Here is a 72089-nt window from a genome sequence, read left to right on the forward strand (position 1 = left end):
ACTTGTTTTCAGAAGGCCTTTCTTCCCCAAGAACACTACTTCTGTATTGAAGTTGTGATCCTGTATGAGCCATATAAGGGGTGATATGGAGATCAAGCAGAAACTATGTACTTGCTGGTTGTCTCCACTAATGTGATCAGAGGAGAACAGATTGCCTCCTGGCCCAGCTATACTAAAGAAGTGGGGAGCAGTGGCTCTGTGACATACAAGTGTTGGCTGGTAGAAGGTTCGACAAATTGCTCCTGCTCAGAATGGTATGAAACATGCATGTTGCAGAACAATGAGGGAATTAGAATACTGTAATCATATATAAGAAATGTTAAGAACTTGTTCTGTGGGTATCCTAGCCATATGGTACTTCAGTGAAAATGCAAAATAACTCCACTGATTTTAAACAAAACAGGAGTACTTATGGCACCTTAGAGACTAACAAATTTATCTGAGCATAAGCTTTTGTGGGCTACAGCCCACTTCATCGGATGCATGCAGTGGAAAATACAGTAGGACGATTTTATATACACAGAGAACATGAAACAATGGGTGTTACCATACACACTATAACGAGAGTGATCAGTTAAGGTGAGCTATTACTAGCAGGAAAGAAAAAAAAAACCTTTTGTAGTGATGATCAAGATGGGCCATTTCCAGTAGTTGACAAGAACATGTGAGGAACAGTAGGGGGGAAAAATAAACATGGGGAAATAGTTTTACTTTGTGTAATGACACATCGACGCCCAGTCTTTATTCAAGCCTAATTTAGTGGTCTCCAGTTTGCAAATTAATTCCAATTCAGCGGTCTCTCGTTAGAGTCTGCTTTTGAAGTTTTTTTGTTGTAATATTGCAACTTTGGGGTCTGTAATCTAGTGACCAGAGAGATTGAAGTGTTCTCTGACTGGTTTTTGAATGTTATAATTCTTGACGATTGATTTGTGTCCATTTATTCTTTTACGTAGAGACTGTCCACTGACTTTAGGCCATCATAAATGTGAATGAGAAGTATGGCAAGAGCAAATGACTTTATTCTTTCATCATTAGTGAAAAGTAATCCTGTTCCCCCATCCTATTCATTATTGGCAGATCTGAAACAAATAATATAGTGACTTGTTTCTCCCCCTGGAGAGATTTCTTGCCATCAACTTTTTCTGAATAATTCAGTTGTTTGAAATAAGCTCTGTAAATGCAGAATGACTTGAAACAGAGAACCAAAAGCACTGTTTAGAGCCAGCCAGTCGTCACCACTGAGAATTTAGCAAAGTACATCACTGAGATGATTCAGGAATGACCTTTTAGAGCTGCTTCTAGTCTCTTCCTCTGCCCATAACACCAATCAGCGCATTGCACACTATGGGGTGGTGAAGGGCTCTGAAGAGGAAAAAAAGCTGTCAGCAAGGTAGCTACTAAAGATAAAAGGAAAAAATAATTATTCTATCTTCCAAGTCCAGCATATCCTACTATACTCTGGAGCAGGGGCGGGCAAACTTTTTGGCCTGAGGGCCACATCGGGTTTCCAAAATTGTATGGAGGGCCGGTTAGGGGAGGCTGTATCTCCCCAAACAGCCAGGCATGGCCCGGCCCCTGCCTCCTATCTGACTCCCCCATTTCTTACCCCCTGACAGCCCCCACCTCCTATCCGACCCCCCCCCGACTTCTTGCCCTCTGATGGCTCCCCTGGGACTCCTGCCCCATTCAACCCCCCTGTCCTCTGATGGTCCCCGGGACTCCTGCCCCATCCTCCACCCCCTGTTTCCTGACCACCCCCAGACCCCCCACCCCTAACTGCCCCCTGCCGCCCTATCCAACCCCCCCTCTCATGCCTGACTGCCCCCCCCCCAGGACCTCTGCCCCATCCAACCCCCCTGCCCTGACCCCTATCCATGCCCCCGACCACTACCCCGAACTCCCATGACCTCTATCCAACCCCTGCCCCCTTACCGCGCTGCCTGGAGCACCGGTGGCTCGTGGTGCTGCAGCCGCGCCACCCAGAGCACTGGGTCAGACCGGGGATCCGCAACTGCGCGGCCCCGCCACCCCCAGCATTGCGCCGGTGGCGTGGCGTGCTGAGGCTGTGGCGGAGGGGGAACAGCAAGAGAGGGGCTGGGGACTAGCCAGGCCAATGAGGGCTGCAGGAAGGGCAGCCAGCACGTCCTTTGGCCTGCGCTGCTTCCCGCAGCCCTCATTGGCCTGGAGCAGCGAACCGCGGCCAGTGGGAGCCGCAATTGGCTGAACCTGCGGATGCGGCAGGTAAACAAACTGGGCTTTCCCTGAACAAGCGGCGGACTGGCTATCCGTATATCCAGTCATATCCGTATGACTCATATCTATCGTAATGAGATTTAGGAGATCTGGACTCCATTCCCAGCTCTGCCAGTGGCTTGTTGGTGACCTTGGGTAAGTCACTTTGCCTCTGTACTTCAGTTTCCCCATCTTTAAAATGGGCATAATGAAGCTGATATCCTTTGCAAAGTGCATTGAAATCTACTGCTGGAAATTGATATATAAGAGGTAGGTATTTTAACTCTCTTTCTTTTGAGTGAGCAAATGCAAAATTAACTCAGTTCCATAACTATAAATCTCTTTCTATGGTGCTAAATCATCCAGTAATCTCATCCTAAAACAGTCACCATTTTTTTTGCATAATTTGAGGAGTCAGAATTTTTGTTTACGTGAAGTGTCATGGTCCAAAGATATACAACATTTTTTATAAGATAAGCTTGTAAAATTCAGTTGATTCCTTCACCCAAGTCCCCTAAGCAGATGAAGCAGGTTTTGATCTCTGTCTCCTCCCCCAGGGCATTCCATTGGTCTATTTAGGATCGGTTTATTACTCAGACACCAAGACAACAGACATGCTATAAGAAGATGGAACTGAGTGCTTCTGGTGCTTTTGTACCTAATGGTATGAATTTTTTTATAAGAAACCAGGGCAATGTTACATGAAGACACCACAGATCCTCCATGGGAATTAAACCCACAGATCTCCAGCTCTGAAAGGCATGCACCAGCCTGAATAGAAGCCATTGTTGCATTTCCAAAGCACAGTACAGATATTTAAATATGGGGGACTTCCTTTAGTAAGGTACTTTGTTACAAAATTTGTATTGGAGAAAATAATTATTTTAATTTGGATTCAAAGTGAGGAAAGACTCTCTTTGATGTGCTTTCTCTGCATCACATTCTCCTGTGTGTTTCCCATGCTGCTAAAATGTTATGCCGGGGTCTATGGAAATTTCTCTAGGACAAATGTATATATGACTTGCGACTGGAATAAGAAATGAGCCTGGATGATGCTGAATAATAGCCGAGAATGTTAAAATCCTGTACCAACATCCACAAGCTGGTGACGAATAATAAATCAGACGTTTTCATTGTCAGTTTAACAAGTTAAGTAAAATGAGCCCATAGCATGCAATTATCAATATTCTTGATAAAATAGCCTAGCCATCAGAGCCCCATTTTCCAGAAGGGGTTTTATTATCTCTTTAAATGGCTTTGTATATTACATTAAGGTCCAGGCTGTTCCTGGCCCTTGCACACAGTGAGAGAGCAAAGGAGCCTTCCCCACATTGCATACCCAGATACAGCCCCAGCCTCAGCACTTAGAGGCGTATTTATTGCCCTCTCCATCTGTCCATATCACTATAAGGAGTTGTCTCCCCAAACCACTGGCCTGCTGCTTTCACACCTTCCCTGAGCATCATATGGCACCCTGAGGAACAATCTCTCCTTGTACATGCTGAGAGGCCTGTGTCCAGTAGTAATCTGTCCCCAGTTTGCATGCCTGAGCTCCTGTTGACATACCATCCTAGGTCCATGATGAATTTCACTTATCCTTCTCTGCTTAAGGTATCTCCATTTTACTGGGAATGACTATAAGCCAGCTTCTTTTCATACAGGAACTCTTACAGATATTGTGTTACCTTCCTGATGCCATTGTTGGGTCCTGATCGGAGGCAAATGAAGATCTGTAATCTCTCTTTGGGGGGGTGAGGTGTGTGTACGCATGTTCAAGTCTGAAGTCCCTTATGATTTTCCCCAGTGGTCTGTCATGGACACCACCAAGGAGTAGGTAGAAACAATTCCCTTCATTGAACAGCAGCAACTTGAAACCTTAGGTTTTTGAGCCTGTAGCAGCAGCAGGGAGCTGAGCTAGAGCAGAGGTGAGCAAACTACGGCCCATGGGCCACATCTGGCCTGCGGGACCCTCCTGCTTGGCCCCTGAGCTCCTGGCCTGGGAGACTGTTCACCGTCCCCTGCAGCCTCAGTGCGCCCTGCTGCTGGCACAATGCTCTGGGCTCCTGGGCAGCGCAGTTGCAGATCCCCAGCCTGACCCGGTGCTCTGGACGGCACGGCTGTAGGGCCACCAGCCACCGGTGCTCCAGGCAGCACGGTAAGGGGGTGGGGGGGGGGTGGATAGAGGGCAGGGGAGTTCGGGGGGGTGGATAGAGGGCAGGGGAGTTCGGGGTAGTGGTCAGGGGTCAGGAGTGTGGATAGGGGTTGGGGTGGTCAGAGGGCGGGGAACAGGGGGGTTGGATGGGGCAGGGGTCCTGGGGGGGCAGTCAGGAATGAGTGGGGGGGTTGGATGGGATGGCAGGGGGCAGTCAGAGGTGGGTGGTCTGGGGGTGGTCCGGGGACAGAGAGCAGAGATGGTGGATGGGGCAGGAGTCCCGGGGGAGCTGTCAGAGGGCAAGAAGCAGGGGGGTCGGATAGGAGGTGGGGGCCGGGCCATGCCTGGCTGTTTGGGGAGATACAGTCTCCCCTAACTAGCCCTCCATACTATTTTGGAAACCCGATGTGGCCCTCGGGCCAAAAAGTTTGCCCACCCCTAAGCTAGAGCCTGAAATTTAGGGGAAGAATTGTGGTCTTGGTTTTGTCCCTGCTCCACTTCTAATCTTGACACAATGCTGTTTATTTCTAAACCCAGGACAGACCCTTGTATTGTTATATTTGCTTTTTAAAATGCAGTGTGTATTTAATGAGTTGACTTATGTGAAAGTTAATGTGATAATTTGCAAGTGGCAGCTTTGGACCAGGTATGAGTGGGAGTTTCTATCATCTGGTATGGTTCAGGGAGGTGGAGGCAAGTCTTTCTAAGATGAGAAGTCACTACCTCAGCAAATCAGGTGATAATTCAAGAAGATTGATTTGCTGCAAGTGAGGAGGAACATGCACGCTCTCACAATTTGAGGCAAAAAAGTGAGCAGCAGCAGTTCTGTACCTAGATGAAGAATGATACAATGGATAGGGCTCTGGTCTAGTACAATTAATGAGACCTGGGTTCGGGCCTCTGATCTGCCACCAACTTCTGTGTGACCTTGGGCAAGTGACTTTTAGCTAGATCCACAAAGGGGATTTAGTCTCAGCATTGTAACATCTAACACTTAGGTGCCCAGCTGCCTAGTGCAATCCAGAGTCCTGAGTTAAGTACCCAGGCTCCCTAAATGCTGCATGGGGAGAGTTAGGTGCATGAGAATGGGATTCAGAAAACCCAGCCCAGTGAGCATGGAGCTACCTGTGCCAGCCAGTAGAAAATGCTGAGGAGAGGGGTGTGGACTAAGCCCTACTCCTTAAAGGTGCCTAGTTCTGGGAAAAGACTCCAGCCACTCAGCAGTCACAGCTGTGAACCCTCGCTTGCAGTTAGGGCTGAGGCACCTTTCTCACAAAAAATGAAGGAGGTGCCCATTTATACCAAATTGCTCAGGGGTTAGAGCACTCACCTGAAGTGTGGGTTCAAGCCCCAGCTCTGAATCAAGGTGACTGGGGATTTAAGCCTAGGTCTCCCACGTCCTAGGCTCTAGGTAGTGGGCATAAGGGAGCACCAGCACAGCACAGGAACAAATGACACTTTATACAGGAACAAATGACTCCACAAAGGGAAAGCTAGTGGAGAGTTAGGCCCACAAACACTATTGGCCACATCTGCAGAAGAATGAAACAGTGCATCACTCTTTTGACTTTATTGGCTTTCATTCCAATTATATTTTCCTGCTGGGAACAAAATAAGAATTGCATGAGAACTTAACATGCATTTGGGTATCCACAAAGCATTTTCATCCTCAACTGTAAGACACAAAGCTGGTCAAACATGGAGAAAATTACGAACACTGTGTCCACCTCTCTCTGCAGAGCATTACTATGAGTGCTGTGGTAATCACATCCCTTCAGATGCGGGCTCTGCATATCACAAGCTCAAAGGCAAATGCTGTAAATGCTATAATCACTTGGCTATACAGACTCCAGCCCTTGGTGGGTTCCCCTTAAACACTCAAGTGCTTCTAGTAAGTAAAAGAGGAGTTGGTGCTAGGTCTGGCAGAAAGTAACAGGTGAAAATACAGTGACTTGGACAATTAAGAAAAATTATGCATCTTATTTTAACTCTGACCCTGGGAGCAGTCCAATGGAATGGTAATCATGCCCCATAGGGTCTCTCAGGCCTACTGTATGGATTACCCCTTGTCCATTCCTCTATTGGAGAGCTCGTCTATAGATTGTACTGGCCACAGTTCAGCCGCATAGTTAGTAGTTTTGTTGGAGGCTCCTCTATGCTGCCTAAATTGCATTTTAATTAGTTTCCAAGTGGGACTGCCCCTCTAATCTGCTTCTAAATCCTGGCTGGGAATCACTCCCCAAACCTCAGGCTGTTCAGCTTCTTGAAATCTCATCCTATGGGCCACTGGGATGTGGTGTAATTAATTTTTGGAGTTCCCAGCAGAGTTCTGAAAGACCCTGTACTCATCATCATAGCCCCTGTAAGATCTTTTTTGAAAAAAAATCTTTCCATCCCTCACTAACTAACTGATAGTAACTTCTTCAGAGACAAACTGCTTTGTGAGATATTGAAGGGAGAACTGAAGAAACATATGCTTTTTTTTTCTCTTTATCTTTTGAGCCAGCTAAATCAGTGGCTGTGAATCAGCAAAGCTACACTGAAGTCCATGGAGTTCCACTGATTTACACTAACTGTGTTTTCTGGCCCAATATTCTAAGATGTTAATGTTTCCAGAAAGTAAAGATCTATAAGAGGGATATATATTCATCTGTATCTGCTTTCCTCTTATTTTCCCACAACAGTACAGATAAGTTTTTTCTCTGCTTCCGTTTTTCTAACTAGTAGCTTTTAACAGAATGTTTGAATGAATGCTCTAGGTCAATTTGTATGAACCTGGAACTCTCCAGTGGTTGCATCCTGCTCAGACACTCCTTTAAAAGATCAGTGATAAAAATACACATACTATTTTACTAAATTCCTTGCAATTTTGGAGTAGATTGTTACCATTCTTTACAATGCCTTGGAAGTGTAATATAAAATAAAGTTGTGGCTTTGTTGCATGAGGAAGATAAGAGTCTTGCACTACGCAGAAAATACAGTCACCTGCTTGTATTAAAGGTGGTACAGACTCCTGAGTTCACTTGTTCAGTCTTATTGCAACAGTTCTCCACGAAGTCTATGGCATAGCACATTTTTATTTGGTTAGAAAAATACTATTTTACTGTTCAGATCTTGACTGAGAAAAATCATTTTTCAAACTAGTTTCTAAGATTATTTTTCTCTTCAGGAATCTTCATGTCCCCCTACCTAGATACGGTACTTACATGACCCTAATATTGTCTACAACCTCACAATCACAAATGGACTTTTATTCTCATAACACCCCTATGAAGTTCTACTGCTAATTTAAACAGAGTCTTCACTGTACCTCAGTTTCCTAAGCAACTTACCCACAGTCACACAAAAAGCCTGTGGCTGATCTGGGAATTATACCCACGTCTCCTAAATCCCAGCCTAGTACTCTGTCCACTAGATAATCCTTTCTAGGTCATCGGCATATTTAGAGTGTAGCACTTGGAAAAGCAGATACTTAAAGGGCAGCAGGAGAAATTGCCTGATAGGCTAGACAAAAGGATAGTTTAGTGATTGCAAGATGTTTGTGTTGACAAATGTACCAAAATTAGGCTTCTTTGTGAGAAACCTGTGGCTCTAATAAACCGCAGCCTATTTGCTCTGCTAAACAGCTGGTGGTGGCATTTCAGCTGCCAGACAGAAATCCTGCCTATGCTTCCAACATGGCGGAGGGGAGGGAAAGATTGGAAACATCTTTGGCAATGCTCTCTCCAGCTTGACCTCCAATTTGGGGGTAGCAGGGTATAAAGAACTATGGCTTCTCCTCTTAGCATCTTTTCGGAAAGAATGGTTGTGACCCTAAGAATCCCTCAATGCTAACTGGCAAGGAGGTTACAAGAATATCCAGATCCTGATTCTGATTCATCAAAGAATATCATGTGAGGTCTTAAATGAAAGCTGGGGTCACACTGGTTATTAATATCATTGTAAAATGTGCATACAGATACTATGTAAGGCATTATGTGACTATACTGAAAATATGGTCCTAAAGTCTGTATCAAGGCAGAGTTGATAAGCCAGTTTTCTGTCAGACAAAGGATGTTTATTCATCTGTTTGGCATATAAACTAACCATTGTAAGTTAATACAATGGAGAGTCATTGACCTAGGATGTCAATGGGGAGATGTGAAATCAACAGGGAGGCAGCACACCAGAGAATAAGCTACAGGGTCATCCTGTCTGATGCTGAGGTACAGACAATGAACTTTGGGGAATATAAGGAGAAGTCCGGGAAGACATCCCTTTATCCTGCACCCAGGAGGTATTCAGGCAGTGCGATTACATTCACAAAAACAGGATCACAACCTGCCCTGGTTGGAAACTCTGCAAAGGACATTTGGGTGAGACTAACTTCTTCAGACAGATGGTTATCCTGTTGAGTTAAATTTAGTTTCTACAAATAGGGTTATGATTTTGTTTTATATGTAACCCTTTTGTTTCCATTATCCTTTCTCACTGTCTCTTGACTCTTGAACCTTTAATAACAAGCTTACTGTTGTCACTATACATATATCTCAGTGTTGTGGTATTGTACAAGGTGATGATCCTGAGTTGAATTATGCAAGCTGGTATGTACACTGTTCCCTTGGGGACAGTAGACTTGGTATTTCTGTGAGTGTCATGGAAAAGGGGTTGGATGCTACAGGGGAACTCTTTCGAAGGGGCTCAGGGACTGGGATATACCTATTATTAGGCAAAATAAGGCTGGCATAGCCCAGAGGAGATTGTTTGGGTAGCTAAGAGGCTGGTAATGTCAGGAAACTGACACCCAGTTAAGCACCAGCAATGATAATTTAGTGGGTGTTGGTCCTGCTTTGAGCAGGGGATTGGACTAGATGACCTCCTGAGGTCTCTTCCAACCCTAATATTCTGGGGGCAACAAGGGGACTCTCAGTCCTGGGTACCTGAGAACCATCACAATGGTGTAAGAATCTCCAGCTCCTATTAGCTCTTGGGCAGAAGTAGAAAAACCCTGTGACAGAGACTGGGGGAGAAGAAACTCTGAGAGTGCTATGCTTGAGTCCTAAAGAGAATCCCACCAGCTCCAGTCTCCAAGTCTCGTCCCTCTAGCTCCATGTGGGAGAATGAATGGCTAGGGGGAGCAAAGAATGATTGCTCAATAGCCCAATCTGCTACTGCCTGAGGCACCAAAACCACTTTCTGCGGATCCTTTGTTACTTTCCTGGCAGTCAAGTCTGACCAAGCCCACTTGTGATTGGGAAATCGAACAAGATCATACCTTGCCATGGAATAGCTGGGCACTTATATGTAATTTCAGCTGTGTGGTGAGATATACTGAGATAAATCTTCTCTGCTGGACACACAGGAGTACATAGATAATTACAGGTTTCAGAGTAACAGCCGTGTTAGTCTATTCGCAAAAAGAAAAGGAGTACTTGTGGCACCTTAGAGACTAACCAATTTATTTGAGCATGAGCTGTAGCTCACGAAAGCTCATGCTCAAATAAATTGGTTAGTCTCTAAGGTGCCACAAGTACTCCTTTTCTTTTTATAGATAATTACGAGATTAGTTGAAGAAAATTACTTATCTGGATATTAGAATATATATTGATGTTAACTAGAGTCTGTGAAGGAAATGGTGTGTCTGTGTGTGGGGTTCTCAACGTTTTTTTTGTTGAAAACCACCAAACCAAAATATTTTTGGGGTTTTGTGTTTTGATGAGAAGTTGAAATTTTCCATGGGAAGCAGTCTATTTTCATGAAACATTTAATTGAATAGCAAACCCAATTTTCCGATGAACAGGTATGTTTTTTTTCCCCAGTGGAAAGTTTTCAACCAGCCTTAATATTAATGTTATGATATAACTTGACTGTTTTCTCTGGCAAATTAATCTTAATTTAACCACATAGACTAAATGACTAAAGCCAGAATCATCTTTCCTGCTAGAGAGAAGAATCTAAGATTAATTTGTTTCCTGGGTCAATGTCTGCATTTATAAGCTTTCTCTACAACCTGAAGTTCCTATTTTTACTTGCATAAATATCTGGGAGCATAGATACCCATGTACACAAGTATCTGTTTCAAAAAGGGAGACACAGCCCAGTCAGTGATGTATTCAGTGACATTCCCTTTAATATATGGCCTTTCTAGCATTGATTATGATAATCCAGTCAGGAAATAGACTGATAAATCTGTAATGCATGCTTGTTTTAAACAATATTCCTTTATCTGTTAGTGTGTTCCTTGCCCTTTGTCTTGAAATTCTATATGGACATTATAACAGTGTTTGTAAAATATCAGCAAGTCTACATTTGGAAGGATGCAAGGTTGGTTTAATGGTTAAGGGAGTAGCCTAGGACTTCAGAAACCTGTGTTTAAATGTCTGCTCCTCCACAGACTTCCTGTGTCAACTTGGGCAAGTCATTTAGCTGCTCTGTGCCTCAGTTTCCCATCTGTAAAATTCCTTTCTTACCTCACAAGGGTGTTGTGCAGATAAATTGTATTAAAAGATTGAGGGGAATATAAGTACCTTAGATAAATACAATGACACCTTCTCCTTTACAGCCAATGTGAGAAAATCCTAGAGTTGCTGGATAAAAATCATATGATAAGAACTAATAGGTTCAAATAAATGTAATTCTTGATTATTTCTACTTTTTTATATGTCCTGTATTGCTTTGAAGGAAAAAGATTATCCTTCCCCAACTTGTTGGCAAGATTGAAATGGGAGAACTGGTTGAATTATCTTCCCTAGAAATGTTTACACTTAAAACAAATCATAAAAAAAACCCTCAGATGGCAGTTGTTACAGATATTGGGCCAGATCATCAGCTCATGTAAATGAGTGTATCTCCACTGACGTCAATGGAACTATGCCAGTTTACAATAGATGAGAATCTAGCTCTGGTTTTCCAAAAACTTCTTTAGAGTGGGAATATTATTATTTTGAATCTTGTACAGCACCGTGGCTATTATCAACTCTTAATAAATAATATTAGTAATATCCCAACAATTTTTTTAAAATGTACCGAAGAAGCTATTGTGTTACTTTAACAAAAAAAGACTGTTAATATCTCTATATTTCAAGTAATATTTCTCTATAACCTGACCAGTAGGCAGATTTCCTTATAACAAGAGCTACATAAAGTCACTCTCGTAGCTTACTGCTTGAAGATAAACGCTACCACATTTTGAAAATACACTTTGCAATTCAAATGGTGATGGAGGGGGGGATATCTTTCTAGTGATGAGAAAAATGTACATATCAACATACAATTGGAAAAAAATACATATTTGGCTGCTTATCCTAGCATAAGCAATAGCATATTTTGTTTTGTTTGTTTTTTTTAAAAAGCATGTGTGCCATATGGATCCCTTCATCCACATCCACCTACATTACCCCCTATTGCAAGTTGCATATGTCAGGTTGTAATGTGCAGCTAATTCCCAGACATCATGTTTTTGCTATAGTCTAATTAGCAAAGCAGGATTGAGCCAGTCATGCCAGGTTTCCATCAATAGTGAATACAAAGAGAAATGTAATCACATGCTGTATATTAATAAAATGGAGGGAATTGGAGTTTTTGCTTGCTACTCTCAATAGCAATTAAATTCTTGGGGCCCAATCTCATTCCCATTGCAATTTAATGGAAATCTTTCCACTGACTTCAGTGGGAGGTGCATTGAGCCCACAGCCAGTCTTATCTGTTTAGTATATAAAATCTTGTGCTATTTCCAGAAGGAAATAGACCACTTTGGACATAATTACATCCAGTATGATCCTCTGAAGAAGCAGTTGACTCTGCCAGCAGCCATTCACCCCCCATTGCTGACCTGTTGGCATGGGAAGAGCCTTGACCACCCAACATTACCTGCCATTAAAAGTTGTTTGTTGTTCCTTCAGATGCCTAAAAGTCAGCATCTACTAATCCTGGTATGTGAAGCAGCCACATCAACCAGGAATGGTCACTGGTGTGCTGAGTAAATTCCTCTGGCATCTGCCAACTTATCTAATATTACCTTAGTGTGTATCTAGCACTACAAGACAGGCACATAACTAAGCCACATCCTCCTCTAGCCTGACTGCAGATGGACAGGGGAACTCTACTCTAGGAACTAGGTTGTTCAGAAGCCCATGGACATGAAAGATAATGTGAAAGGCTTGGTTTAATTTTTGGCCTAGTTCTTGTTTCATTGAAACCCACCCACTCACAACACTGATGCACTGATGTTACATAAAGAAAATAGACATAACGATGGATCTTTATCCAGAACCTAACAGCCCATAATAATGTGTTGCATTAGGCTAGTTTTCATCACTCCAGTATTAAAGAAAGATCTTCCTTTTAGTTACTTTTCAAAGAGAGAAAAACTGAGGATGATATTTGATATTTAGGCCTGCTCTACACCCAGTGTTGCATTAGTTTAATTAAAGATTCAAGTAGCAAAAAATGAGCACAAGTGTCTAGTAATTGCATATTTTGATTTGTATCCAAAATGTGATCTATGTGCTTGACTTTTACGTTTGTAGGTTAGACCAAAAGGGGTCCTGTAAACTCCCTATATACTCAGTGCATTCAATAGCCTCGCTCAGAGTGGGGAGACAGCCATCAGGCAAGTTATGAAAACTCATTAAAACTTCATGAGTCTAAATAAAGGAGCAGCCATGATGGGGACATTTACCTAGATAGGCCCTAATGGATGCTCCTTCTGATCAGAAAAACCTAGTTTGAAGCACCAAGAGACTTCACATCAAGGAACAACAAAGAAACTATGGTAACTGGGCTCAGAACTCACATAGAAGATGGGGGATTTCTTTGAAGCAGTCAGAGGGAGACAGACAAGCATGGCTACATGGATGACCAAAATTCAGTCAGTCCTGCAGGGTGACAAGTGGTTGGTACCTGGGATAGGGTACCACGGTCTTGGTCTAAGAGTGGAAGAATCACAAGATTCAACCTTCAGACAGGTAACAGCAAGAGGCCCAAGACCTGAGCTGGGTGTCTCAGAAAGTAGACGAGGGGAGTCCAGCTAGCCCTATAACCATAACAGAATGATTTTGAGGTTTTTTTTGCAGACCTGAAAAAGAGCTCTGTGTAGCTCGAAAGCTTGTGTCTCTCACCAACAGAAGTTGGTCCAATAAAAGATATTACGTCACCCACACAGTGTGTTTTATAAACTGATTTAGTTAAACAGGTGCAAATCCATGTATGAGCACTCTTGTTTTGTTTTAAATTTGATTTACATTGGTAAAATTGCAGGTACAAGCTAAATGGATGTAACAAGTTTTAAACTGATATTTGATATAAGGGTATCTGTGATGGGCTGTATAAACTCCATGGTAGGACTGAAGGTGTTAAAGAGCAACTCAGAGCCTGGACACCCCACCCAGCTGCACCTGCAGAGCATGTGCTAGATGGAGGTGGAGCTTAAAAGGAAGCCAAACAGCTCAGAAATGGGCTGACAAGGCAGGGAGAAAGAACTGTCCTGGGAGCTGCTGAGAAGGGATGTGGCAAAAGCCTCTCTGGGAAAAGAGGAGCCTACCTGCTGAGCCCAGGCAGACTGAAGGTGCAATTAGTACCCTTTTTTGTCCTTACCTCCTTGCTAGAAAGTGTAAAACTTGGATGATAGAATGGGGCACAGGAAGTGGCCCAGGGAGGGCAAAAATAAGGTGCTCTTGGGTGCCAGACATTTGGTAACCCTCATGGGGCTCTGGACTGGAGCCTGGTGGAGTGGGGAGTGGGGGTAAGGTTCCCCTACCAATCCCCCTCTGCATTAAGAAAGGAACAACCCCCTCTAGCCACTAGGTGATGATTCCAGCAAGCACCAACTATCACAGTGTCAACACAGGAGTTTACAGTGGCTTAACTAAATCAGTTTTTAAACCATTTTTAGTTAAACCGGTGCAGTTTCTGTGGGCAGACAAGATCTTATTCTCTCTAGAAGGTAATGTCAGCATTGCTACTTATGACTTTCAATGGTACTGATCATCACAGTACCTGAACCTCTGACAAACGTTAATGATTTATCTCATAATACCATGGTGAGATCAGGAATAACCAGTACCTCGATTTTACAGATGGGGAACTGAGGAACAGCAAGATTCAGGTGTCTTGTCTAAGGTCACACAGATCCAGGAGCAGGACCCAGGTCTCTTGGGTGCAATCCAATGCGTTAACCATAAAGTTGAATAAAGTGTAATAAGGAACATGTCTTGCCAATCTTTTTTTTTTTTAGTAGAAATACCAGAAGTAGAATAAGGGATTGGGATGGATATAAAATACTTGGAATTTAATGAAGTATTTTATATAGCACCTTATGAAATCTAATTGAAAATGAGTTCAAATTGGTTTGAACAGGAACACAGTCATGTAGGTTGAAAACTGACTAGAATACTGTACGTGAAGGGTAATAATAAATAGCATTCTGTCTGTTTGTTAGAAACAGTCATATTAAATGCCTTACTGAACAGGGAGAGGAAATAAACAATGCCTTAATGAAATTTGCAAATCATACTAAATTAAGAGGATGTGCGCATACACACCAGTCAGAAGAAAGAAATAATACAAAGGCAGTTATAGAGATTAGAAACATGACTAGAAAATAACAAAAGGAGATGCAGTGGAAAAAATGTAAGCTAATGCAGCTGGAAAAAACTAATTCAAAAAAGTAAACACTGTTCACTACACAAACTACATACGTACTCAAGGTGGGAGAGTAATCTGAGAAGTCAGGAATTTTGAAAGACACCTGCTGTGATAAGAAAAGGAGTACTTGTGGCCCCTTAGAGACTAACAAATTTATTTGAGCATAAGCTTTCGTGAGCTACAGCTCACTTCATCGGATGCATTCAGTGGAAAATACAGTGAGGAGATTTATATACACAGAGAACATGAAACAATGGGTGTTACCATACACACTATAACCAGAGTAATGACTTAAGGTGAGCTATTACCAGCAGGAGAGCGGGGGGTAGGGAAGAGGAACCTTTTGTAGTGATAATCAAGGTGGGCCATTTCCAGCAGTTGACAAGACCGTCTGAGGAACAGGGTGGGGGGGGAATTAACCTGGGGAAATAGTTTTACTTTGTGTAATGACCCATCCACTCCCAGTCTCTATTCAAGCCTAAGTTAATTGTATCCAGTTTGCAAATTAATTCCAATTCAGCAGTCTCTCATTGGAGTCTGGTTTTGAAGTTTTTTTTATTGAAGAATTGCCACTTTTAGGTCTGTAATCGAGTGACCAGAGAGATTGAAGTGTTCTCCGACTGGTTTTTTAATGTTATAATTCCTGACATCTGATTTGTGTCCATTTATTCTTTTACGTAGAGACTGTCCAGTTTGACCAATGTACATAGCAGAGGGGCATTGCTGGCACATGATGGCATATATCACATTGGTAGATGTGCAGGTGAACAAGCCTCTGATAGTGTGGCTGATGTGATTAGGCCCTATGATGGTGTCCCCTGAACAGATGTGTGGACACAGTTGGCAACGGGCTTTGTTGAAAGGATAGGTTCCTGGGTTAGTGGTTCTGTTGTGTGGCGTGTGGTTGCTGGTGAGTATTTGCTTCAGGTTGGGGGGCTGTCTGTAAGCAAGGACTGGCCTGTCTCCCAAGATCTTTGAGAGTGATGGGTCATCCTTCAGGATAGGTTCTAGATCCTTGATGGTGCGTTGGAGAGGTTTTAATTGGGGGCTGAAGGTGATGGCTAGTGGCATTCTGTTATTTTCTTTGTTGGGCCTGTCCTGTAGTAGGTGACTACTGGGTACTCTCCTGGCTCTGTCAATCTGTTTCTTCACTTCAGCAGGTGGGTATTATAGTTGTAAGAATGCTTGATAGAGATCTTGTAGGTGTTTGTCTCTGTCTGAGGGGTTGGAGCAAATGCGTTTGTATCGTAGAGCTTAGCTGTAGACAATGGATCGTGTGGTGTGGTCTGGATGAAAGCTGGAGGCATATAGGTAGGAATAGCGGTCAGTAGGTTTCCGGTATAGGGTGATGTTTATGTGACCATCACTTATTAGCACCGTAGTGTCCAGGAAGTGAATCTCTTGTGTGGACTGGTCCAGGCTGAGGTTAATGGTGGGATGGAAATTGTTCAAATCATGGTGGAATTCCTCATGGGCTTCTTTTTCATGGGTCCAGATGATGAAGATGTCATCAATGTAGTACAAGTAGAGTAGGGGCATTCGGGGATGAGAGCTGAGGAAGCGTTGTTCTAAGTCAGCCATAAAAATGTTAGCATACTGTGGGGCCATGCGGGTATCCATAGCAGTGCCACTGATTTGAAGGTATACATTGTCCCCAAATGTGAAATAGTTATGAGTGAGGACAAAGTAACAAAGTTCAGCCACCAGGTTTGCTGTGACATTATCGGGGATACTGTTCCTGACAGCTTGTAGTCCATCTTTGTGTGGAATGTTGGTGTTGAGGGCTTCTACATCCATCGTGGCCAGGATGGTGTTTTCAGGAAGATCACCGATGGATTGTAGTTTCCTCAGAAAGTCAGTGGTGTCTCGAAGATAGTTGGGAGTGCTGGTAGCGTAGGGCCTGAGGAGGGAGTCTACATAGCCAGACAATCCTGTTGTCAGGGTGCTAATGCCCGAGATGATGGGGCGTCCAGGATTTCCAGGTTTATGGATCTTGGGTAGCAGATAGAATACCCCAGGTCGGGGTTCCAGGGGTGTGTCTGTGCGGATTTGTTCTTGTGCTTTTTCAGGGAGTTTCTTGAGCAGATGGTGTAGTTTCTTTTGGTAACCCTCAGTGGGATCAGAGGGTAATGGCTTGTAGAAAGTGGTGTTGGAGAGCTGCCTAGCAGCCTCTTGTTCATATTCCGACCTATTCATGATGACGACAGTACCTCCTTTGTCAGCCTTTTTGATTATGATGTCAGAGTTGTTTCTGAGGCTGTGGATGGCATTGTGTTCTGCACGCCTGAGGTTATGGGGCAAGTGATGCTGCTTTTCCACAATTTCAGCCCGTGCACGTCGGCGGAAGCACTCTGTGTAGAAGTCCAGTCTGTTGTTTCGACCTTCAGGAGGAGTCCACCCAGAATCCTTCTTTTTGTAGTCTTGGTAGGAAGGTCTCTGTGGGTTAGTTTGTTGTTCAGAGGTGTGTTGGAAATATTCCTTGAGTCGGAAATGTCGAAAATAGGATTCTAGGTCAACACAGAACTGTATCATGTTCGTGGGGGTGGAGGGGCAGAAGGAGAGGCCCCAAGATGGGACAGATTCTTCTGCTGGGCTAAGAGTATAGTTGGATAGATTAACAATATTGCTGGGTGGGTTAAGGGAACCACTGTTGTGGCCCCTTGTGGCATGTAGTAGTTTAGATAGTTAAGTGTCCTTTTTCTTTTGTAGAGAAGCAAAGTGTGTGTTGTAAATGGCTTGTCTAGTTTTTGTAAAGTCCAGCCACGAGGAAGCTTGTGTGGAAGGTTGGTTTTTTATGAGAGTATCCAGTTTTGAGAGCTCATTCTTAATCTTTCCCTGTTTGCTGTAGAGGATGTTGATCAGGTGGTTCTGCAGTTTCTTTGAGAGCGTGTGGCACAAGCTGTCAGCATAGTCTGTGCGGTATGTAGATTGTAATGGATTTTTTACCTTCAGTCCTTTTGGTACGATGTCCATCTGTTTGCATTTGGAAAGGAAGATGATGTCTGTCTGTATTTGTACGAGTTTTTTCATAAAGTTGATAGATTTCCACTCCATACAGCTAAATTCAGTGCTTTGCATAATGACAGGTTTCAGAGTAGCAGCTGTGTTAGTCTGTATTCGCAAAAAGAAAAGGAGGACTTGTGGCACCTTAGAGACTAACCAATTTATTTGAGCATAAGCTTTCATGAAGTGAGCTGTAGCTCTCTTGGGCCTACTTTATTTTTTGCATTTATTTATTCATTTTGTTTATTAAGGAGGGAGCAGTAGTTGTGTCAATGGGACTTTTTCATGAGAATTGAGTGCAGAATTTTGCCAATTATTATCTTAACTAAGAAATGTAAACTCAGTTGCTTATGCACAGCAATCACGCAAGCAGATCTTAAATACAAAAGTAAAACAATTCCTTGGGTCATATGCGCAAAAACGTCTTGTGAATTGTGATTAAAGAAACAAAAATTTCCAAACAGGTTTTAACAAGTTGCATTAAACACGGACCCAGAAGGGACCTCAGTGCCTCCATTTTGCGAGACAAATTCGCAAAAGTTAATAGTATTCATTAGAGGGGTGCTTTAACAGAGGTAAATAGCAGAAATTAAGTGAATTGCTCTAATTGCTGTAAGTAATTTTATCATTAGGACAACAACTGATTACCCTTCAATTTCAATTATCCAGATGTAATGGGGATATTGAATAGGTTAAGATAATTAAGGTTTTGCATAGTTGAGGGAAATTTTCAAAGTAATTTATATATATTGGGGAATATAATCTTATTTCAGATAATCTATGATAATTGGATAACCGAGGTTCAAAGAAGCTAAAGTAAACTGTACAATGATTGATGGAGCATACAAAAAAGGAAATTTGAGGTTAAGGAATTTTGAAAACCTAGTTTTTAAAAAAAGCTGGCAAGACAGTGCTTTCTAGCTTCTGTCATCCAGAACCACCTAAACTGAGACTCTTTACTGCATTTTTTTAAACCTCAACTTGCTGTTTCCATAGCTGAAATCCTGGTTACCTCCATAATTTTTCAAATGTGTTGCTAATCATCTCTCATAACACCTTAGTCCCTAGAGACTAGTAAGAGGTGTTAATTAGTATCATAAACATGCACAGAGACAACATGATCTATAATAGTATAAACGATAAATGACAGCATTTTTTTCCAGTGATCAAACCATCAGAAGAGAAATGTATTTCTGTTAACTGAGGGAGTGATACTGCATGAGCCACTATTTACAGAGAATTTTAATTCAATATAGATTCATAGACTTTAGAGCCAGAAGAGACCATTGTGATCATCTAATCTGACCTCTTGCATGTTGCAGGGCACAGAACATCACCGACCCACTCCTATAATAGGCGCATAACCTCTGTCTGAGTTACTGAAGTCCTCGAATCATGATTTAAAGACTTCAGGTTACAGACAATCCCCTATCTAAACCACCAAGTGACCTATGCACTGTGTTTGGTGAAATGTTAGTCAGCTGAGTGCTCAGGGAAGAATTTACTGTCCTCTCATCCTGGTATGCATCCTCCATTTTCCTGTTCTCATTATTGTGGTCTTGAACTCTTATAACTTTCCACGTATCTATGAATTGGAATTGATTTCACAGATGAAAAAGTATGGTGTCCAGTGCCCAGATAACCAGACCTTCTGAATAGTATCACGCTTTTGTTCTGAAGAAAACAACATACATCTGAATTTATCTAGAAAATGGGATGTTCTTTGAATGAGTAGAGTCCTGAGTCCACATCAGAGGTATCTGTAATGGTCAAATTCCTGGTAAAATGAAATTCTTTTAGGTGCTAGAGCTGAACATAATTGTGGTTTAATCTCTGTCAGAAGTATTTCACATTCTTTGATCTATTGAACTTCATAGGCCTGTTTTTCATCAGCCCTATCAGTGCTGCTACAGTGCCCTGAGATTAGTGAGTTTATGGTATCACGTCTCCTGGTCATTTCAGAAAAAATGTCGTTTTAACTTTTTAACACCTTAGGCTTCTAACTGCAATTTCAGGAAACTTTTATTGGTATAGCAATTTCAGGCAACAGGTCTCTCTGCTTTATTAGTGCATGCATGTATTTATTAGTGTGATATAGAAGGGTGTTCCCCTCTCCCGCACCAAGGACTGAATTGTCAACCCTGAGTTCAGGCCTATGGTATGGACTAGAGGACCCGTTGAAGTCCCTTCCAGCCCTTTCTATGATTCTGGGAATGTGATTTAGGAGTTGGTTGGTCATTTTATTCTTGATGTATCTATCTGCATTGGTTAAATTAAATATTGTAAATTCTTTAAAGATTATTTTGGTGTGTTTTTAAATGCGACAACAACTTGCCTGGTCAGATTGTATCACTTCTGAGTAACTTTCTGTTCCAAATGAAGTGGAAATTTATAACCTTTTTAGCTGTTTAAAACTTGGGAAACTTCATTTGAAGTATGTAGGTTTCAGAAGTAAACCCAAGAAAGAGGGGACGGTGCAGGTGCGGGGCCTAAATCTGAAGAGGTTGGATGGAGTTTTGAAATCAGTAAAAAGAGGGTCATAGACAGATGCCACGTGATGTGAAAGAGTGACTAGTATTAGTACTGGAGATTATGGCTGTAGCTGCAAACTTGAAATGAATGCTGGTGAATCAGGCCCTGCAGCAGAAATGTCATCTGAGGGAGAGTTAACAATCATGACTGCTAATATAAATATTGAGACTGCTGGTAAACTCAGTGTGAGATCATGATGCAAATAACTATCCAATACCTGACCCTTCTGTGACATCACCTGTTGTAACACTGCCTGCAGTGACTCAAGAATATGAGTACCAACCTCAGGGCAAACTTTTAAGAACCCAGGCAAATTGGTTGAGAGTTCTATACTTAGATTTCACCAACCAATTATCAAGGGTAAACTCAGACACTATAACAGCCTTCACGTGGAGCCTCAGACAATTCCCTTGGGTACTCCAATCTATGTCATCACCCATGTGAGCATACCTTTGTGATAGATGGTCCCTTACACCATGAATCACAGCAATATTCAGGTTACTCCCAGTCCCAAAGGACCAGTTACTTACGCCAGGCCAGTTGCACTTTAGATCTCACCCCAAAGACCATGCTTGTAGCCAGACCTATAATAAACTATATAAAGATTTATTAAATAGGAAAAGGAAATGAGAGTTATTTACAAGTTTAATGCAGACAATCATATATACACAAATGAGTTACAATCTTAAATTTCAAAAGGTAATTGAAGCTTCTATAATCAGCAAGCTCTATATGTCCCTTGGGGCTAACCCAGGCTAAGTAGCTAGGGCCTCATGTTTATGCCTAGAAACCCCTTGCCTCCACAGAGTCCAAGAAGCATAGAGATAATCAGTTCCTTCTTGGTAGGGGTTTTTATCCCCCTACTGCCATATGCTCAGAATCCACTTGCATGACTAATCTTCACGGGAATGGGGGAAGGAGAGCAGAACAACAAACATCTTTTGTCCTCCTTAACATCCCACAGTCGTCTGTCTGTCGATGGAGCTTTCCTGTTGGGAAGGACATCATACCTTCTGTTGCTGATCACCTTTACGCTAATTAATGTCTCTCTCCTGTCCAGTGAGTTACTCAGTCAGAGGCTTACAATGCAACCAGTCAAATATTGCCTTACTATATGGGATATGGATGTTACAAGTGAAATTAATGCACACATTAATTAGTGCCCAGTGATGCACAAGCATTCAATAAAGTCTAAACACTAAGCACATTCTTAAAATTTTAATGCCTGTTTTAACAATACTAATGCACAGGTAAGCCAGACTGATTCCAGCTATGTATTTGTCAGCACTCATCTGAGCCATGGGGACTTTGGTATGAGCTGCCACCTGATCTGCCAGCATCACACCTGTATCAGGTAAAGGAGTTAAATTAACAGATGAGGATGAGATATCCTGCATGATAAAACATGGTCACTCTGTCAGTTATTGAGATGGAAACAGGTAGCCCAGTTTGTGCTCTATTTACTTGAAAAAGTCCAGTATGTCTGTTAATGAGAGAGCCTTTGAATAATCAAGAGATGACAATAGTGTAAACCAAGCTGGTTTATCCTGTTACATTTCATAAGAATGTTATGGTGTTTGAAGTTGTGAATATCGGCATGATATTGCCACTGGAAAATCTCCACTTCTACATATTATATATTGTTTTATCATTGAGAACATGGGATCAACTGGAGCAGGGCAATCAATCGGTGGTAATCGGAGATGATTTTTCTCAGTGATTTGGAACATTTCCACTTGCTTGTACGGTAGATTCCATATTCAGATGTACTGCCTATTGGGCTAACATCTACTCTCTGTTACACTTGTGCAACCTCTTATCTTCTCTACTGAGTACTGAAGTGAATGTTGTACTCAGTGGGAGGTCCAGCAGGTCTGAATGTGGTCTGCTGCATTTGCATTGGTGAGAGTTCACACTGTGCATTTTCTGAATGTAAATGTATGACTGAACATACATTGACTGTCCCAATATAACTTTGGTTTAAAATGTAAGCTGTATTATCTCAGCATAAGCTTTTGTGGGCTAAAACCCACTTCATCGGATGTATGCAGTGGAAAATACAGTAGGAAGATATCCTGATATCTGCTGGGAGAGCAATACAGCGGTGCATAGACAATCCAGGAAGTTTTTGGAAAGCGTAGGGGACAATTTCCTGGCGCAAGTGCTGGAGGAGCCAACTAGTGGGGGAGCTTTTCTTGACCTGCTGCTCACAAACCAGGAATAATTAGTGGGGAAAGCAAAAGTGGATGGGAATCTGGGAGGCAGTGACCATGAGTTGGTTGAGTTCAGGATCCTGACACAAGGAAGAAAGGAAAGCAGCAGGATACGGACCCTGGACTTCAGGAAAGCAGACTTCGACTCCCTCAGGGAACAGATGGGTAGGATCCCCTGGGGGACTAACATGAGGGGGAAAGGAGTCCAGGAGAGCTGGCTGTATTTCAAGGAATCCCTGTTGAGGTTACAGGGACAAACCGTCCCGATGAGTCAAAAGAATAGTAAATATGGCAGGCGACCAGCTTGGCTTAACAGTGAAATCCTAGCGGATCTTAAACATAAAAAAGAAGCTTACAAGAAGTGGAAGGTTGGACATATGACCAGGGAAGAGTATAAAAATATTGCTCGGGCATGTAGGAATGAAATCAGGAGGGCCAAATCGCACCTGGAGCTGCAGCTAGCGAGAGATGTCAAGAGTAACAAGAAGGGTTTCTTCAGGTATGTTGGCAACAAGAAGAAAGCCAAGGAAAGTGTGGGCCCCTTAATGAATGAGGGAGGCAACCTAGTGACAGAGGATGTGGAGAAAGCTAATGTACTCAATGCTTTTTTTGCCTCTGTGTTCACGAACAAGGTCAGCTCCCAGACTGCTGCGCTGGGCATCACAACATGGGGAATAGATGGCAAGCCCTCTGTGGAGAAAGAGGTGGTTAGAGACTATTTAGAAAAGCTGGACGTGCACAAGTCCATGGGGCCGGACAAGTTGCATCCGAGAGTGCTAAAGGAATTGGCGGCTGTGATTGCAGAGCCATTGGCCATTATCTTTGAAAACTCGTGGCGAACGGGGGAAGTCCTCGATGACTGGAAAAAGGCTAATGTAGTGCCAATCTTTAAAAAAGGGAAGAAGGAGGATCCTGGGAACTACAGGCCAGTCAGCCTCACCTCAGTCCCCGGAAAAATCATGGAGCAGGTCCTCAAAGAATCAATCCTGAAGCACTTACATGAGAGGAAAGTGATCAGGAACAGTCAGCATGGATTCACCAAGGGAAGGTCATGCCTGACTAATCTAATCGCCTTCTATGGTGAGATTACTGGTTCTGTGGATGAAGGGAAAGCAGTGGATGTATTGTTTCTTGACTTTAGCAAAGCTTTTGACACGGTCTCCCACAGTATTCTTGTCAGCAAGTTAAAGAAGTATGGGCTGGATGAATGCACTATAAAGTGGGTAGAAAGTTGGCTAGATTGTTGGGCTCAACGGGTAGTGATCAATGGCTCCATGTCTAGTTGGCAGCCGGTGTCAAGTGGAGTGCCCCAAGGGTCGGTCCTGGGGCTGGTTTTGTTCAATATCTTCATAAATGATCTGGAGGATGGTGTGGATTGCACTCTCAGCAAATTTGCGGATGATACTAAACTGGGAGGAGTGGTAGATATGCTGGAGGGTAGGGATAGGATACAGAGGGACCTAGACAAATTGGAGGATTGGGCCAAAAGAAATCTGGTGAGGTTCAATAAGGATAAGTGCAGGGTCCTGCGCTTAGGACGGAAGAACCCAATGCACAGCTACAGACTAGGGACCGAATGGCTAGGCAGCAGTTCTGTGGAAAAGACCTAGGGGTGACAGTGGATGAGAAGCTGGATATGAGTCAGCAGTGTGCCCTTGTTGCCAAGAAGGCCAATGGCATATTGGGATGTATAAGTAGGGGCATAGCGAGCAGATCGAGGGACGTGATTGTCCCCCTTTATTCGACATTGGTGAGGCCTCATCTGGTGTACTGTGTCCAGTTTTGGGCCCCACACTACGAGAAGGATGTGGATAAATTGGAGAGAGTCCAGCGAAGGGCAGCAAAAATTATTAGTGGTCTGGAACACATGACTTATGAGGAGAGGCTGAGGGATTGTTTAGTCTGCAGAAGAGAAGAATGAGGGGGGATTTGATAGCTGCTTTCAATTACCTGAGAGGTGGTTCCAGAGAGGATGATTCTAGACTATTCTCAGTGGTAGAAGAGGACAGGACAAGGAGTAATGGTCTCAAGTTGCAGTGGGGGAGGTTTAGGTTGGATATTTGGAAAAAAATTTTCACTAGCAGGGTGGTGAAACACTGGAATGCGTTACCTAGGGAGGTGGTAGAATCTCCTTCCTTAGATGTTTTTAAGGTCAGGCTTGACAAAGCCCTGGCTGGGATGATTTAATTGGGGATTGGTCCTGCTTTGAGCAGGGGGTTGGACTAGATGACCTCCTGAGGTCCCTTCCAACCCTGATATTCTATGATTCTATGATTCTAAGGTATATAGATATAGATATATATATATATACACACAGAGAACATGAAACAATGGGTATTGCCGTACCCACTATAATGAGATGATGATCTATTTTTGTAGAATGTTCTTCAGTTGCCTAGACCATGTATATAATCATAACTGAAAACCTGGAATGAAGAAACTGGATGAAAAATGAGAGTGGATTTTTGAGGAAAAAGTTCCAGGCATATACTCTGTGGTCTTTTTATGTAAAGCTGTGAATGGGGTTCTGGTAGGAACTCAAAATTGCACAATATCAGCATAGGCTTTGGATGTAAACTAACTCAAGAATAGTCATCCAGGTCTATAGAAGTTCTCCAGTGGGAAGAGACCAGTTCCATTACTTTCTAGACCCTTTCATGTACCATTGTTGGGGGATCCCCTTTTGAACTATTGCTCTTTAAATTCTAGGTCCTTATGATCATGCTTGAGAGAGTGGATGCTGCAATATGGAATATGTTGTGTGAGCTGTATGGACTCACTCGGCAATGCTTGCACATTGATTCACAAAAGAATGGAGCAGAAGAAAGAGCTGAATGTACAAGGGGTCAGACTAAGAACTGCTCTGGTTGAAATTGACCTCCTTATATTTAAAAATAACAACATCCTCTGATCTTAAAGGTCAATGTCTACATATAGCAGGAAATCACAAAAAGTAAACAGATGTGATTAGGGCAGAAAGGTAAACGCAGATGTTCTTAAGCGTTAGTAATGTAGTGTTTAAAAAACCTATTATGTACACTGTTTGGAAGGTACAGAAGGTTACTGGGAGCATCGAGGCTCGCAGAAACAAGCCACCCAGTAAAAATTGCATGACGGGGTTGAAATACAATGCAACACATGAGGTGCACAGTTCACTCCCTCACAGTCTAGTAACAAACTAGCAGAAGGGTTTCCACTGGGACAAAGGGAAGCAATCAGTTCTGTGCCCTCCATGTCATTTCTAACAGATCTGGGTCCCCTCTAATCACAGTAAGAGAGGGAGTGATCTAACCTAATTTAAATCAGAGCAGCAGACATATCATATCTAGGGGTAAATAGAAAGGATAATAAGGTGAATTAGAAACCAGCTTGTTCCCAGCAACTTCGAATGACAAGGCAATCCACTAATATAGGTCTGAGAGAACCATTCAGTTCAGCACATTTCCTGCATTTATTTGTAGCCTCTGTTGTAAGAGAGGAGGATTAATATTCTGTATCGCTTTCTCCAGGGTTTCTTTTGTTTAATTTCGCTGTGTGTTTGTTAATCTAGGTATATTACAAATCAAAAGAGTCAACAAGAAGCTGCCCTCAACAGAAGACATGATTTTCACATTCTTCCTTTTTTTTCTTCAGAAAATTTGGCCTCTGTGATCCAAATAGGACAATAAAGGTTGTTTTTTAGTGCAGTCTTTCTCCTCATATCTTTATGACATTCTTGATGAAGTATAGTGCTTGACTGATTTCCACTCAGTTTTGCAAAGTACAGGAAAAGGAAGAAAATATTTTCCACAATTTCTCTGGTACATTTCCTTTTGAGATGACACTTCCCAGATGCAGTGACAGTACTCACTGTCTTGCAACACATGCCTTGCATTGTGTATTACGGGGAAGCCCTTGTTCATGTTAGTAAGTAGTTACAAACAGGAGTTGCGCCAATGAAGTCAGTGAGACTCTTTCTGTAAGTGCTCCACCGTTTGGCCCTGTGTTTTTAGAATTATAAATTTACATTCATACAGTGCTATTTTCCTACTGTGAAATGTGCTTACTAGAGGCAATATTCCCCTGCAGAGAGGCAAACAGCCAGTGTAGACACCATGGCTTTTTTTTCAGTTTTATTGGCCTCCAGAAAGTGTCCCACAATTCCCATGCTGCTGCTCTGGTCAATAGTTTGAACTCCACTGCCCTGCAGCCGCCCCGCCCCTCCTCTTTGCAAGCCCCAGGAATTTTAAATCTCATTTCCTGCTTGCTGGCTTCCCAGATGAGCTTCCCAGGTGAGCATGGCTGGCTATCACACCAAACGCGCTCCCGCTTTGACCACTGCTGAGTTGTTGGATCTGATCAGCATATGGGGAGAGGAGTCTGTTCAGTCGCAGCTGCGACTGACCCATAGAAATCGGGACACATATGGGCAAATTTCTCGAGGCTTGTGTGAAAAGGGCTCTGATCGGGACATGCAGCAGTGCAGAGCGAAGATAAAGCAGTTGTGGCAGGCGTACCATAAGGCGCGGGAGGCAAACCGTTCCTCCGGTCGTGCACCTAAGACTTGCTGCTTCTATAAGGAGCTGAATGCTAACCTCAGTGGTGACCCCACCTCCATTGCTGATAGCCCTGTGGATACTTTGGCAGCAGCAGAAAGAGGGGGTAACCCGGAGGCTGAAATTCTGGATGAAGAAGTCGAGCTAGAAGAGGATATAGTGCTCCCAGTGGGGTCACCCGGTGGGGCAGGCAGCCAGGAACTTTTCTTCACTCTGGAAGTGCTCAACAGGGAGCAGGAAGTAGATGAGACTCTGGGTAAGTTGCTGTGGCTTGTGTAGGGAATCGAAAAATGGGAGACAGGTAGTGCTTTCTGTGAGCTGGATATTGCCCTGTGTAGCTAATCTGCACGGCCAAGCAAGATGGCAATGGACATCGAGACCTGCAGGGAATCCTCCAGAAAGAGGCTCTGGAAAGTTTCCAGGAGATACCTGTTAATCCTCTGCCACAGATTCCAAGGGATTGCAGCCTTGTTAGTTCCCCCATTGTAGGAAACTGTACCATGCCATTTAGCAATCACTGGAGCTGGGACCAAAGCGGCACATAGCTGAGCATATAGACTGGGGTGAAAGCCGCAAGCACAGTGTAGTTGGGCCCTAGTTTCCCTGGTTACCTGCAGCAGCAAGATGTCAGAAAGCAGGTTGGCTGACTGTGAAAAAGAGTGTGATAATTTTAGAACGAGTTCCCTGCAAAACTGTCCTGCAAGCTGTGATTGTTTTGTCCGTACGCACAACTGCCTTTCCCCCACTCCTGACACTTACCCTGATTGTGATGCTCGTGGAGCTGTGTGCCTGCCTACAGTCTCAGTGAGAAAGTTATTGCTACTAGCAAAAGGCCCTTGTTACTCAAATGTTTCAATCATTTGCTGGAATGTAACAATCCCTCTTCTGTGCAGCCCAGACCTTGAGGAACACACCACGCACCCCTGCCAAATGTCTTTGTCAGATAAAGAAGAACCCTAGATGCAGCAAAGGAGACATTTGCCGGGAGGTGCTGGTTTTCAATTTAGGAAACTGAATCTCAGAGAACTTAAGAGATGTGCTCAAGGTCATTCATGAACTCTGTGTCAATATCAGGATTTGAATCCTATTTTTCAGTCCATTCCTCCAGAGGATCACACACTTGCTAAGGTAAATCTCTTACAGTGAGAGTTTTCAAACATGCTTACAGGGCTCACCCCCCATAGGAAATCAGTGGGTGCTGGGTGCCTAATGCTCTTAGCCATTTTAGAAAATCATACTCCTTTGCACCTCACTTTTGCTTAAATTAGCTTTTTATTTCCTGTATCCAGGAGTATGTGTCTGACTATCTTGAGTTTAACAGAAGAAATTGTTGACAAACTTGAAAAAAAAACAAACTTTAGTTTAACATTCGTGTATACAATACATTTCAATAATAGTCTTCCTGGACACTGGCATCTAAGCAATACTGTAATATAAATGAATAATAATGAAATTACTAAGCAATTCTCCTTTATGTGCAGACATTTTGTCTATTTCCATTGCATTATTCTGCTCTCTTCTACTCAGATTCTTAGCTTATCGCTGTGCTATGAATGCCTGTGAGCTTATTGTTTAGAAATGAAGGGGTGCTCCTTTTTCTATGTGTTTCTACAGTATCCACTACAGTCTCTGGCTTCTCTGCTTGAATTCTGGAAGATAGTGTTTAGAAATAGATTGAACTAAAATGAGCATGAACTAGAGAAGAAACTGGGCCTGTTCTTCCACCATGTGACACAAGTAACTCCTGTTGGTTTCTGAATATGTTTTGTATCCCTGAATCATTTCAGTTAAATGATGTTGTGCAATAGTCCTTTAAATGTTATACATTTTAGTGGTCTCTAATATACTAAGCATAAAATTGTGACCCTCAGTCCCGAACTCATAGCATACATCCCACCTAATTAGTTTACTGAAAGAAAAAAGTGATTCCACAGACATACAAGGGACCGTGGAAACCCTTGATCTTCTCAACCTTGTCAGCTTAATCAGACTAGGGTCGCAATCTAATGAACTTTAGGAAAGTCCATCGGACTCCTATTTATTTGACCCTGTGGCTAATAAAATATATTTATTTTATTTGTTGAAAAAAAAAAATAAGTTAAAACAGTCTTTGTGCAGAAGGGAAGGTTCACAGAATTGAAGTTTTGTAGATGTTCTTCACTGATACAGAAACATGACTTTCCTTGATGAATCACAAAAGACATTTTGAATGAGATTTTTGAGTGCTGTGGAAGTTGTCAACTTGACATGACAACAAATTTACAAGATTATATCTCTGTGCAATGACAGGCTAATTTTAGATTTTAAAGATGCAATTAACTGACTGTGTAAAAGTAATCTCAGCTGGAACAACCAGAAACTGTCAACACTGCAATTTATGAAAAGCTACTCCACTACTTCTTTTAGCAGAAATGAAAAACAATTTCATCCAATTACTATGTCCCTAAATATTTAATATCTTGTTTTTCAGTTACCTGTACTATTATTTGAGCTATTGCAACACTGAAACAACAAAATTAGGCCTATAGTATGATCTACTTATTAAGGGCCAAATTCTACTGCACTTGGTCACATTTAATGGTAATTTCTTAGATTTTAACTCACTGAGTAAGGTACTACCTAATCTGGGTAAAGTGGCAAAGTGTTGCCCATTACATATGTTTACTCAAAATGTAAATGATATTTATAATTTTTAAAGAATAAAATGAAAATATGCTCACAGGATACTCTAGCTGTTGAAATATTTATTCATTTTAAATAAGATTAATACATAAAATATTCCTGTCTAGTCCCAGAAGAAAAATAAAATTTGCGAGCATACATTTTATTGGCAAGGATGTGGATTTCATAACTAATTTAAAATGTGTTAATGGGCAGTGTCTGAGAAAGATGCCTATAGAAAATATGAAAAATGCAATGGAAAATATGTCTGGCTCATTAAGGCCTAGGATGTTTAACTTTATTCACACCAGGAGCCTCACTGACTTCAGTTTATGTGAGCAAAATTAAGCAGGTTAGTAAATGTTTACAGGATGTAGGTATGATTGTTTTCCTTCCTTTAGGGTAGGGAACATCTCAGGTACAGCTCCCACTAAATTCTAAACCAGAGGCACCCACATTTTTCCTAATCAAGGGATACCTTGGCAGTGTGCCAGAGGGCAGAATGCCACACTGGAAGCCCAATCCCACTCAGTGGTTTTCAATGTATCCTGAAATCCAAAACACGGAGAATGTTTGTTTCTCTCTCTCATTTTTCGGAATAATTTGTATTAATAGTATAACAAAGATTCACATACACTACTCATAGTTCCCAATTGAAAATCTGGGGGATTAGGGGAAGCAATAAACTTCAGTCAATCAGCTCCCTCTGGTCAGTGAAGAATTAATTAAGTCAGTGGCTAGTCAAGCCTAAATCACATGACAGAGTCACTAGGCCTGTTTTAAGGACATTGCAGAACAAATATCAGATGACAGCTGCCTGAATTAGGACATTGTACACTATAATGTGATAAATGTTAAATGTGAAATGTTGCCAATTAGTGATCATCATAATCAGTTCCTAAAACTGTTTGATTGGAAAAGTGTGGCGGTTCAATACAAGACAGGACACGGCTTTAGGCAAGCAAGCAGGCTGGTTTGCTGACTGGATTTTTTTCTGTCAGCTTTTCCACCTCTCTTTTATTTCTCTCCCCCCTGCGCATTACATTCTCCGACCGCAAAAGGCATCAACAAAGGAAATAATATGACTTTGATTAATATTCTTATTTACCAGCCTCTATCTACTACAATCCTTATTCTCAGACCTTGAGCCCAGGCCAAGGAAGCTTCCCACAGTTGATGTCCTTTAATTGACTTCCCAATGGTCCATGTTCCCATGGTCCATGTCCTTGGACAGAGCAATGTGTGCATCGCTCCTACACAACAGTCAGGGTGTGCCCTGACTGTTTCCAGGTGCATGAATGCTACATGAACCCTTCAGGAAAAGTCATATTTTTTTAATATCTTACAGAACAACTGTTGGACCACATTTGGCTCTCACTGAAATCAACGAGAGTTTCCAATTGACTTCAAAGGGAGCAGATTTTGTCCCATAGCTGTCTGAATAATTAATATATAGTCCGAAAGAGAAAAAGTGCTGGGGTTTATTCCTGGTTTTGCTCCAGACTTGTGTGACAATGGGCAGATAATTCCAGTCTCGCTCTAACTTCAATGGAAATCAACTAAAGACTTGAATGGGAGCTGCATCATACATCCAATCTTCCCATGCTTCAGTTTATCTATGGTATGAAATGGGAATTATAATCACCTCCTGCACAGCTTAATGTCCACAGAAACTATGGAGTTGAAAAGTAATAGTATTAGTAATAATTACAGTATTAAATTATTAATTTTCAAAACTTTGGATATCCTGTTGTTAACCTCCTTCCTCTAACCTCTTTCTTCCTAGAACAATTACCAGTGATACCCATTCACTTTTTCTTGTTCTTAAATCCTCTTTTCTAACTAACTATTTTACTTTCTCTGTAGTGACTTACCTTAACCAATTTTATTCTGTGTAGGACTTCATCAAATGCCTATTGAAAATGTAAGGATCATAGAATCATAGAATCATAGAATATCAGGGTTGGAAGGGACCTCAGGAGGTCATCTAGTCCAACCCCCTGCTCAAAAGCAGGACCCATCCCCAATTAAATCATTCCAGCCAGGACTTTGTCAAGCCTGACCTTAAAAACTTCTAAGGAAGGAGATTCCACCACCTCCCTAGGTAACGCATTCCAGTGTTTCACCACCCTCCTAGTGAAAAAGTTTTTCCTAATATCCAACCTAAACCTCCCCCACTGCAACTTGAGACCATTACTCCTTGTCCTATCCTCTTCCACCACTGAGAATAGTCTAGAACCATCCTCTCTGGAACCACCTCTCAGGTAATTGAAAGCAGCTATCAAATCCCCCCTCATTCTTCTCTTCTGCAGACTAAACAATCCCAGTTCCCTCAGCCTCTCCTCATAAGTCATGTGTTCCAGACCCCTAATCATTTTTGTTGCCCTTCGCTGAACTCTTTCCAATTTATCCACATCCTTCTTGTAGTGTGGGGCCCAAAACTGGACACAGTACTCCGGATGAGGCCTCACCAATGTCGAATAGAGGGGGACGATCACGTCCCTCGATCTGCTCTCTGTGCCCCTACTTATACATCCCAAAATGCCATTGGCCTTCTTGGCAACAAGGGATTCACATTCTGTACATTTCCCTTTTCTATGATAGCAGTAATAGCTCCAGAAATGTCATGAAGTTTATTATACAATACCACTCTCTAATTAATATATTTCTAGTCAAATTCTAGTATTTATTTCTTTACTAAAGTTCTCAGCATTATTGCTGATATTTTTCACACCACCAATTTAAGGCGCAGTGGTTTGTAACTGCTTCTGCTATTGTGTCCCTATTTTAAATAATGGTATTTGCTACTTTCAATCCTCAGTAAACTGGTCTGCCATTCAGGAGTCTTTTAAAAAAATATTTGTATTCAAAATCTTCTAAAAATATTAGCCAGCGGGGTTCTAATCTCATAACTCTGTTATCTTGACTCCAGGAGTGTATTTATCTTTCAGAATCATTTCAGTTTATCTGCAAACTATTTAGCTTCTTTCCAACTACACTAGGGAATATGATCCCTATCAGCCCTCTATTCTCTGCATTCTATATAAAGAAAGAAGCATAATAACTGCTTGGCAAATAAGCTATCTTCTTACCTTCTGTTTCTAATACCCCACTATTATTTTTGTTGGACGATGTTCTCTTTATCATTGGTGACTGTATTTGACTAACACCTCTGGTGTTAATGGAAACAGCCACTGCAGTTTGGCATGGAAGTATTTTTGTTTGATGTATTTTATTCCTGCAATGCTCATATTAATTTGTTTCTGCTCTGTTTAGTAGATAACCTTGTTTCAAATTATGATGAAATGATGTAGATGAACTTGTTCTGCTTTTGGATAGAGCCACAAAATGAATTGCACCCAAACCCAGTCTGTAACATGAAGCGTTAATGTTTGAATCATGGTTTAAACATAATGAAATTTTAACTAGAGCTGGCCGATATGTGGAATTTCTGGGTTCGTGGGAAATTTCAACATGAGATTTGAAAAAAAAAATGTTTTGGGAACAATGAAACACAGTGTTTCCAAAATGCATTAGGTTCCCATGATCTCTGGCAGCTGCTCAGTGAAGATACACTGGTCAGTTTCACCATTGCTATTAGGTGGTGGGCACCAGTGAACCTTACATGAATCATGTCAGCAGCTGCTGGAGATTCCAGGGTATACAAGGTCCCAGGAGCTCAGCAATGTGGACTGCCCCAGGGCCAAACACCCCAGGGCTTCCAAACTTCTGGGCCAGCTTGCTCCCCAGGCTGCCTGATTCCTGCCGCCTGAGGAGCCAGCTACTCTGAGAGTCAGTCAGCCTGAGGAGCCCACCAGCCTGGGGTTCAGCTCAGGCAGGGAGCCTGGAAGTCCTGGGAGTCCTGATTAAAGTCAGAGCTTTCAGGGCTTCCAGGCTCCCTACTGCGGCTCTGGGAGCCTGGAAGCTCTAGGAGCCCAGGGGGAGCTGGAATTCTCAGGGTTTCCAGGCTGCCCAATGTGGAGCTGGGAGCTGAGGCCTGGTTATAGCCAAGACTCTCAGGACTTTACTTTATGTAGCCTGGGTCCCCGGCCCCAGGGCAGTCCAGGGAGTGGGGCTACTTTGGAGCTGTGCACCCTGCCTAGGATTCAGTGAAAATACATCAAACCTGACATGTTTTCATGAAACAATCTGGATTTGATGAATTGGCATTTTCTGACAAAACTCTGTTTTGTTAGAAAACTTCTAACCAGCTGTAACTGTAAAACTAGACCAGAAAAACCCAAGTTCTGAGAACCAATCACTAGATTTTACATAGCAGCATAGAGCCAACTCCTGTAGAGGTTTGGCCTTCTAAGAAGCAATGGAGATATCCTCATCACCAGTGGTCTGAGATAGCTCCTGGTGCGTGGCCATATTAAGTTCCTTATGGTTTGAGTTCCAGGTATGTAAAACACCACCTCTCTTTCCATGTTTTCTCTTCACAGCTGCGATTAACTGGTTACTCATGTTAATGATCCCTGATATCTGTCACTCAGTGGAGGGTCCCTCTCTGGAATTCACTTCTTCCCTGAGTCCAACAACCTGAGTTAACTGGTCCTCAGGACATGCTGCAGGACTCATATCTCTTGTATGTTCAGGCCTGTGTCAAAGTGGATGGCTGAATGAGGATGCTTTAATTTTTTTTGCATTTGGGTAGTGGTTTTGTTCGAGGAGATTCATTGTTCTTGTTGCTAAGTAGCATTTTAATTATTCCTTTACATATAGTAAACTATTGGAATGACTTTTCTTCAAAGGCTCAAATGTGCAAACTCAGCACGGAGTTTTCCAGCCACAGTGGTCACTGAGTTCCTTTTGAGAGCAGGAATGTGCTTCCCCGGTCAATGACAAGTTACATATTTAAGTGCTGTTTTTCTTTAGTAAATACGCTCTGTGTTTTAAACAATGGCCACCTAATTGAAGATTAATGAAGTTAATGGAAAGATTTCTATAATGATAGTGCTAAGAGCTGTCACCTTTCAGAAGGCTCTATAGTTCCCACTTATTTTTATTCTCCTGCATAATTTATATGCTGTAATGGATGCTTCTTAAGCAGGAGGTGCTTTTGCTGGAAAAACTAGAGGATGATCGAGATACTTGTTTGGTAATTTGATCATATTGTTACAATTTGTTTTGTTAAATAGCTGAGACATATCAATTGGTTTATGGAAATATTTGGCTGTATGATGGGTTGCATGATTGGTAATTTTATAAATAGTTAATATTTAATAAAGTGCAAATAAAAAAAAAGAGTTCATCCAATAGTGATGTCAGGCTGTCTGGAGTGGCTCATGAGTGACAATACCAACCTCAAAACACATTGTTAAGGAGCAGGGCAGAAATCCCAAACTGTTTGTGAGTGTTATACTTAGATTTCCCCGATGAAGTAACATGTGTAAACTATACAGCCTTAACATGGCATCACAGACAGTCCTCTGGGGCTTTCTGATCTAGCTTGCCATCGGCAAGCTTGACTCTGTGATAGATGGTCACGTTATATCAAAGATCACAAAATATTCAGGTTACTTCCAGTACCAAAGAACCAGTCACTAAATCCATGTAAGTTTGCACTTTAAATCTCACACCAAAGACCACACTTGCAGTCAGCCCTATAGGAAACTAACTAAGGGTTTGTTAAATGAGAAAAAGAAATAAGAGTTATTTATAAGGTTAAAACAGGTAAACATACACCCACACATGAGTTGCAGTCTTCGGTTTCAGATGGTGATAGAGCCACTGAAATATGCCAGCTCTATAAATCCCTTTTGTCTAACCCAGGTTAACCCTGGGGATCTCTTGCTTATGTTTAGGAATCTTTTCCCCTTAGTGTCCAACCCACATAAAAAAAACCCTAATTCCTTCTGGTCAGGGATTTTTATCCCCATCTCCCTAGAGGCCAAGCTGAATGGACAAGCACTCTACAAAATATATAACTAGTTTGAATGTATGCTTAAGGTGTCTTAGCATACAAGTTGGCTTGAATGAGTGCTTAGTTCTTTTGGGAAGGAGGGGTTGGGTATTGGTGTGTTGTACATTTTGCTAAAATATTTAATTTATACATTCTTCAAAAATTTATAAGAATTAAGAGTCCTCTACTATGCGTCAGCCAGTAAGTGCTTATTTTGAATAAATATAAAACATAAAGAAATATATTACCTTGAGTAAATGGAACATGGGAAATTGGAATGAAGTTTAGGCAAGTAATTCCATTAGGGTCTTTACCAGTTTTTAAAGACAAATGTTAAATGAGTTGTGTTCCTGGTCTAGAATAAATAAATAACCCTAATTGCTAAATTTACATCAATTTTGTAAAGAGTTTGTTAAAGAAATCTACATATATGCTCTTTTAGATTTGCTATTTTAGCTTTACTTTACATTTTAATGTGTTACAATTAATAATTCCATAAAAGGCCATGGGGATTACTAAAAGCTTCAGATTGGCTCAGAAAGATGTGACGCAATTTAATAGTCTATTATATATGATTCTGCAAAAGGATATGTAGCTAAAGAATTGCTTCTGATTTGCTCTGCCAAGTCAATGAGGCACGGTTTGTCCCAAGCTTCCAGAACTATCATTTGGCTGGCAACAGTCTGTACATAACATAAGACTGGCATTACTAGGTCAGATCAATAGTCCATCTAACTCTTTAGCTGGTCTGTCAGGTGCTTCCAAGGGAATGAACAGCACAGGCAGTTTTCGAGTGATCCGTCCCCTGTCCTCCACTCCCATCTTCTGGCAGCCAGAGGCTAGGGACACTCAAAACATGGGGTTGCATCCCTGACCATCTTGGCTAATAACCATTGATTAACCTGTCCTCCATGAACTCTTTTAATTCTTTTTTGAATCCCATTATAGTTTTGGCCTTCACAGTATTCCCTGGCAATGAGTTCAACAGGTTGACTGTGCATTATATGAAGAAGTACTTCCTTTTCTTTGTTTGAAACCTGCTGCCCATTAATTTCATTGCATGACCCCTGGTTCGTGTGTTTTGTAAAAGAGTAAATAACACTTCCTTATTCACTTTCTCTACATCATTTATGATTTTATAGACCTCTGTCATATTCCCACTTAGTCATCTCTTTTCCAAGCTGAAAAGTCCCAGTCTTTTTAATCTTTCCTCATATGGAAGCTGTTCCATACCCTGAATCATTTTTGCTGCCCTTTTCTGTACCTTTTCCAATTCAGAACTGTGCACAGGATTCAAGGTGTGCGCATACCATGGATTTCTATTGTGGTACTATGATATTTTCTGTCTTATTATCTATCCCTTTCCTAATGGTTCCTAACATTCTGTTAGCTTTCTTGATTGTCACTGCACATTGAGCAGATATTTTCAGAGAAGTAGCCGCAATGACTCCACAATCTCTTTCTTGAGTGGTAACAGCTAATTTAGAGGCCATCATTTTGCATGTATAGTTGGGATTATATTTTCCAATGTGCATTACTTTGCACTTATCAACATTGAATTTCATCTGCCATTTTGTTCCCTAGTCACGCAGTTTTGTGAGATCCCCTTACAACTCGTTGCAGTCAGCTTTGGACTTAACTATCTTAAGTAATTTTGTATTATCTGCAAATTTTGCCACCTCAAAGTTTACCCCCTTTCCCAGATCATTTGTGAATATATTAAACAGCACTGGTCCCAGTACAGATGCCTGGGGGACACCACTATCTCCCTGTCTCCATTCTGAAAACTGCCATTTATTCTCACCCTTTGTTTCCTGTCTTTTAACCAGTTACTGATCCATGAGAAGTCCTTTCCTCTTATCACATAACTGCTTACTTTGTTTAAGAACCTTTGGTGAGGGACCTTGTCAAAGGCTTTCTGAAAGTCCACGTACACTATATTCACTGGATCACTCTTGTCCACATGCTTGTTGACCCCTCAAAGAATTCTGATAAATTTGTGAGGCATGATTTCCTTTTACAAAAACCATGTTGACTCTTCCCCAACAAATTGTGTTCATCTATGTGTCTGATAATTCTGTTCTTTACAGAATTTTACAGAATTTCTGTTCTTTCTTTGGGACAAGATGCTTTCCCCTCCCTTCCCCTCCCCCCCCCATATCTTTTTTCCCCTTTCTGTGCTGTTTTAAAATTTTCTTGGACATCTCTGAAAGATGTCTGTGTACAACTGAACCCTGTACAATGTAACTAACTCTAAGGTTATATTTTTTTTCTGTATAGATTACGAATAATTTGTGGTCTTAGTGCATTTCTAAATACAATCTATTGTATAAAATGCATACAAATATTTTCTCTAAAAATGAAGAAAATGCATGTTTATATATATGCATATATGCAGGGGGGCAGGGGGAAGCATCTTGTGTATATATATAAATATATATGTTTTCCCTTATCTGGTTTGAATGTGACATTCTGAAACAAGTATCACTTGAGTATCGACTGCCTACTAGATACCAGCACCAGCAGGGGGAAAGCTACATTTAAAATCCTTCTGATTGCTATCTGTTGTTGAGATAAGCAGTGCATATACCAATGAAGAAATATACATATATATATTGTGTGTATTAACACTTTCCCTTTATTTCTGTCATGAAGACTTTGTTCAATTATTTAATGGTTTTTATTTAGAAATGTACTTGCTGCATAAAAGCATCTTTTCTTCCAAAAATGAGGAAAATGCATGAATAGATAAATGTTACACTTCTTTATTCCTCTTTCATTAAGATTTTGTACAATTGTTTTATAGTCTCTATTTAGAATTGTACTAACAGCATAAATCCCTCTTAAAATGAAGAAGAGCCATGGAATCTATATTTACTCATTTATTTTTAATGATTCCAGGAAGGATAAAGTAAATAATTAAACAAATCTTTTCAAAATGGCCAGCAGTACCAAAAAATGCCAGGAAAGGGTGGAAGGGTGTGGGATAAATGCATCAGAAATGCATGGAAACCTGTCAAAAATACATGAGTGGTAAAGGTATATAGAGTTGTTACTACTACTGTATCAAGCATAATGAAAATGATGACAAAAGGAAGGAGATATTTACTGATTAGTGGGGAAATGTCTTAAAATATGATATTTTAAACTGAAATTTTATATTGAAATTGCACTTTTGGAACATTGTCTGTGATAGTAGGTGCTGTATAAATGCTAGATATGGGATAAGATTGAATTATCAGTCCAAATGTCACTCTTAGTATTTATGCAAAAGCTACTATTTGCCACCTACAATGTACCTGATGTATGTTCACCATTGTTGCGGCTCATCTCCAGGAAAATAAGAGAGATACTTGATTTCAAAGAACCTGTCATTAACGTTGCTCAAGGTAGTTGCGTTAGAGCTTAATGGCTATGCTGATGTCATTACCAGCTCAAAGCCAAACCACAGAACCCTGTGTTGTGTCCAAGAGTTAACTCCCAAGTCTCCCACATGAAAATGTAACATCATAGCAGACAAACCTCAGACACTTCAGACAAGCTTCACCAGGCAAGTGACATATGTCACCCATACTAGGAGAATGTGTCTTTGTCTTTGCTGGTCCACATAAGAGGTTCAGGAGTCTGCTCTTACTGCTGTACTAAACAGAGACACTCCATTAGCTCAAGTGCTAAAAGCTTTTAGAGCTGAATGTGCCAGATTCAAAACCTGCTATCAAATTAGTAAAGCCCATTATACGAGCATGGTATTTTCATTGCATGACAGCAAGTGAGTGAGATTTAGAGTTGAACAGATATCCATGGTATCCTGACGAGAAGAGAGAAAGTAAAGGAATATAAAATCCGTATCCCTATTATTGGGTAAATTGGAGTTAATGATAACAGAACTGTGGACGGTGTGTTGTGTTCTCAACATTTCATGTGTAGTAATGTACTCTTTGTTTTATCCTCATTGATGGCAGTGCTTTGACTTAGAAGTGTCTCTTAGCACTTTTGTTGGGCAAAGTTTTTGTCCACATTTGATGTGCAACACTTTGATCATTACTGCACTCTTGATATTGTGTCATTTCCAATTGACATTACTGCAACTGAATAAAACAATACATTTCAGTAACTTAAATAGCCACTGCTCTTTGTAAAACTTCCAAAGATGATTTCAGAATTATAATTGATAGTGACACTCTAATTTCCTTCCAGAGTCTAGCGTGGGCATCAGAGGTATAATCAAGAACTAGTAGATGTTAGAATTAATCCTTAGAGCCAGTCTATAACCAGGTAAGTGCTACCCAACATAGTATGTACAGGGGATAAATCTTGTCTCCGCATCATGCACTCAATACAAGCTTAGGTGAATGCCAATCTACCTATGAAACAGTAACATTGTAATGTAATTATGTTTTACTGCAATGGAACACAGCAGTTAAGGGGTTAATTACATTATCTTCTGACTAAAAACTTACTATCTAAAAAAATTTCTAGCTGGAAAAAGAATAAAATATAGTAAGAAGAATGTGTCATGGTATCTCGTAATCAGGCAAAACAAAGAAAGAAAAATGGATTTTTAGGAATGACATCTGCAAGAAGATAAGAAATAGGACACAGCAAGTTTGTGATGCTATTTCAACGTGTGTGTGTGTGTATGTGTGTGTGTGTGAGAGAGAGAGAGAGAGAGAGAGATCTGTATTGCAGATTCTGCTTCCACACATCCCAAACACTGAAAAGATCTGTTTTCCCTTATCTGGTTTGAATGTGACATTCTGAAACAAACATCACTTGAGTATCGACTGCCTACTAGACACCAGCACAGCAGGGGGAAAGCTACATTTAAAATCCTTCTGATTGCTATCTGTTGTTGAGATAAGCAGTGCATATACCAATGAAGAAAACTCTCCAAAAACCCTCAGTGATTTCATTTCAGAAGTAATTCTTTAAAGGAATTCTCACAAGATAGTGAACTATTGCCCCCATACCCAGCCCAGCATCATGTATGTAAATTTAGTGCAGGTGAGAGGTGTCAGGTTGACAATCATTTTTGTGACTGAAGTGAGTTGTTCATAAACTATTTTGTTTAAATAAAAATCTGTCAACAGAATTTAGCAGGGTTACCCTCCTGCTATGCCAAAGTGCTTCTACCCTAATCTGGAGGCATCTCTGAAAGGAGTATTCTTCTTGCCTACTCGTTCCTTGGCTTTGCATGAGTCCCATGCTCTGTGTATGGATCAGTGGGGGAGGTACAGGATCATACAACACTTTCATTCGGCCTTTGCCAAACGAGTCCAAGTCTCTTTTTTGTAATTTCATGAACAATGCAACAGAGTCTGCTCCTAGTTACTTTGGTGTCAATCAACTGAAATTAATAATGGTAGTCCCTTAAGGGAATGGGGTTACTCCAGATTTTTATCACCATGTCTAAGAAGTGAATCTGGTCCCAGGTATTTTAATTACCAGTACTGTGAACTGGAACTATGGAGAACATGCACTTTCTTATATTTAGGAAGAATTTTTGGTTATTGCACACGGAAACCTCTGCATTTTTTGGTGAGGGAGGGAGAGCTTGTTTGTTTGTTTATTTGTTTCCCCAAACTGGTCAAAATTTACAGCTTGTTTCATACAACAGGGCTGAAATTTAATTAAAAATCTATTTTAGATGCAGTTGCGATGCACCTTTATTGTACTTTCATTATCTTTCCTAGCATTAAAACATTGATCAGCAGCTGATACACTTGGAAAACTTTGAAAGACATTCTACTTAGACAAATATTTTATTTCAATATCCAAAATTTTTTGCAGTTCTCCCTTGTTTTCATTGTTTCAGAGTAGCAGCCGTGTTAGTCTGTATTCGCAAAAAGAAAAGGAGGACTTGTGGCACCTTAGAGACTAACCCATTTATTTATAATTGGTTAGTCTCTAAGGTGCCACAAGTACTCCTTTTCTTGTTTGTATTGCTCAAGATATTTGGGTGAAGACAGTTTTGTTTCTTCAGATTTCATCTGCTTCTGCAGCTTAGTCTCTAACTATCCTGAGGCTACATTCTTGATGGCAAACCAGATTCATTTAAATGGGTTGCACTGGGGTGACAGCAGAAAATTAGTCCTACTCTCTTCAATGTATTTGTAGTATCAATAGTTTCCATGGTAACCAGATGTCATGTCACAGTTTGCTGGATTAATTTACTTCACATGGGGAATAAGCAAAAGAAACAGATTAACTTTTGGGCAAAAGACACAAAGATCCTTTTTCATGCAATATGCTTGTTTACTAAACGTTCGATGGACTAAATATAGATAATAGGACATATTTGCAGCGTGGTTTATGAGGGTTGTTTTCTAGAACTGGATGAGTAGTAGAGTACCACCTGTTATGACAAGCTAGACTTAGAGCCCATAATCACCCACTCAATTTATTATCAGTTAATTCAATTACCAAGTCCGGTATCCTCTCTGGTGACCTTAAAGGAAGTACCCTTCCTGAAAGATTTGCCCCAAAACTCTTGCTGAACTTTAACAAAGAAACAGGACAGAGTTTCCAGCTTGTAGAAAACCGCAAAGGCCAGCCAAACAAACCTTGCACACACTAATTACTTACTCCTAGGAGCCAATAATTGTGGCCACTCCCAGAAGAGCCACTTTCAGGGCTGAGACTTTCTGTGCCTACATTACTGAAGAGGGAGCTGTGTTGCTATTCAGATGGTGTCAGACAGTCAAATGGCCCACCTTGATTATCACTACAAAAGGTTTCCCACACACCCCCCCCCACTCCCCGCTCTCCTGCTGGTATTAGCTCATCTTAAGTGATCACTCTCCTTACAGTGTGTCTGATAACACCCATTTTTTCATGTTCTGTGTGTATATAAATCTCCTCACTGTATTTTCTTACGGAATGCATCCGATGAAGTGAGCTGTAGCTCACGAAAGCTTATGCTCAAATAAATTGGTTAGTCTCTAAGGTGCCACAAGTACTCCTTTCCTTTTTGCGAATACAGACTAACACGGCTGCTACTCTGAAAAAGTATGAGTGGTTTGCTGTTATGCATGTAGGTCTGTTTCTTTAATGACTGACTTTAGAATGTATAGGTGGCTTCTAAGTACGGCTGGCAGAAAATAAGATTTCTGTTTTGCAAAAAACAGTGAGGTTTCATTCCACATTGGAAGAAACAGAGTTCTTTCACATTTTTAATGAAAAAACAGAGAGGCTATGTCCATGTTGTTAGGGCATTCACCTTGGATGTGGGAAACCCAGGCTCAATTCCTTGCTCTAGCAGGGACTTGAAGGTTGTTGTCCTCCATCCCAGGGGAGTGCCTTCAGCAGTGGGCTGCGGTGGGGCTGGATTGGTGTTTGTTTGTTTGTGTGTGTGTGTGTCTCTCTCTCTCTCTCTCTGTGTTTCTTTCTCTGTCTGCCTGTCAATTCCAGCCTGGACCTGAGAAACCTCCCCAATGAAAATTTTGTCAAAATATACACGTTTCCATGAAAAGCTTTAGTTTCAATAAATTCATATTTTCTGACAGAAAACCCTTGTCAAAGGATTCCCGAACAGCTCTGCTTCTAATATATCTTCTGCTTAGTTATCTTGATGTAAATAGGTCGGATCCTGCTTCTGTTGAAATGAATGGAAGTTATGTAATGGGAGTAGGAGACATTCTTTAGTTTGTACAATAATTGAAATGCTGGGCTAGTTCATTCCCTGTCAGTTTAGTAATTTACTGAATGAAACCACTTCAGCCTAGGCTATTGTTGTGATTCTGAGAGGTAAGAGACAGAAACAAACATTCTGTGTACTGTATGTTCTGGAGGGGAAATATATATATTTTATTAGTTCTGAGCTACTGTGGTTTCAAAGCCTGGACATATCGACCAAAAGATGGATCTGGCCGTTCCTCAGGGTGTACTCCAGGTATGTGGCTTCATCCTTCCCTATTTTGCTGTTGCCTGAGTTTGCCATCAACCCAGCATATTCTATGGTCTGCAATAGTGGCTCTCAGGGGTACACATAGCCCTGGGGGTACACAGAGGTCTTCCGGGGGTACATCAACTCCTCTAGATATCTGCCTAGTTTTACAACAGGCTACATAAAAAGCACTAGCAAAGTCAGTACAAACTAAAATTTCATGCAGACAATGATTTGTTTATGCTGCTCTATTTACTATACACTGAAATGTAAGTACAATATTTATATTCCAATTGATTTATTTTATAATTATATGGTAAAATGAGAAAGTGAGCAATGTTTCAGTAATAGTGTGCTGGGACACTTGTATTTTTATGTTTGATTTTGTAAGCAAGTAGTTTTTAATTGAATGAAACTTGAGGGTATGCAAGACAAATCAGACTCCTGAAAGGGGTACAGTAGTCTGGAAAGGCTGAGAGCCACTGGTCTGGAAGACCACCACCACTAGATTTAGGTGGGTCTCCCAGTCGCAGCTATCAAATGACCATGTCATCCAAGTAAGTTGTGGCAATTTGGACAGGTGGTGGGAGTATGCAGTCCATCAACGACTGAAAGATTGGGTCGGGGGCGGGGGGAAAGGAGGGGAGGTCCAGGAAAAAAATAAAGGCATAGCTTGGAACTGACAGAGCCCCTACGGAGTGGAGAAAGCATTCTCCTTGTGGGATTCAGGCATAAGATGGATCTGCTGGTACCTTTTTGTAAGATTGTATTTTGATGATGTATTTTGGCTTACCTAAATGATATAGCAGCTCATCCACTCTGGGCATGGGTACACATCAAATTTCAAAATTGTGTTAACATTTCTGAAATCAGTACAGACCAACCAGTGCCATCTAGTTTGGGTACCAACATGAAAGGACTTCTCCAGGTGCTGTGGGACTTCTTGATAATGCCCAGTTCCAGTGTGGCTTGGAGTTCACATTTCACAACTTTGCACATCTTCCTGGAAAGGGGCCAAGCTGATCTGCTGCTGTAGCATGGTTTGGATATGGTGGTAGGGTAAGTGGGTTAGCCCCACTAGAGGTAAAAATACTATGAAGTTTCTGCACTTGAACTTTTTGTGCTGGCTTAAGGTTCTCCCCTACATGTCTGGGTTCCGCTGCCTCTGTGGAGGGAACCTGAGGTCCTAAATCTGGCTCAGGCAGATAAGAATCTATGAAAAAATCCCTCCTGGGCCTTCCTAGGTTTCAAGAAGTTTAGATGGCACACTTGCATCCAATTCTGCTTATCCAATTGCCTAACATTCCAGTTCACTGGTCCCACCTGCTGTATTATTTCATATGGCCACTCCATTTAACTGAATTTGAACAGGGGAGATAAAAGGAGTACACAATCCCTGGATTTAAACATATGCATGTGAGCTCCTTTGTTATATACTTGTCTCGTTGTTTGTCGAGCTAATGTAAGAATAACAGTGGGAGAAACTGAGAAAATCTGTAGTGTACACAAGTCCTTACAGAGCTGTATACCATCACTCTCTGGAGTTACTCTGTCTTCCTTGCTAAAGCAGAGGAAATAATGAAAAGCATGTTTTACGAATAATCCATATGCAAAAGTAAAACATTTAAAATAAACAATTTGCAAATATCATTTGACCATCTCAATTTCTTTTGTTGATTTCTAACTGCCTTTCATAATTGGATGGGATTTGACTCAGAGATAGGTAAGATAATCAGAGCAGGGAAGTTTTCAATACTTTTCTAGTTAATTTTTTAAAAATAAACAACAAGTGACAATTAATACTATTTAACAGGCTGATTCAAACAATCCTATGAGATTAGGATTTTTTTGTTTCTATAGAATATCATTTCCTCTGTATGACATGCTGAAAAGTAATTCTTCATATATCTAAGGCCGAGTTTATCTGAAGTTTTGCTCATTCTTCTTTTTCGCCTGAAGCTGGACTGAAGATAGAGTGCTTATCTTGCATTCCGTTCAGCAGTGCCAAATTGGCCTGGTACACTCAAGTGCATCAGTGATACTGTGAAAATTTGTGTCCAAAGATCCCAGTCATATCACACTTTCTCAGGCAGAGAGTGTACTTTATCATCAAAGAAAGAGCAAAGAAGAACACCACAGAGAAATTACTTGAAAAATGAGTCATGCCACTTTAACAAAGATAATCAGTGTTCTGCTGATAGACTATATACAGAAGTGAAATCTCTGTCAGAAAGTGCATGTTAAGTTAAAACTCCTGAATCATTAAATACTACTGAGGTGGAGATCAATTAATGATACAGAAAATTAATCTCACCGAAGGGAGAAAATTGGCACATATATCAGCACCCATCATTAGGACCAATTGGAAATTTTCTGCCAAAACAGATTTGTCAGAAAATGCTGGTTCATCAAACCCAAATTGTCTTGCAAAAACAGTTAGGGTTTGAGACACTTTTGTCAATTCATCATTGGTGTTCTAACAGAAACCTGCCAGCAGGCTTCTGGGGAGCCTGAGCTTCCAAGGTCCATGGGTCCAGGCAGCCCGTGGGCAGGGACTCCAGGACTTCCAGGGTCCCAGGCCAGCTGGGTCCCAGGATAGCTTGACTCCATAATGGGCAAACTGTGGGAGTCAGCTAGCTCACCAGTCCGGCAGCTGCTGACAAACTAACATTCTTCGAGAGAGAATGTGGGTGAGGTAATATCTTTTATTGGACCCACTTCTGTTGGTGAGAGAAACAAACTTTTGAGCATACACAGAACTCTTCTTCAGGTCCGAGAAAGGTACTCAGAGTGTCACCGCTAAATGCAAGGTAGTTGAAGTTGCATTACAGATACAATCAATGAAGAGGGGATGAGAGACTACAGAGAGAGTCAATGTAAAGCCAAGATTATTACATAGGTCTTGGATCTCATTCCTGTGCTCAGACCACTAAATCATGTCTCTCTATGCACAAAGAGGATCAAAAGATAACAGAGATATGAGTTCTCATGTAATTACTCAAGGTGTATAAAATATTCTATTAGTTTGCAGAACCAGCATTTCTGGGTGAAAATGTTTGCCCAGTTCACTTAGAATTTTTACATTCTGTCTGAGCCCGTTTCTAGTCTATTATGTTGACTGTCCACTTACATTACTGCCAGAGTAAAACATTTATTTTTCTAAGCTTAATGACTCTAATAAATTTGTGTTTAATATCATCTGCAAAATCAATTTGAATTTTATAGCATTTATGAGAATTAATTTTGCATTGGATTGGATTTCACAGGCTGCAAAACTCTGTTTCCTCAATAAACATTTTGCAGATTGCCAATATTCTGTTTCAAACCAATCTTATAATTACCATTGTTTTTCATTGTGCTATTGTTCAGTTATCATGAAATAACTGTGCTAATGGTAACTATGTGGTTAAACTGTATCATCTCTGTATCTGTGTCAGTTTTGACCTTGTTTGAGGCTATCATAGAATAACTGATATCATACAAACCATCATGCTGGTGTTTAGTACACTCCCAAATTCTCTCGTCATTAATCATTTGTATATCAACATGATGTCAGTATTATTGGGGAGAAATCTGAAAATAATTTGGTGTTTTATATATATACATTAATGTACAAATACAGGCTATATAATTTGGTGTATGTGTGCATGTGTGTGTGTATATGCAAAGTTTATACCTATATATATATGTGTGTGTGTAATGTATGTTCCCATGATATATATGCTCCAAGTTACATAGCCTGAATTTGTGAAGGAAGAAGGATGAAACTTTGCTACTTCTCAGTTTTCATAGTTTTCATAGGGTATGTCTACACTACGAAATTAGGTCGAATTTATAGAAGTCGGTTTTTTAGAAATCGGTTTTATATATTTGAGTGTGTGTGTCCCCACAGAAAATGCTCTAAGTGCATTAAGTGCATTAACTCGGCGGACTGCTTCCACAGTACCGAGGCAAGCGTCGACTTCCGGAGCGTTGCACTGTGGGTAGCTATCCCACAGTTCCCGCAGTCTCCGCTGCCCATTGGAATTCTGGGTTGAGATCCCAATGCCTGATGGGGCTAAAACATTGTCGCGGGTGGTTCTGGGTACATATTGTGAGGCCCCCGTTCCCTCCCTCTCCCCATGAAAGCAAGGGCAGACAATCATTTCGCGCCTTTTTTCCTGAGTTACCTGTGCAGACGCCATACCACGGCAAGCATGGAGCCCGCTCAAGTAACCGTCACCCTATGTCTCCTGGGTGCTGGCAGACGCGGTACGGCTTTGCTGCACAGTAGCAGCAACCCATTGCCTTCTGGCAGCAGACGGTGCAATACGACTGGTAGTCGTCCTCGTCATGTCCGAGGTGCTCCTGGCCACGTCGGCTGGGAGCGCCTGGGCAGACATGGGCGCAGGGACTAAATTTGGAGTGACTTGACCAGGTCATTCTCTTTAGTCCTGCAGTCCTATTGAACCGTCTTATGGTGAGCGGGCAGGCGATACGGACTGCTAGCAGTCGTACTGTACCATCTTCTGCCAGGCAGGCAAGAGATGAAGATGGCTAGCAGTCGTACTGTACCATCTTCTGCCAAGCAGCCATGAGATGTGGATGGCATGCAGTCCTTCTGCACCGTCTGCTGCCAGCCAAAGATCTAAAAGATAGATGGAGTGGGTCAGAACAAGAAATAGACCAGATTTGTTTTGTACTCATTTGCCTCCTCCCCTGTCTAGATCACACTGCAGTCACTCACAGAGAAGGTGCAGCGAGGTAAATCTAGCCATGTATCAATCAGAGGCCAGGCTAACCTCCTTGTTCCAATAACAACGATAACTTAGGTGCACCATTTCTTATTGGAACCCTCCGTGCAGTCCTGCCTGAAATACTCCTTGATGTACAGGCACACCCTTTGTTGATTTTAGCTCCCTGAAGCCAACCCTGTAAGCCGTGTCGTCAGTCGCCCCTCCCTCCGTCAGAGCAACGGCAGACAATCGTTCCGCGCCTTTTTTCTGTGCGGACGCCATACCAAGGCAAGCATGGAGGCCGCTGAGCTCATTTTGTCAATTAGGAGCACATTAAACACCACACGCATTATCCAGCAGTATATGCAGCACCAGAACATGGCAACGCGATACCGGGCGAGGAGGCGACGTCAGCGCGGTCCCGTGAGTGATCAGGACATGGACACAGATTTCTCTGAAAGCATGGGCCCTGCCAATGCATGCATCATGGTGCTAATGGGGCAGGTTCATGCTGTGGAACGCCGATTCTGGGCTCAGGAAACAAGCACAGACTGGTGGGACCGCATAGTGTTGCAGGTCTGGGACGATTCCCAGTGGCTGCGAAACTTTCGCATGCGTAAGGGCACTTTCATGGAACTTTGTGACTTGCTTTCCCCTGCCCTGAAGCGCATGAATACCAGGATGAGAGCAGCCCTCACAGTTGAGAAGTGAGTGGCGATAGCCCTGTGGAAGCTTGCAACGCCAGACAGCTACCGGTCAGTTGGGAATCAATTTGGAGTGGGCAAATCTACTGTGGGGGCTGCTGTGATGCAAGTAGCCCACGCAATCAAAGATCTGCTGATATCAAGGGTAGTGACCCTGGGAAATGTGCAGGTCCTAGTGGATGGTTTTGCTGCAATGGGATTCCCTAACTGTGGTGGGGCTATAGACGGAACCCATATCCCTATCTTGGCACCGGAGCACCAAGCCGCCGAGTACATAAACCGCAAGGGGTACTTTTCGATAGTGCTGCAAGCTCTGGTGGATCACAAGGGACGTTTCACCAACATCAACGTGGGATGGCCAGGAAAGGTCCATGATGCTCGCATCTTCAGGAACTCTGGTCTGTTTCAAAAGCTGCAGGAAGGGACTTTATTCCCAGACCAGAAAATAACTGTTGGGGATGTTGAAATGCCTATATGTATCCTTGGGGACCCAGCCTACCCCTTAATGCCATGGCTCATGAAGCCGTACACAGGCAGCCTGGACAGTAGTCAGGAGCTGTTCAACTACAGGCTGAGCAAGTGCAGAACGGTGGTAGAATGTGCATTTGGACGTTTAAAGGCGCGCTGGCGCAGTTTACTGACTCGCTTAGACCTCAGCGAAACCAGTATTCCCACTGTTATTACTGCTTGCTGTGTGCTCCACAATATCTGTGAGAGTAAGGGGGAGACGTTTATGGCGGGGTGGGAGGCTGAGGCAAATCGCCTAGCTGCTGGTTACGCGCAGCCAGACACCAGGGCGGTACGCATCAGAGAAGCTTTGAAAACCAGTTTCATGACTGACCAGGCTACGGTGTGAAAGTTCTGTTTGTTTCTCCTTGATGAAACCCCCCGCCCCTTGGTTCACTCTACTTCCCTGTAAGCTAACCACCCTCCCCTCCTCCCTTTAATCACCGCTTGCAGAGGCAATAAAGTCATTGCTGCTTCACAGTCATGCATTCGTTATTCATTCATCACACAAATAGGGAGATGACTACCAAGGTATCCCAGGAGAGGTGGTGGAGGAGGGAAGGAAAATGCCACACAGCACTTTAAGCACAGCACTTTAAAAGTTTACAACTTTAAAATTTATTGAATGACAGCCTTCTTTTTTTTGGGCAATCCTCTGTGGTGGAGTGGCTGGTTGGCTGGAGGCCCCCCCACCGCGTTCTTGGGCGTCTGGGTGTGGAGGCTATGGAACTTGGGGAGGAGGGCGGTTGGTTACAGAGGGGCAGCAGTGGCAGTCTGTGCTCCAGCTGCCTTTGCTGCAGCTCAACCATACACTGGAGCATACTGGTTTGGTCCTGCAGCAGCCTCAGCATTGAATCCTGCCTCCTCTCATCACGCTGCCGCCACATTTGAGCTTCAGCCCTGTCTTCAGCCCGCCACTTACTCTCTTCAGCCTGCCACTTACTCTCTTCAGCCCTCCACCTCTCCTCCCGGTCATTTTGTGCTTTCCTGCACTCTGACATTATTTGCCTCCATGCATTCGTCTGTGCTCTGTCAGTGTGGGAGGACAGCATGAGCTCGGAGAACATTTCATCGCGAGTGCTTTTTTTTCTTTCTTTCTAAGCTTCACTAGCCTCTGGGAAGGAGAAGATCCTGTGATCATTGAAACACATGCAGCTGGTGGAGAAAAAAAAAGGGACAGCGGTATTTAAAAAGACACATTTTATAAAACAGTCGCTACACTCTTTCAGGGTAAACCTTGCTGTTAACATTACATATATAGCACATGTGCTTTCGTTACAAGGTCGCATTTTGCCTCCTCCCACCGCGTGACTACCCCCTCAACCTTCCCCCCTCCCTGTGGCTAACAGCGGGGAACATTTCTGTTTAGCCACAGGCAAACAGCCCAGCAGGAATGGGCTCCTCTGAGTGTCCCCTGAAGAAAAGCACTCTATTTCAACCAGGTGACCATGAATGATATCTCACTCTCCTGAGGATAACACAGAGAGATAAAGAACGGATTTTGGTTGAATGCCAGCAAACATACACTGCAATGCTTTGTTCTACAGTGATTCCCGAGTACGTGTTACTGGCCTGGAGTGGTAAAGTGTCCTACCATGAAGGACGAAATAAGGCTGCCCTCCCCAGAAACCTTTTGCAAAGGCTTTAGGACTACATCTAGGAGAACCGCAAATGCCAGGGCAAAGTAATCCTTTCACATGCTTGCTTTTAAACCATGTATAGCATTTTAAAAGGTACACTCACCAGAGGTCCCTTCTCCGCCTGCTGGGTCCAGGAGGCAGCCTTGGGTGGGTTCGGGGGGTACTGGCTCCAGGTCTAGGGTGAGAAACAGTTCCTGGCTGTCGGGAAAACCGGTTTCTCCTCTTGCTTGCTGTGAGCTATCTACAACCTCTTCCTCCTCATCATCTTCTTCGTCCCCAAAACCTGCTTCCGTATTGCCTCCATCTCCATTGAAGGAGTCAAACAACACGGCTGGGGTAGTGGTGGCTGAACCCCCTAAAATGGCATGCAGCTCATCATAGAAGCGGCATGTTTGGGGCTCTGACCCAGAGCGGCTGTTCGCCTCTCTGGTTTTCTGGTAGGCTTGCCTCAGCTCCTTCAGTTTCACGCGGCACTGCTTCGGGTCCCTGTTATGGCCTCTGTCCTTCATGCCCTGGGAGATTTTCACAAAGGTTTTGGCATTTCGAAAACTGGAACGGAGTTCTGATAGCACGGATTCCTCTCCCCATACAGCGATCAGATCCCGTACCTCCCGTTCGGTCCATGCTGGAGCTCTTTTGCGATTCTGGGACTCCATCATGGTCACCTTTGCTGATGAGCTCTGCATGGTCATCTGCAGCTTGCCACGCTGGCCAAACAGGAAATGAGATTCAAAAGTTTGCGGTTCTTTTCCTGTCTACCTGGCCAGTGCATCTGAGTTGAGAGTGCTGTCCAGAGCGGTCAGAATGGAGCACTCTGGGATAGCTCCCGGAGGCCAATACCATCGAATTGTGTCCACAGTACCCCAAATTCGAGCCGGGAACGTCGATTTAAGCGCTAATCCACTTGTCAGGGGTGGAGTAAGGAAATCGATTTTAAGAGCCCTTTAAGTCGAAATAAAGGGCTTCACTGTGTGGACGGGTGCAGGTTTAAATCGATTTAACGCTGCTAAATTCGACCTAAAGTCCTAGTGTAGACCAGGGCATAGTTAAGAGAAAGATCCACCTCCCACTGAAATCAACAGAAGCCTTCCCTTCACTTCAGTAGAAGCCGGATCAGGTTCCAAATGAATCGTTCTTTCACTTTGCCGCTTGTCCACCTGCACATGAACTGCCACCTGTGGGGCATAGCAGTAATTATTATAATCAGCTGTTACTGCAGCAACATTAAAGTCTTTTGATTCTGTCTCCTCTTATCTCTGCCATTAGCTCTTTGCTTGCTTAAAAATTATCTCATTGGTACTAGTTTCATATCATCCAAACATTACAAATGGGATAGCCCAAAAATGACTAGTTAAGTGACCTTAGCAATTAGCATCATAGATACAAGCAAAATATAAACAGCTAGAGAATCCGCTGTACAAATACCAGAAAGATGACACAATTTGATGTCAAATATGAGAGCTATACCAAAATCAGAATCATTTATCTGAACAACCTTGACTTCTAAATTCCTTGTGCCAGTCCCCTTTTAGACTGTGAGCACAGGGGAGCGTAGGTAGGGAAAGGTTGGAGAACGAACCAGAAGAAATTTAGAGATTCAAATGGGATATCTGGGAAGGGGAGAGACAAACCTGGAGCAAATGGGGCTGGAAAGATGGTTATTTGGGAACAGAAATGAGAAACAACTAGTGGAAACAAGGAGCAGAAGAAACCAAGAGCCAAGGGATGAGGCAACAATTGAAAGGTGAAGGGGAGAAACCAGGAGAATCTGAGACAGGAAAGAAATTAGACATTGGGGAGGGGAGGGGAGGTAAACCAGGAGCAACTGAGGCTTGTGAGAAAAATTAGGGAATTTGGGACACAAGAGCAACTGGAGGAGAGAAAGGGATTTTGTGGATAGGCTGAATGAGTAGCAGGGCGGGGAGTATGTTTGGAGGTATGGAGTAAGCAACATGCAAAAACTAGGTGATTTGGGGATAAGAGATGGGCAAATGGAAAGAAATACAGAAATAGGGAAAGGGTATTGGACAGGAGGGGATGTGTTTTTGGCAGAAGGATCTTAGATCCCTCACTTGACACCGGGATTTAAAGTGACTGTGATACCCAGTAGTAAAAATTATGTGGCACTTTTCCCAGAGGTATAAATATTTTTAGACTAGGTGGAAGCATACCAGTCTCGATACAGTACAGCTCATACTCAACCTGACATTTGACTGCATCTCTTCCCATCAAAATGTCAATGCAAAAAGTTACCTAAGTTCCTCAACAGACAAAAAAAAATAAAGTAAAAAATTTAACAAAATCTGAAGCTTTTACAGAGATGATTTGAAGAGAAACTTTCCCAATAAAAGGGAAATATAATTATAATGCTTTTTACTCAAGCAGTTATCAGCTTTGTCTCATAAATAACTATAATCAGCCTTTTTGGCATAACTGTTGTTTGAGGTTGACTTCTCAATGCAGCAATGTTGCAATGACAGTAGAAGCATCTAATACAAAAGGAGGCTATATATGAAGGTTGAATCAAAAATCTTTTCTGTTTCAGTTTATTGCTTTGCAAAAGGGCTACCCCCCCCCCCTTTTTTTTTAAAGAGTGGTCACAAAGAGCAGTGATCTTTGGCCTTCACTCACTCTCTCTCTCTCTCTCTCACACACACACACACACCATATTCTGTTGAATTTGGCAAATGAGTTCAGCAAGTATTAGGCATCCCTTCAGGTGGTTCCTTTTCAATGGTGACAAAACTGGTTAATTTATCTTCTTGAGGTATTATAACTTAAGAGCTCTTCCTGAATGTAAGGATTTTGTTGTCCATGTCAATATTCCTGTTTATAAGAAACTAGTATTCAAGTGCTACAATACTGGAGAAATTGGATTGCTAACGTAAGATCACTTATAAGTAGAAACAAAATCCCACACTATATTGGTGCTTTAACTTAGATCTACAGCTAAACTCTATACATGCAGAAATAAAACATAAATATTGTGCTGTGCCAAGCATATACCGTAGCTAAGAGGCTATATATCTGTTATATAGTGGGTGCTGTTATGTCTTTTCCTCTGCAGATCAATTGTTGAAAAAAATCATGTTTATCCATCATGCACACTTATGCCTGTGTTACTAAATCAACCGAATGTTTATGAGGTGGTATATATTAGGCTGTTTTTCATACTCTTGCTAGTGAAGTGACTTTAATATGCATGTTTAAAATATATATACACATATGCTTTAGGAGCTTGTACAGTTCTTATGTTTCTTCCTGTTTACATGGTTGAGAATCATGCTACTGCAAACAACTGATCTGATCATTGTTCTATCTGCTGGAGGACTGAAGAAGTTTACATCATTAGCACTAGTAAAATTCAGTTAGTATACCATAAAAATCCACAGAAGGCTCAGCATCTGGTTTTACACATCCCTACAAGTACCAAGCTTAATGATTTCCTGTGTTTATCTTATTCAGAACAAATATAAAGCACACATGGAAGAGTACAGCTTCACAAATGTTGTACAGGAGCAAATTGAGAAAGAGGTTATAACAAGAAAACAATGGGTTGTTTATACTCAAACTATAGGGAACACTCAATGGAATTCCTCAATCCCCACAGCCACCAACTTCTGTTGTTGACACTCAAGCTTCTGCTCCAGCCATTGCAATTGCATTTCTTCTGCCATTGAGATCATGTTCCCATTGATCTTCCCGGCCTTGATCCGTAAAGATATTTAGGTGCCTAATCTCCACATTTAGGCAGCTAAATCTTGGGTTTAGGCACCACTGTGATCCACAAAACTCTTGCCGAACCCTGTAGGCACCTAAACTCACTTGCCACCTAAGTTTTAAGGGTAAAAGTTCCCCAGGCATCTATGTTCCTGCCTCTGGGCATGCACACTGCTGCCTCCCTCCAGGCGTCTGGATGCCTATCTCCCCTCTAATCGCCAGAGCAATTCACAGGCTAGGGGAAAATAAGAGGACAAATGCCTATCTCACATGATAGGTTTCAGAATAACAGCCATGTTAGTCTGTATTCGCAAAAAGAAAAGGAGTATTTGTGGCACCTTAGAGACTAACCAATTTATTTGAGCATAAGCTTTCGTGAGCTACATCTCACTTCATCGGATGCATACTGTGGAAAGTGTAGAAGATCTTTTTATACAAACAAAGCATGAAAAAATACCACCCCACCCCCCCACTCTCCTGCTGGTAATAGCTTATCTAAAGTGACCACTCTCCTTACAATGTGTATGATAATCAAGTTGGGCCATTTCCAGCACAAATCCAGGTTTTCTCTAGATCCAGTAGGCATGCTCAGATGCTGCCTATTGGATAGGGTCCTATTCAAAATCTGATGATAGGTGGTAGTTATGGTGCCCACCTTATAACTTTTAGCCCAGTGGTTAGAGCACTCACCTGGGATAAGGAAGACCCAGGTTCAAATACTTCCTCTGCCTGAGGAGAGAAAGGATTAGAATAGACATCTCCTACCACTCAGGTAAGAGCTCAAACCACTGAGCTATGGGATAATCTTATGTGGGGGGTCGTATCTCAGTCTCTCCTGTTGATGCTATTCAACTGTGGCTAAATAATTAAAGTTATTGGAACAGGGAGACTGGACCCTAGGTCTTCCACATGGATGCCTTAACCCCCAGGCTATATCTTTATTCCCACTCTCTCTTTGGCCAAAAAGAAAAGGAGTACTTGTGGCACCTTAGAGACGAACCAATTTATTTGAGCATGAGCTTTCGTGAGCTACAGCTCACTTCATCGGATCCGATGTAGCTGTAGCTCACGAAAGCTCATGCTCAAATAAATTGGTTCGTCTCTAAGGTGCCACAAGTACTCCTTTTCTTTTTGCGAATACAGACTAACACGGCTGTTACTCTGAAACCTCTCTTTGGCCAAATGCCTCTTTATCTGCAATGGGACAGTGGGAGATCCCTGTTCAAATCCTCTCTCCCCATCAGGTGGAGGAGGGACTTGAACCTGGGTCTCCCACATCCCAGGTCAGTGCTTTAATCAGTGGGCTTCTCCTCCTTTGCCAGCTGTTTTTTTGTGGAGTGAGGCAGGTGCCCAGGGCCAGCTCCAGGCACCAGCTTTGCAAGCAGGTGCTCGGGGTGGCATTCAGAATGGGGCAGCAGTCTGTGTCCCACGGCAGCAATTCAGCAACAGCTCCACCGCTCTTCCCGCCACGGGGGCTTTGGGCGGCAGCTCCGCCGCTCTTCCGGGCGCGGCAGCAATTCGGCGGTAACTGCTTGGAGCGGCAAAATTGGTAGAGCTGCCCCATGCAGGTGCCTAAAGCATTCCTGAAAGAAACTAATCCGGCATCTGAGCTGCCTGACCTCCAAAAGAGGGGTTCCCTCCCATGGATCACTCAGCAGAGATAGACACTTCCTTGTAGCCTCAATTTAGGCGCTTAACACCACAAGGACAGAGTTTAGCACAAACCCCTTTCGTTGACATCTCCTATTGGCTAGCCTTGGTAGCCCTTATCTCCTAGTGTGCTGGCTTTATTTTATCACATTCTGAGCTCCTCCCCCCCTTCATTGTGTAGGCACAATTAACTCAGGCTTTATGGATTGCAGTGTTGTTCCTCTGATTTTCAAGGTGCTTAAAAGTTAGGGGCTGCTATGCTCAGCATTGCAACACCTAGGGCCTTCAGTGGATCTGGACCTCCAAACCTGAGGTGATTGTCGGTAATATCCTTCTTTATGTGTGTATCTTTCAGCATCCACATATATATATGTGGGTGTGTGTATTCAGACTTCTTTGCAGATCTACCCATACCAGTTAGTGGTTTTCAGTATGAAATATAAGGGAAACTGGAGTCTGAGTGGCAAGAGCTGAGGGACTTTTTGCTTGTGTTTGTGTTTTTACATGTACTTTGTGTGAAACACCCTGGCTACAGTGCTTCTCTGGTTGTAGGGATACCTGCTATTAAAAAGTCAGTCAGCAGAGCCCTATCCGAGTTCAAATTTAAAAACAGGTTACAACACAAACTCATTCATCAAAAGGAAATATTCTATTTTTAAAGCTGCAGAGGAAGTCAAATACCAGAAAACAAGAGGAAACTATCCCTCCACAAAAGATGTCCTATTTTAGTTTGACCTGTAAAAATAATTTGAGATTCACTATTTGTGTCCACTCCAACAATAGGTTTCCCTGGCTCACACAGTCACTATCTGACATCATTTTACACAACCATCCACAAACTGGGTCTATTTCAGATTAGGATAATTTAGGACTTGATCCTGCAAACACTTACGGTATTGGTCAAATACTCAGATCTGTCCTCAAAACTTTGAGCTGTTAAGTTGGAATTTGGCACACTTTGAGCCTTATTGCAGCTTTAAAGAAACGTAATAGCTGAATACTCGCAATTCAAATGACAGGTTTCAGAGTAGCAGCCGTGTTAGTCTGTATTCACGAAAAGAAAAGGAGTACTTGTAGCACCTTAGAGACTAACCAATTTATTTGAGCATAAGCTTTCGTGAGCTACAGCTCACTACAGCTGTAGCTCATGAAAGCTTATCCTCAAATAAATTGGTTACTCTTTAAGGTGCCACAAGTACTCCTTTTCTTTTTACAATTCAAATGATTTCAGCTTGGTTAATCTTTTGATGGCTGCATTAACAGCAGGGTAAGAAATTACAGCAAATGTGCCTGAGTGACCTCCTCTCACTGGATTTTTTTCACATTCTTTTTACAGCATTTTAACTTCATCTACTTTTAAAGAAGATTTTATTCAGAGGAGCTTTGATTCAAAAGGATTTAGGGTTTGTCTGCAATAACCAAATGTTTGCTTCAGTCAGGACTGAAAGATGTGTTAAACCTGCTGTCAGTTTGCTTAATTACTAGTAAAACCTGATCATGTGTGTAGGGATTTTCCCATGTGAAACTGATGAAAAAAATTGTTCTCCCTTTAAAAAGGTAAATTGCACCACACTGCTGGGAAAAGGTTAGCTTGGGCTGAGTGGAGGAATGGAGCTGGATGGGAGGAGGAAAAGGCAAAGGTGGGAGGAAAAAAGAAAACAATGTTTGGAGGTTTTAAACTAGCATGTTCAAAACAGTGTGATTTTATTCATTTATTCTGTACAGAGTAATATAGGAGAGTGTTTTAAAAGTAGGAATTTGTAACTAGGGACTATTCTCAGGGCTGAGGTTAAAGCTCACTAATATTTAGGAAGAAGAAAAGTCTCTCTGAGGAAACAGAGGGGCATCCTAAAGAGAATTCTGAGAAAAGAGTGACAGAGGGGACAGTGAATGACACTAGGTTTTATTCTTGCTGTATTGAATCTAAATGTTTAGTCTAGCTACTAAATGTGCTCAGCAGATAATTCAAGGAAATATGTAGATAAAAAAATTGTGAGGAAGTTGGCTAATTGGTTACAGTTTAAAAATTTGAAGAAAGCAGGAATCAAAGGACAAGGTGGAGCAGTTGTCTCTCATTCCCCTTCCCTCCGCCCCCAAAGTGACTATCACAGTCATTCCTTTAGGCGGACTTTTCACTTTTTATGTAGCAAGGAGACAAAACTGTGTCTAATAAGGTGCTGTGCATCAGTACGTACTGCCAAAGTATGAAGTCCTTCCCAGCTAGGGAGGTAGGCTGGAGATCCTTCACTGGTCCTTTTGTGAGCTACCAGTATGGTATTCAAGAGTGCGTGTCAACCAGGCGGAGGAGGGGAGAGGCACTCACAGTTTTAACAGACATGTGCTAAGCATAGCCGGAGTAGTACAAGGAACTGTGATGTAGCCAGTGTGGTGAAAGAGAAAGAAAGTAGAGAAACCTGAAAGAGATACTTTGTCTGGGGTTTGTATAAGCAGCAGTGAAATTAGATGACTGCAATTTTATTAGAAAAATATTGCTTTCCTGAAAGAATCTCTGAATCAAGCACCAACCAGTCAACAGCACTACTTAGGGAAATCATTGAAGAAGCATTTTCCAAGTCTTGTTAGATGCCGAGGGAGTACCCACATAATGAATGTTTCAAATACAATGCCTCTGAAACAGCGTATGCTTTCACCTATTTCTTCCCTTTGTGCAGTTAATACAAGCATAACCGATTGTACAGCTCTAGACCTCTGATAAATAAGCAAACCCTTCTAAATGAAATGGGTCTGCAATTTTTTTTTTAATCAAACCATTTCATAGCCTCTGACATCCAAAAAGGTGCAGGCTCAAATGAATCTTATTTTCTCATGATTCATCCTTACTGGGAACTTGTAGAACAGGTTTGGATTCAACAGGTTTGCTAGACCTGGTATTAGAGCAAGTACTGATCTTTACCATGTGATCAGATATGGCTGAACATTTTTAAAAAATGACTTTTTTTCCCCAACCAGCTAATAGACTGGCTTAAAAACTTGATTTTAGATTTATTTGAATTAAAAAAAAACAACCTTTCTGACCAGCTATAGAGGGGATCTATCTTGCAGAATGAGGTTCAAACACACAAAATGCACAGAGCATAGTAGCTTCCTAACAGTTGCAGATATCCAGACACAGCAAGGGAGTACACGGATAGCTTTGATGGAAATTCAGTAGATACAATCAAAACTCATATGAATCACTGCCGCTTCTTGAGCTTAGCTTTAAATTAAACAACATCTGATTTCCTATGTATTGTGAGTCAAGTGTTTTTCTCAATTGTCTACTAAGACTACAAGTTAATCTTTCTGAGTTATCCATCAGTTCAGTTCCATCACCTGGGAAATTATAAGACAATGGCATCTGTAGTTAGTGACTGTGCTAGTGATTAGACATAGCCTGGTGCTAGGCTAATGAGAGAGCGGCACACAAGACATTTTAAATCTAATGTATGCTAATGTACACAAATTTGAGGAATCTGGGATTCTGAATTTTGCCATGTCTTTTCCAGGTTAAATTTCCAGTCTTGCTCTCCAATCAGATGTACGAGTCGGAGAGTATTACGTCAGTTGAAGTTGTTGCTCAACTAAATCCCCTCCTCCCCATAGAAACACTTTTCATTGTGAGATCCCAAAACTTGCACAGGGCAATTGCTTGTCAAGTCAAAGAGCATTCTTATTTCCCATGTGTATAGGGGACCATTAAGGAAGCTAGTGAAGAGGTTTGGGCTGCATTGTTTTCAGTATGCAGATAACCCTCAGCTTCATGTTTCCACTTCTGGTGACTTAGTAGCTGAGAGAGGGAGGTTGGGTCATGGATGAGAGTAAACTGGCTGAGGCTCATTCTGGAGAAGACAGAGATGATATTGGGAGATATAACAGGAAGAGATGGCAGAGATTAAAGGCAAGGGCAGTGTGTCACCAAACGTATAATGTCTATGCCTGGCCAGACAAGGGTGGCTTTAGCTTTGATGGATGGCAGCTGGGGTGGTCTTCATGAACTTGTCACTTCAGGATTAGGTTATTGCAATGTGATCTGTTGGAGTTACATTTCAAATAGATTCAGAAGCTGGAAACGGTCCAGGAGTGGGTGTGAATCTCACTCATCCCTTTTTAATTTCACTGCCAACAAAAACCAAACTTATCCCATGTAAAAATTCCAAAACCTGTGTCTTTCTTTTAAAAGGCAGATTCTTCTGCATTTGAGTAAGGCAAAATGTAGGAAAATGTTATGTAAGGTTTCTTCATGTCACTCTGCTAACTGACCTCAATCCTGATCTCCAGCTAATACTTTCATACCTTTCATTATCTGCTATATTAGCCCTACATTTACCATTGTCTCACAAAAGTGGTAGAGTCTCTTTAATTTCATTTGTTCTGTAGTGTTAACAGGAATAGCTTCCAAGAGTCAGAAATGCTTACAAATTGGCCTAAGACATTTTGTGGTTTATCTGTACAACAGTGTTTCTGTGAATGACCATTCTCCTATGCTCCTGCTTCCACGGATTTCAGGGCGAGTTGGATTGGGCCCTCCAAAACAGTGCACAGTAGTTTGTACTGAAAATACATTGAGAATTAGAGAAACTGGAGCAGGCAGTCATGTTGTCAAGTATATAATTTGCGGTTTGTTTTTTAAAACCATTTTCTCATCAGCGTAAAGCAAGTCCAATTAAAATTAATGGAGACAATAATTAAAAATACAAAGTTTTCTTTTGGGATTGTTCACCCTCAGTCAAGAAATGATATATCCAGTATGTGGTGGTTATGAGATATTGTGTGCTCTAACAGCTCATTCTGTGCTGCCTCTCAGAAAACGGAAGGGTTTTGTTTTGGGGACTTCAATTTCTTTCTTTTGTTTCAAAAATTTCAGGATTTGTTGTTGTTTTGTTCTCAGCTCAAACAGGCAGAAAAGCCGAATTGTTCTTAACCTTCTCCTGGATATAAAATAGTATTGTTGGGTATCACTGCTCTGAGCGTTTAAAGAAAATGATTTGAGATTCCTTCTCTTTGTTTTCTTCACTATTATTTACATTGTACAAGAATGTCCAGTAAGGCAGTATGGGTGACTCTCCCACAGAGCCCTGGCTAAAATGTTGTGCATCTCATCAGGCCGCCCCAGCCAGAAACGTATCTATAATGAACTTGAGAGCATGAACTCCTCCGATTTTCAAATATTGATGTAGGCTATGTGTAGACTATGCGCCTTACAATGGCACATCTGTACTGCTGCTGTTGTGCCACTGTAAGGTCTCCTGTAGTCGCTCTACACCAGCAGGAGGGATCTCTCCTGCCGGCATAATTAAACAACCCCCAACGAGCGGTGGTAGCTACATCGGCGGGAGACCATCTCCTACCGACATAGCGCTGTCCACACTGGCGCTTTCATCAGTGAAACCTTTGTTGGTCGGGGTGTGTTGTTTTTTTTCCCCACACCCCTGACCCGCAAGCTTTTGCTGACAAAAGTGCTAGTGTAGACAAAGCCTTCGTTTATTTCTGTATTCACTGAAACCTTAAGCCACAGACTTTATTGTAAATACCTGCATTAACCATTTCTCTCTTTTTACAATGTTTTTAACACCCCCAGCTCTCAGGGTGGATTATTTTGTCAGGCCGGCTCTAGTTCCTACCTGCAATTTTGACACATATAGGGGATGCCAAATACTGTTCCTGGCTATGAAGGGGAGAATGTGGAGAAAAAGCAAGTGTGGAGTGCTACTTAAAATGTTTGTGAAGCAGGCTGTTTTTTCCACATACTTCTCCAACTCACTGTGTGTCAGTAAATCAAGGGCAAACAGTCAAAACTATAAAGATTTTCATGACAACCAGTGTACATCTGTAATCATCCTTCAGAGAGGAGGGTGGAGAACGTCAATCACTTTTACTCTCCCTTGTCTAGATTCTTATACCAACTGTGCTCATCTGTGACCTTGCTCTACACTGCCCAAAGCACCCTCTTCCTGTCTGGCTCTTCCCCCGACCCCTTCCTCTGTGTGACTAGTTAAACGCCTGCCTGGTCACTTGGTATCTTTTGTTCCTCTCCTGGTACATTTCCTCTCCTGCTACATTCCCTCCTTCCCCAAAGGGTAAGATAAAACTAGTTTTCCAAGTATGCAGCTACTCTTTAGCATAAGTATTGTTGATCACAGCACAGTTGTTAAAGTTAAGATCCTTATCATTATATAAGTTCTTGGAGGATGTTACACAACCTTGCTAGTTCATGGTGTATACATAGGGTGACCATATTTCCCTATGCTGAATACGGGACATCTGGTAAAATTACTCGTATTCAAGTGAGTTCAATGGCAATCCATCAGAACTATGCAGTGCAAACATTCATAGATTCATAGATAGATTCATAGATATTTAGGTCAGAAGGGACCATTATGATCATCTAGTCTGACCTCCTGCACAATGCAGGCCACAGAATTTCACCCACCACTCCTGCAAAAAACCTCACACCTATATCTGTGCTATTGAAGTCCTCAAATCGTAGTTTAAAGACTTCAAGGAGCAGAGAATCCTCCAGCAAGTGACCCGTACCCCATGCTACAGAGGAAGGTGAAAAACCTCCAGGGCCTCTTCTAATCTGCCCTGGAGGAAAATTCCTTCCCGACCCCAAATATGGCGATCAGCTAAACCCTGAGCATATGGGCAAGATTCATCAGCCAGATACTACAGAAATTCTTTCCTGGGTAACTCGGATTCCACCCCATCTAATATCCCATCACAGGCCATTGGGCCTATTTACCATGAATATTTAATTACCAAAACCATGTTATCCCATCATACCATCTCCTCCATAAACTTATCGAGTTTAATCTTAAAGCCAGATAGATCTTTTGCCCCCACTGCTTCCCTTGGAAGGCTACTCCAAAACTTCGCTCCTCTGATGGTTAGAAACCTTTGTCTAATTTCTAGTCTAAATTTCCTGGTGGCCAGTTTATATCCATTTGTTCTTGTGTCCGCATTGGTACTGAGCTTAAATAATTCCTCTCACTCTCCAGTATGTATCCCTCTGATATATTTATAGAGAGCAATCATATCTCCCCTCAACCTTCTTTTAGTTAGGCTAAACAAGCCAAGCTCCTTGAGTCTCCTTTCATAAGACACGTTTTCCATTCCTCGGATCATCCTAGTAGCCCTTTTCAGTACCTGTTCCAGTTTGAATTCATCCTTCTTAAACATGGGAGACTAGAACTGCACACAGTATTCCAGGTGAGGTCTCACCAGTGCCTTGTATAACGGTACTAAAACCTCCTTATCCCTACTGGAAATACCTCTCCTGATGCATCCCAAGACCACATTAGCTTTTTTCACGGCCATATCACATTGGCAGCTCATAGTCATCCTATGATCAACCAATACATTCAAATTAACATCAAGTTGGCTGAGCCCCTATTAAAAAGAAATACTATGTAGTTGGATACTTTTCATTTACCTTCTTATCTTTAAGGCTTTAGGGTTCACAGAGGGAGGGATGACACACACGCCCCTACCCCCTCTACACACACACACACACTCTCCAGTACACCTCTCTGGGGGTGGTGGGGGAGGTGACCGACCTACCTGACTCTCTCTGCCCAGTGCTCTCCACCCTCCATGATTGGCTGGGCACCCAGGACTGACCCGCCTCTCCTGGTACCTGGTGCCACGTCTTCTTGAGGCAATACGTGTGGGGAGCACGCAGGGTCATATTCCCTTTCCCTCCCCCTCCCCAGATTTCTGCCAGGGTTCACACCAGAATCTGGCCAGCAGCAGCCTTTCGGCACTGTGCGGGAGGGAAGGGATGGGAGCTGCTTCCAGCTGCAGGGGAGGAGGAGAGGGGAAGAGATGACCTGGCCCACTTCTTTGCGGAGCTCATCTCTTCTTCCCCTGCCTGCCCACCTGCCCTGTGGCTGGAAGCAGCTTGTCCCTTCCTGCCCGCACAGTGTTGAACGGCTCCTAACACCTTCAGGCTGCTGCTGCTGGCCACCAATGTAACCCAGCTGCCTCCAGCCACAGCACAGGCAGGAACAGATTCCCAAATCATCACACCATCATCAGTATAGATGTGTCTAGTCTGTAATCTGTGTGGGAGACTCTATGCTTTCTCCATGACAGTCTGCAAAGCGGAGTATGACCTGGATCAAAATAAAATGAGGATGAAAATATAATTGAAACTCTTTTGATACTTCTGAAATTTACTGAAAAAATGGGGTTGTCTTTGCCTAGATACCTGAGACAGAAGGGACTGTACTGAGACATACCATATTTTGCATCAGTGATGTTGCTTGCATAGTTCAGCTAGTCAGCATTTTTTAGGATTAACTACGTGTAACTTTGAACAGAATTGACAATTGATTTATAATGGGAAAGACTTTTTTATTGAATTCAAGAAATGGGTTTTATAAGGAATCTGTAGAGTTGCTGTAAAGAATAAAAATACTGTATCATGACTTTTGTTGTGACTTTCTTAAAATAAATTGGATGGGCTCTACCACAGCTATTAAACCTAAGAAATGAGACAAGGACATAGATGGAACATATATTACAGTTTATATTGTACACAACATTTATTAATACAGAAGCAAATATTTGTTCCCTGCCTTGTTCCAAAACAAAAATGGGAACTGTATAGATTGTCATTGGCAGAAAAATAGAACAATCTCCTCCTAGGATGCATTTAATAGAATCATAGAATATCAGGGTTGGAAGGGACCCCAGAAGGTCATCTAGTCCAACCCCCTGCTCAAAGCAGGACCAATTCCCAGTTAAATCATCCCAGCCAGGGCTTTGTCAAGCCTGACCTTAAAAACCTCTAAGTAAGGAGATTCTACCACCTCCCTAGGTAACGCATTCCAGTGTTTCACCACCCTCTTAGTGAAAACGTTTTTCCTAATATCCAATCTAAACCTCCCCCACTGCAACTTGAGACCATTACTCCTCGTTCTGTCATCTGCTACCATTGAGAACAGTCTAGAGCCATCCTCTTTGGAACCCCCTTTCAGGTAGTTGAAAGCAGCTATCAAATCCCCCCTCATTCTTCTCTTCTGCAGGCTAAACAATCCCAGCTCCCTCAGCCTCTCCTCATAACTCATGTGTTCCAGTCCCCTAATCATTTCCTGCTGACTGTACTTTTGAAGAGTTGCTGCTTTACTATTGTATACCAATAACATTTTATACTATAAATCCAGGAGGAATAGCCATTTTAATAAGGAAAAGATTCAGAGGAAATGATTTGGCAGCTTTGAACTTGAAGACACTGAGATTAACTGTTCTCTCCCCCCCCCCCCAGCATCATTAACATTTTTAAACATTTTTTCCAAACACAACAAATATATCAAAATATCAGATTCATCACAATACGCTAAGTAAGTAAAGAGGGTTAGGATGTAGGAAGGGGAAATGACAGATTGATTTTTAGGATCTACATTAATCATAGACCTCTAAAAAGTCAGAACAAATTGCCTTGAATTGTACCAGCGTTCTCCTGCTGCAGAATGCCAGTCGGTTGTTAGCTGTGAGGTCAGCCGTATCACTAAGCCAGGCAGCAACATTTGGCGGAGATTGACTTTTCCATTTTTACAGGATTAATTTTTTAGCTACCAAAGCTGTGCATTGAAACCATGCTTCCTTATTACCAGGTAAGCTCTAGGTATCAGGAATATATCCAAGAACAAAACTTAAGGGAGAGGGCTCCAACTTTAGCATCCAATATCAAATTGGACCATTGACTCACCTCATACCAGAAATTCTTGATTCAGGGGTACTCCCAAAACATGAGCTAATGCAACATCAAGGACATTATATTTCCAACTGTGGGCAGCATTTATGGATACATCATTTTCCAAGTAAAAGTGGCGACAGACATTCAAGGAGACTGATTTTAGTAAAATATGGGAAATGTGACAAGAAAGGCATTGATCAAAATAGGTTCTTATGGACCAAATTCAGACTCCGAAGGCACTTCAAAACTCCTTTCTAAAATTAATGGATTTATCATTGGTCTATATCATGGCTAGGCAGTGATTAAAAAAATGATGTGTAATTGAATTCTTGATAGTACTTAAACAGATCCTGTGAGGAAAAAAGTGACAATTTCTAAGTAAAATGAAAAATGTAGTAGATGCACCTGAAAAATGAGCTGTCATATATCCAGAGGACAAAGTTTCCTTTTCTATTCCAGCATGCTCTCCTGACCTAGACGGGACTGAGTTCTGTTACACAAAACTTTATATAGTTGTGATAATACAAAATAATATCAGTAAAGGTACCGGCCAACCATGTTTAAGATACAGATTCATAAAACTTCTGTTAAAGGGAAATATAAATTGCTATTTCGTTTTTCTTTTTGCTACAGCTTCCCTTTAAAGGAAGAGATTGTAATATTCTTTACAACAGAGAGTTTTTGAACTGTGGTCTACAGAGCCTGTTATGATTGTTCTCCATAAATCCACTAACCCTGCATCATCCCTCAAGTAGTACACTAAACCTCCAGCTGAATATGCAATGGTAGGATAATTATGCAGAAACCATCAGTGTACGCTGGTCTCTACAAAGACATAAATCATGGTCAACCTTCAGGCAACAGTGATGAAGTAGCTGACGGTTTCTGGACATGTAGCCTGCCAGCAGCCTTCCTTATTGGTGGATTGATCTGTGACTAGATGGAGTGTGGGGTGAAAAACTGGTTGCATGAGGGTGGTGTTACAGCAGCACTTGGAGGTTGGCTATGTATGCTACTGTCCTAGGCATAGTCTTTGTGGCAATCTGGCCCTAATTCTACCTTGATTTGCACCTTTATGCCAACTCATTGAAATCAGAGCAGAATTAGAATACAATGGAGGGCTGAAAACCTAGCAGACCTCTGTGAACTTTCCAGCCTTAGATGAGATCACACCATATACTCAACCTACCATCTCTCAATGACCTGTGTGAAAGATCTCAGACATGACTGTCATCAGCTGGACCCCTGCTCTGTGCCTGCAAACTTGACTTTTGTGTTTTGTCAAAATTTGTCTGTTTCCCCCATATTTCCATAAGTTACCACTAACAGAGTGCAAATAGTTGGGAGGAGGGTTGCTGAGAGTCTTGACTCCATTAATACTTTTAGGGAATTAGTGTCATGAAAATGAGTTTCTGTAACCTCCTACTCCATATCTCACTTGCCTGTTAAGGGAGAATTTCAAACCACACTTTGTTGTTGTAAATGATCTCATTAAAGTCTGTAGGTCCAAGGAACAGAAGGAATGGTGTGCAGAGGACATTAACACAGTAGGAGTATAAATAACATTGAGGGTTTCATTTTACTGAACTACTTTAAAGCCACAGCAATGCTGATGTCCTGGTGTTAATACACCTACTCTATAACCATTGAAAACCACATGCAACAAGAGAAGCAAGTTGCCTGAGCTCACTACTCCACTCAATCTATCTATAACCACAATAGTAATACTTAATTTCAGAATTAAGTCCCAATCCTTTCAATCACTCCTCATATGGAAGTTGCTTTTACTGGACCAACTTCTGCAGGTGAAAGAAATAAGTCTTTGAGCTACACAGAGCTCTTCTTCAGGTCCAGAAAAGGGACTCAGAATGTCAGAATTTGATAGTATAATCACAACAAGAGTAACGATCAAGTTGCTGTTGCCATCAAAGTATCCAAATAGCAAATTAACATGAGGGAAAAGCTGCCCACAGAGAAACTTTCCCTCTCCTTTCCTAGATAAGCAAAGAAATTGAAGCTCAGAGTCTCCTAGGACACTATTTCCCCCTCAGCCCGTCTTGTTTAACTCACTGGAAATAACTGGTATCCTAGGGAAGGAAGGGGAGAATAAGGCCCCTTGATTTCAACCCATTTTGGCCTTTTCAGAGTCTAACATAGAATAATTGTTCTCATAATATGTGGGCATGCTCAGTTCTAAAAGTAGAGGTGTTATGCGGTGTGGTGGGGGAAGCACACTGAAATCCTTCTTGAACTTAACTGGCCCTTCAGAACTCTGCCTCTCTGCACTTTTCCTCTCTGGTCTCTTATTGGTTCCCCAGCCCTCTTTCCTCTATTCAACCAATGCTGCCTTTATACCTGTATCCCACATGTCTTTCTGCTTTTTTCATGTCATGAGGTCCACATGGAACAACCTCTCTGAACAGGTCTGTAAAGCTGCTCTCCTCTTCATATCTTCCCCCAAGACCCATTTCTACTGTAATACCTACAAGAAATAAGTCAAGTTAGCAATAGATGGTAGATAAATTGATTTAGAGGTGTGGGAGAATGTTGCCTGCAGGTTTTAACCCTTCTTGCCAACCTTTATCTAGTTGTTGCTTGTTGTCTTAGACTGTGAGTTGTCTTTAGGACTATCCTGTGTCTGGACAGTGTCTAGCATACCGTCTAGGATACGACTATTGAACAAATAATAATGTATGTAAAATGAGTTTGGTGACCGTTAGGTCCCATCACCACCCCCCCCCCCCCCAGCTTCCTGCTGTGGGAGAAGTGGTGCCTCACTGATTGTTGGGGCTTGTTGTTAGGTTTTATGCATCTTTTCCAACACTGACACTGGTGGGGTGGGTTGTTTCTGGGAGACATGGGTTGCTTTTTTGCAAAGGAAGAACTGTCCAAATAAACTGGGGGTTTGGCGACCCCTAAAATACCAGACTCTTGGAGGGTTTTGGGGAGATTCTGATGAGTTTTAGAATTTATAGCTTGTAAAAGCCACCACCTCTTTATAAGCCACCACCTCCTTATAGTCACAACCTCTCTGTATGGTAGATAAGGGTAATTCACATTTCACAAAAGTCAAGACTTGTGGTATAGAAAAATAAAGCCAAACATTTAAAAATGGGGGCTCCAAAAGTTAAACACCTTCTAAACCTGCACCTTTGGATTTAAGTTCCTAACTTTAGGCACATGAGTATGAACATTTTGTTCTGTGTGCCTTGACAAAGGCCACTGAGAGAATCAGTGCTGGAGTCAGGATTAATCTCTTGCTCGTGTTCGGTCTATAAGACAATGCTGCCTGTCATGCTATTAAGATGCCTCTCCTTGTGGCCAAAGGTCATCCTGGATGCTTCGATGAGGACCTGGAAGCCAGCCAATAGAGAGCTTGCAGTTGCTCTACTGCTGTCAAAGACAGTCTGACACTCCCCTCCCCACCCCCCACCCCCCCCACCCCCTGATCTGACTCTCCCAACTGTGAATCTGATTTGGGGTCTTCTCCAGCAAATCAGACTGGCTAAACAGGCCATCTTGGTTTTCTCCTTAGAGGCTATAAACAGTATAATTGCCCACAGGTAAAAGTTACCACATAGCCCTTTCCAAGCAAGCACAATTATTCTTAAGGTGAAAGCATTACAATGAAAATACAGTAACTCCTCACTTAAAGTCATCCCGGTTAACGTTGTTTCGTGGTTACATTGCTGACCAATTAGGGAACATGCTCTTTTAAAGTTGCGCAATGTTCTCTCATAACGTTGTTTGGCAGCCGCCTGCTTTGTCCACTACTTGCAGGAAGAGCAGCCCGTTGGAGCTAGCTGGTGGGGGCTTGGAACCAGAGTGGACCGGCAGCCCCCCTATCAGCTCCCTGCTCCCCTACGTTCCCTGTGCAGCAGCTGCCCAGCAGGCTATCAATTGCCGGCACTTCAGCTGTCCCTCCCCCCACTGCCGTGTGCTGCTCCTGCCCTCTGCCTTGGAACTGCTCCCCGAGCCTCCTGCTTGCTGGGGTGGGGGGGAAGAGAGGGGGGCTAATGTCAGGGTGTCGCCCTCCCCCCGCTCCTGCACCCTGCTTACCCCATCTCCATAGAGCAGGGGGGACATACGACAGGGCTCAGGACGGAGGGAGCTTCCTGGCAGCAGCTGCTGCAGTCTCAGCTTTCTGATTAACTTAACAAGGCGGTGTACTTAAGAGTGGGGTCAGCCTCCTTAAAGGGGAAATGCGCATCTCTCTCTCTCACACACACACAGGGGGGGTGTCTCTGTTTCTCTCTGCCATGCTGTCTCCCCTCCCTCCATTCGTGCTGCCTTGTAGAGTGTGAGGCCACATTAACAACAATGAGTTAACCCTTGAGGGCTCAGCCAGTTGCTAGTTCACCAGCTAGCAGTAAGGCATTCCCTGGGAAATATCCCACCCTCTGACTTCACCACCTCAACCAAGCTTCACAATCATCATCGCTGTGTACAGTATTAAATTGTTTGTTTAAAACTTGTACTGTGTGTGTCTGTGTCTGGGTGTGTGTGCAAGGCCAACTCTAGGCACCAGCAAAACAAGCCGGTGCTCGGGGCAGCACATTGCTAGGGGCAGCATGCCGGCGCCGGCCACGCCGCCCTGAGCAATGTGCCCCCGGCCCCCCCAGCTCGCCTCCGCTCCACCCACCGCCTGCTCCTCTGAGTACGCCACTGTCACGCCACTTCTCTTCCCCACCTCGGCTTGCCGCGCGTGAAACAGCTGTTTGGCTCGGCAAGCCTGGGAGGGAGGGAGGGAGGGAGGAGAAGCCGAGTGGTGGCGCACTCAGGGGAGCAGGTGGAGCTGAGGTGAGCTAGGGCGGGAGGTTGCTGGGGGGGAGCCGCAGGAAGCAATGGCGGGGGGGGAGAAATGCGGCATACTCAGGGGAGGAGGCGGGGCCGGGGATTTGAGGAAGGGGTCGGGAAGGGGCGGAGTTGGGGTGGAGCCGGGGGGGGCATGAAAAAAAGCGGGGGCGGCCAAAATTTTTTTTGCTTGGGGCGGCAAAAATCCTAGAGCTGGCCCTGTGTGTGTGTGTGTGTGTGTGTGTAGAGAGAGTCTTTTGTCTGGCAAAAAAAAAAATCCCTGGAACCTAACCCCACCTATTTCCATTAATTCTTAGGGGAAAATTGGATTTGCTTAACATCGTTTCGCTTAAAGTCGCATTTTTTCAGGAACATAACTACAACGTTAAGTGAGGAGTTACTGTATATTAAAAACAATAAAAGAACCTTCACATATGCTAATAAACTTACCAGAGATCATCCCCCAATTCCAGCAAAGGCTCTGGCAGTCCTTCAGACCTCACCAAGAAGTTTGTCTGTGGTTTCAAGTTCATAACAGCTGTTAGCTCAGAACTTGACACCACAGACAAAATCTTTGGTGGGATTTGGTGGACTTCATTGGGGGTTGGGGCCTTGTTGCCATTTGAAACTTTAGCTTATTTTGGTGCAATGTTCAATACTTTAGGGTTAGCATGCCTGAGAAATTATTGTCCTGTCATTTTTGTAGGGCAAAACTACAAAACTATACAGAGATTTATAACACTTTAAACTATATTCAGTGAAAAACAACATTCCTGATCTGAAGAACTCTCAATCCAACTCACTCTCCCCTACCAAACTTTAGTTTCTATGTACTTTTTCCGACCAAGGCACATAGGTACTGAGGTGTGATTATATGACCTTGAATTAAAAAGGAAAAAAAAAAACAGGAAAAAAGAA

This window comes from Lepidochelys kempii, chromosome 4 (assembly GCF_965140265.1).
Source record: "Lepidochelys kempii isolate rLepKem1 chromosome 4, rLepKem1.hap2, whole genome shotgun sequence".
Taxonomy (NCBI): domain Eukaryota; kingdom Metazoa; phylum Chordata; order Testudines; family Cheloniidae; genus Lepidochelys; species Lepidochelys kempii.